This window comes from Capsicum annuum, chromosome 1 (genome assembly GCF_002878395.1).
Source record: "Capsicum annuum cultivar UCD-10X-F1 chromosome 1, UCD10Xv1.1, whole genome shotgun sequence".
Classification (NCBI taxonomy): Eukaryota; Viridiplantae; Streptophyta; class Magnoliopsida; order Solanales; family Solanaceae; genus Capsicum; species Capsicum annuum.
This window is the reverse complement of record NC_061111.1, coordinates 152,818,605-152,890,693: the sequence shown is the minus strand read 5'-3', so window position 1 is coordinate 152,890,693 and position 72,089 is coordinate 152,818,605. Positions and strand designations below refer to the sequence as shown.

General features: G+C 33.2%; 3 protein-coding genes across 3 annotated transcripts; 1 reads left to right on the top strand and 2 right to left on the bottom strand.

Annotated features, from left to right (window-relative positions):
* The first annotated feature begins 26,523 nt into the window (after positions 1-26,523).
* LOC107839916 (histone-lysine N-methyltransferase SUVR3) lies at positions 26,524-29,411 on the top strand. The gene is made up of 2 exons (XM_016683583.2): positions 26,524-27,264; positions 28,149-29,411. Exons 1-2 carry the CDS (start codon positions 26,676-26,678, stop codon positions 28,535-28,537), a joined length of 978 nt encoding a protein of 325 aa, XP_016539069.1. The 5' UTR covers positions 26,524-26,675; the 3' UTR covers positions 28,538-29,411.
* Positions 29,412-30,031: 620 nt separating this feature from the next.
* LOC107839908 (probable inactive leucine-rich repeat receptor-like protein kinase At3g03770) lies at positions 30,032-35,100 on the bottom strand. Its single transcript, XM_047398039.1, is given in 9 exon segments — positions 30,032-30,256; positions 30,258-30,472; positions 30,575-30,686; positions 30,912-30,949; positions 31,065-31,270; positions 31,360-31,600; positions 32,728-32,861; positions 32,956-34,316; positions 34,473-35,100. Coding segments are annotated over 8 exon segments (2,343 nt in total). The 5' UTR covers positions 34,295-34,316; positions 34,473-35,100; the 3' UTR covers positions 30,032-30,198.
* An 18,533-nt stretch (positions 35,101-53,633) lies between these two features.
* On the bottom strand, positions 53,634-54,662 carry LOC124887988 (uncharacterized mitochondrial protein AtMg00810-like; the record flags this gene model as incomplete). The annotated part of the gene is made up of 1 exon (XM_047398033.1): positions 53,634-54,662. A coding segment is annotated over one exon (1,029 nt), but the record flags the coding sequence as incomplete, so codon positions are not given.
* Between the last annotated feature and the right edge of the window lie 17,427 nt (positions 54,663-72,089).

The following is a 72,089-nucleotide window of genomic DNA, read 5'->3' as shown; positions in this document are numbered from 1 at the left end:
TTCCTTTAATTATCATTGTTGATGAAAGTGTGGCAACATAAATTTGTCCGTTTCTCTTGTTTTACCCTTGGACTATTTCAGTAATTTTTTTTTCCTTTCAATAGGATGAGAAACTTCAACGCAAAAATGAAAAAAAAAAAAATAACTCAATCCCTTTATAGATGCAGGGAATTCATGGAATCTAACAAACTGTCAATTGTTGTTTTTCGGGTACAAAAAATCTGTATTTTCGCAACATTACTTCAACACAAGTTCAAAAATAAATCAAGAACACTTATGAAGTTGTCCAACACCTTCAACACAAGATCAAAATGATCTTTCAAAGAAGTATGTTTTCAGTTTCTTCAAGAAAAATAGATGAAGCAGAAAAAAGCCAAGTCCTTCAAATTCACGGAGTGTCCTTAAGGAAATAATTCCCCTCAAGTATCCGAGGTTGCGGAATTTTCCTCCCAGGATAAAATGGCGTCACAACCAGAATGTAGCGGTACCTCAAACTTTCTGGTTTTCTTTGAACTCACTCAACGGGAGATGATTACACAGAGTTTTTAGAAGCAAGAAAATATTTTTCTTATGCAAAAATTTTTCATACTAAACTTGTGAAAAAAATGCAGGTTTATATAGCCATAAAGTGCCCTTTCCGAAAGGTGGTAATGGTTCGTCCGAAAAGGTGTATCCGTTGGAAGAGTCATGTTTGTTCATTCGAAACATTGTGTCTTTTTTTTCTAAACAGACACAACTATCCAAACAGTCACTCCTTTTTCAAAATAATGTATCTTTTCCTTAAAGGGTTGTGTCCCTCCATTTTCCATTCACACTAATTGAACCCAACAATCCCTCACATGAATGGGGAATGACTATTCTTTGTAAAACTTTACGAAAAAGTATGTGATCATCAAGCAAAGACTAATTGCATCTGGATAAGTGGGTTTCCCTTTGAACTTTTCGTGGTGAACATGCATCGGATGCACTCGGTCAATCGATAGATTTGATATCTTTGAACCGTCAAGCTTTAATGTATACCTAGCCAACACATGTCACACAACCAGCCTTTTACCGTTTATGGTTCTCACGGTTTTGTTCGTTTAAGCCATGAACGCGTCCCGGTCTCATGAGAGCTTAGAGAATAAGCCTTTACTAACATTCTCCTTGAAGCGGCTTTGGCTTCGCCCTCACATAGGTGATTTCTAAACGTTCAATCCTGTAGATTAAACTATTTGGTCAAATCTGCCAAATTTAGATAATCATTAAAAGACTTCACATAATAAGTCTTATTCTTGTTTACTAAACATTGTCTACATCATGGGAATGGGTTGGGTATATTGACAATGTTGAACCTGTCAAACACAACTTTATTTGATCTCCTTGAACCTAGCTCTTGGGATCTCCAATCTGCTAGGTATAGTTACCGCTATGTTGACTTGTCCTAGGCCGTAAACCCATTCCCTTGGATATCCTATCAACTCCTTCTCTAGACAGGCCTTTGTAAGTGGATCCGACATATTATCCTTTGACTTTACATAGTCAATAGTGATAATTCCACTAGAGAGAAGTTCTCTAACGGTATTATGTCTCCGTCTTATGTGATGAGATTTACCGTTGTATATCATGCTCCCTGCCCTACCTATTGCCACTTAGCTATCGCAGTGTATACATACTAGTGCCAATGGTTTGAGCCAATAAGGAATATCTTTCAAGAAATTTCAGAGCCATTTTGCTTCTTCACCGGCTTTATCCAATGCGATAAACTCAGATTCCATTATAGAGCGAGCAATACATGTCTGTTTGGATGATTTTCGAGAAGCCGCTTCTCCACCGATAGTAAATATATATCCACTCGTGGATTTTACTTTGTTTGATCCGTTGATCCAATTTGCATCACTATATTCTTCAAGTACCACGGAATATTTATTATAATGCAAAACATAGACTTGAGTGTATTTAAGATACCCCAAAACTCTCTTCATTGCCATCCAATGAGTTTTACTGGGATTACTCGTGTACCGACTCAATTTACTAATAGCAAATGATATGTCTAGGCGTGTACAATTCATGATATACATTAAACATCCCAACACTCTTGCGTATTCTAATTGTGAGTCACTTTCACCTTCATTCTTTTGAAGTGCAAAGCTGACGTCCAATTGAGTCTTGGCAATACCAAATTCCAAGTACTTGAATTTGTCAAGTACCTTTTTGATATAATGAGACTGTGACAATGTCAACCCTTGTGGAGTTCTATGGATTCTTTTTCCTAAGATCACATCCGCAACTCTAAGGTTTTTCATATCGAACTTGCTCTCAAGCATTCATTTCGTTGCATTTATGTCAGAAATGTCTCTACTAATGATCAACATATCATCCACATATAAACAAATAATGACTTAGTGATTTGGAGTGTCTTTAATATAAACACATCCGTTTGCCAACATGGTTTGGTTAAACTTTGCATGCCATTGTTTAGGTGCTTGTTTTAGTCCATAAGGTGACTTAACAAATTTACACACCTTATTTTCTTTTCCTGGAACCACAAAACCCTCATGTTGTTCCATGTAAATTTCTTCCTCCAGTTCTCCATTTAGGAATATTGTTTCCACTTTCATTTGATGGATTTCAAGATCATATACTGTCGCCAAGGCAAATAGCATCCGAATTGATGTTATCCTCATTACTGGTGAGTATGTATCAAAGTAATCAAGGCCTTTCTTTTGCTTAAAGCCTTTTACAATAAGTCTTGCCTTGTACTTGTCAATAGTACCATCAGCTTTCATTTTCCTTTTGAAGATCCATTTAGAACCTAAAGGCTTATTTCCTAGAGGAAGATCAACTAATTCCCACGTATGGTTGCTTAAAATTGATTCAATCTTACTATTGGCTGCCTCTTTCCAAAAGAATGAGTTTGAAGACGCCATCGCTTCCTTAAATGTTTGAGGCTCATTTTTCAAGAGAAATATTACAAAATCCGATCCAAACGAAGTTGACGTTCTTTGACGTGTACTACGTCTTGGATTCTCATCATTATGTACATCCTCACTTGGTTTATCTCGAGGTCGTTTAGACCCCCACTAGACTGTTCATGTCTAGTTTTATACGAATAAATGTGTTCAAAGAATTTAGCATTATCTGATTCAATTATCGTATTTTCATTGATATCTGGATGTTCGGATTTATGAACCAAAAATCGACATGCTTTACTACTTTTAGCATATCCTATGAACACACAGTCCACCGTCTTAGGTCTTATCCTTACTCTTTTAGGCATAGGAACTTGGACCTTTGCTAGACACTCTCACACTTTAAAATATTTTAAGTTGGGTTTCCTTTCTTCCCATTTTTCATATGGAATTGATTGTTTCTTATTATGGGGTACTCAATTGAGTATTTAGTTAGCTGTAAGGATAGCTTCCCCTATAAGTTTTACGGTAAACCTGAACTTGTTAGCAAGGAATTCATCATTTCCTTCAAGGTTTGGTTTTTTCTTTCCGCAATTTCATTAGATTGAGGTGAATACGAGGTCGTAATTTGATGGACAATTTCATTCTCTACACATATTTGCACAAAGGGAGATTCATATTCTCCGCCCCTATTACTTCGTATCATTTTGATCTTTTCCTCCAACTGATTTTCAACTTCTGTTTTATATTGCCTAAATGCATCTATTCCTTTATCCTTACTGTTTAACAAATAGACATAACAGTATCTAGTGCAATCGCCAATAAAAGTTATAAAATATTTTTTTCCACCACGAAATGGTGTTGACTTCATATCATAAATGTCGGTATGGATTAAGTCTAAGGGATTGAAATTTTTTTCAACGGACTTATACGGATGTTTAGCATACTTTGATTCCACACACGTTTGACATTTTGATTTATTACACTCAAAGTTTGGCAAAACTTTTAAGTTAATCAATTTTTATAAGGTTTTGTACTTGACATGTCCTAAACGACTATGCCACAAATTGTTTGACTCTTAGTAAGTAAGAAGAAGCCTCAACTTTCTTCATTTCAACAGCCATTACATAAAGTTTGAAAAGGCCCTCATTGAGGTAGCCCGTTCTTGCATATGTTTCATTCTTGATTATTACAACTTTCTCCAAAACAAACACACACTTAAATTCATTTTTAATATGAAGTGTCATCGGCACTAAGTTTTTCCTAATAGTAGGAACATGGAGAACATTGTTAAGAGTTAACACCTTGCCGAAAGTCACTTTTGGGAATATCTTCCCACTTCCTTCAACCTTGGTTGTTATATTATTTCCCATAAAGATCACTTCTTTGGGACCAACAAAATCATAAGTAGCAAAAGTTTCTTTGTCCGCTCAAACATGTCTAGTGGCTCCTAAATTAAACTACCATTCATTTAGATATCCAACTAGATTGCTTTCAGTGATCATATCACATAGATTTTCAAATTTTCTACTTGTTTCCAACATAATTATCTAATCTTTTTTTTTTAATTAAAAACGAGCTTTTACTAATAAAAAAAATTCTAATACAAAACCACGATCAGACAGACCCTTGCCTCTCATTAATTTCTCTAAAGCTAAACAATGATCATCATTCTCCTAACAACACTATTAAGGGAAATAATTTAGTCTTTGCAGGTGTGGCTGTCATTTGCTTAATCCTTTCCCTTTTATGTGAACGTGCATGGCCACCTCTCTGCAAACTTCATCCACTCTAAAACAGCTTCCTTGAAACCTAGTAGAGTTCCTTTCACGCCAAATGTAAAATACTACCATGAAAAATACACAGCAGGTGATGTTTGCTGCTGCAGATTTTTGTTTTGCCATTTGGTTGATCCACTGTATTTCTGAGTCCCAAGACCCTATAACATGATCGAAGCCCATCCACTGCACTAGTCTACTCCATAGACCTTTAGTATATGCGCATTCAAAGTACAGGTGGGAGAAGCTCTCAATAGTACCTGCACAAAATATACAATCCATAGGTACCTGTATGCCAAATTTTTGGAGCCGAGTCACTATGGAAACTCTTTTTTGCAGGGCCATCCACAAGTTAAAGTGATGTCTAGGGTGAACCATTGGCTGCAACACTATTGTTTTCCAGGAGACTCCTTCCATTTCAACAGTAACTTTGTCTGTGTAGAGAGGTTTCCCTATAACACTAGCAATTTTACTCAATGCCTCAGTCGACCAGTACCCTACAGGTAAATCAGGGAAATCTCTTTTCTTGTCCGGAAGACTTCTTTATCTTCTTAATAGGATTTGCAACCATCATTGATGATTTTTCATTCAACTTATTATCCTCGTCTATCTTGGAATGACTTTCAAATCAGAAAATTATTTTTCAATCATTATTATTATTATTATTTAAAAATATGAGGATCTATACTTGTGAACATTTACATTGCAAGTTTGGCCAGTCAAAATGACATCAATTGCTGCCATTCTTTGAAATTCACACCAAAATATTTTTCTATTTCTCTATCATTTTCATTGCTAGAGCAATACCTGAACGACTTAATGACACAACATTGGTAGTCATTGGACAACACCATTCACAACCAAATCAATTTATTGTTCAGTTTCATTCGTCATTTTCTTGTCAATCTCTGACATACTCTTTAGTATTTCAGAATACCAACAATAAAGATTTAATCTTTAGCCAAATTATTTCTAGTCAATGATGAAGTTTTTAGATCTTTAAATCATCAACCGAATGAACTATGAATCATAACGAAATTTTTATGACTTCAAATCATAATCAAATTCAAACAGAGTGAAATCCCATAGATTTTAAACTCCAGAAACCAATACAAAGATCTTAACGAATCGGTGAGGTTTTTATATTCTTCTAATCGATGGAGTAGAAATCAAAAGATTTTAGTCTCCACAAAATCAGACCCAATACATATTAACCAAATACTTGATTTATAAATGGCGATAATTTTTTTTTCCTTCACCAAACAAGCACAAAAATAAATATTTTTATACTTTCCTTAGTGTTGTTTTTTTCAATTTTAATAAAATCTATATTTTTCAATAATAACTTCAAACACATGTTCAAATTAACATATGACAATCAAATGAAGTTATAACTCTGTTTTTACAACTTTGATCTTTTAACAATAAGTTCAACCCAACTTATGAACATCAACAAAATAAATTCAAACTATTTTTTGAAAAATAGCAAAATCAAATGTTAAGAACTTCAACATAAGTTCAACCAACTTATAAATGAAGTTTCAAGAACTTCAAACACAAGTTCAAAAATTTTAAGAACTATCAATGTGAAGTTCAACTATTTACTGAAAAAACAGTAAACGAAACAATACAAATTAGTAATATTATTTTCTTAAGATTGCTGTTTTTCGGGTACACAAAATCTGTATTTTCGCAACACTACTTCAACACAAGTTCAAGAATAAATCAAGAACACTTATGAAGTTGCCCGACACCTTCAACACAAGATCAAAATAATTTTTCAAAGAAGTATGTTTTCAGTTTCTTAAAGAAAAATAGATGAAGTAGAAAAAAGTCAAGTTCTTCGAATTCACTGAGTGTCCTTAAGGAAATAATTCCCCTCAAGTACCCGAGGTTGCGGAATTTTCCTCCCATGATAAAATGGCTTCACAACCAGAATATAGCGGTACCTCAAACTTTCTGGTTTTCTTCGAACTCACTCAACGGGAGATGATCACACAGAGTTTTTAGAAGAAAGAGAATATTTTTCTTATGCAGAAATTTTTCATACTAAACCTGTGAAAAAAATGCAGGTTTATATACTCATAAAGTGCCCTTTCTGAAAGGTGGCAATGGTTCATCCGAAAAGGTGTATCCTTTGGAAGAGTCATATCTGTTCATTCGAAACATTGTGTTTTTTTTTCTGAATAGACACAACTATCCGAACAGTCACTCCTTTTCTAAAATAATGTGTCTTTTCCTCAAAGAGTTGTGTCCCTCTATTTTTCATTCACACCAATTGAACCCAACATCCATGACATTTGACATTCTCCGAAGAAGTTCAAAAAAGGAACTCCTAAATTTCAGCTTGTGTGTAGGTTCTTCAAAGCACCTTTTAGTCCTTTCCAGCCTAATCACCCAAAAAAAGGGCAAGGTGAGATAGTAGACCACATGCTTCTTCTGTATTTAAACAATCTCCTTCCGAGCCACCACCAAAGTATCAATCCAAATAGATTGAAACTTGTCTCGAATTATTTGGTCGGCTATGACCATGCAGAGGATGGTGATCCACATCTTCGGCTTCATTCTTTGGTAAATACCACCTATGGCTAATGTGAAAGCGCTCTTTTGCAAATTAAAACAAGTTAAGCAAGCACCATGGGATGCAATCCAACTAACTCCATTAGTTTTCCTCTTCCAAATAGGTTTCCAAAGCTAAGGAAGGAGTTAATAACTCATATGATCACCCAAGCATGAATTTTTACCTCAGAAAGTCACTCAATTTTTATCTTTATCTCAAAATCACTCAACTATGGACTTTTATTAAAAAAAGTCATTCAATTTATTCAATTATTTTTTTAAAATAGAATTTGCTTATATGAAATTTCTATTTAAAAATAAAATTCTAAAAAATAAAAAATATTCCTTTAATGACCGTTTTATCCTTATACCCCTAAATTAATATTTCTCACTCCTCTTTTTCATTTTTCTTCTTCTTCTCATTTTCTTCTCATAAGTTTTCCCATAACTTGAACATGTACAATATAATCTAGAATTAAGAATTATAATTGTACAAAATGAAATTACTATTATATTTTATCTTTTCATTTTATTTTTATTTTGTATTTGAAAAGAAAAAAGAGGAAAAATAATAAAGAGGGAAAAAAAAGAGAAAATAAAATAAACTAAAATATCATGCACTTTCCTTTTTCTCCTTTTTAATACTTTATAGGTTTATTTTATTTATCTTCTTTTGCCCTCTTTACTATTTTCTTAAAGACAAAATAAAAATAAAATATAAATATAAACTATGGTAGTAATTTCATTTCGTATAATTTTAGTTGTAAATTTCTAAATTATACTGTATGGTTTATGAAAAAAATTATGGGAAGAAAGTGAAAAGAAGAAGAAAAATGAGAAAGATGAGGGAGAGATATTGATTTAGAGGAATAAGAAAGTCACTCAACTATCACTTTTTATTCAAAAAATCATTCAATCTATTTAATTATTTTTTTTAAAATAGAATTTATTTATGTGAAATTTCTATTTAAAAATATAATTCTAAGAAATAAAAAATATCCCTTTAATGACCGTTTTATCCTTATAACCCTAAATTAATATTTTTCACTCCTCTTTCTTATTTTTCTTCTTCTTCTCATAAATTTTTCCATATCTCGATCATGTATAGTATAATCTAGGGTGTATAACTAATAACTTTCATTTGGTGGTATTAGTAATACATCGAATTTAATACCATGAAATTATATATGTAAAGATAAAAATACCCCTCAAATCCTTATCATTTTATTTATTTTCTTGAATTTATGTTTTATTTTGTTCTAGTAAATTTATTTAAGTAAATTATCTTATAGATTTTATTATTTAGAGAAAGTTATCCTTTGCGAAATAAATCCTAGACTAATCAATACAGAACGACCTCCTGAAGCTTAAGTTGATGTTTCTGGTCAATAAATTTTTTTGATGGTAAATAATTGTCTAACTAAAAAAAAATTGATATCAATGCCAATCAATTTTCACTTAAAATAACTTATAATATAACGACAACTTTCATGATAAATTTTGATTCTAATTCAACATAAATTACTTGCAACAACGAAATGTATTCAAGTATATGTAGGACAAGGCCATAATTAGGATTAACTAATTTTTCAAACTTTCTATTCATAATTTCTTTATGTTATTCATTAACTCCTCTCTCGTCTGCAAACGAATCAATAAAATCATTCACAAAACTAATCAATAATAAAGCTAAACATCATTGAGAATTTTTTCTACAAAGTTTACGTTTCTATTAAAAATAAACTCAATTTCTATTAAAAAAAATTATATTTAACAGAGAAAAGACATTGAAATAGGTCAATGGGAAACAAAAACAAATATAACAAAGTGCTGAAAATCAAATAACAATAATGAATTTACGAAAAAAAAATAATGAAAGTTATAGAATGTTTGAGGTATTTTTGTAAACAAATAATATTTTTAAAGAAATATAGTAATGCATATTATTTTTAATACATCAAACTAAACATAAAACCAGCATTACTAATATCAACACTACTGATTCTTGTACTACTATACTAGATATGAAAAGGCCCGTTATTTCAATATAGATATTCAATCATGTTTTTAAAAATAAATAAATTATCAATATTTTTAGAAAAATATCACAGAAAATGATAATGAACATTATACTTTGCAGTAGATTGTTTTGTTTTGTTTTTTTATCTATAAAATTAAAGAATAACTTATAACTTAGTTAAGTTGCCACGACTAACATTAAATGATTAAGTAATATAATTTCAGACACAAACGTTGAATTAAATAACAAACTTTAAGAGCAAATTTTATATATTGAATATGCAATATGTCACATCCTTTAATTATATAAATTTAGCCTAAAAATGTAGTAAACCTCAATCATGTTTCAACTGAGATGGATATGTTCAATTAAAGAATACAACATGTTTTATTTAGTTAACGTAACTACATAATTAATGTTTATGAACACAAACATTTTATTTTTTCCAAATTTGAATAAAAATATGTTATATATAATTTTTAGTTTTCTTATAACTTATTTGTCTAGATTTAGCTGATAAAAACTTTAATAAAATTTCTTGCCGTACGATTTATATTACATATAAAATTAATTTTAAAGATTTTTTTGTTGCTCAAATAAAAAAAATATTATTATATTTTTCTATGAACATAAAAATTGTAGAAAATCAAATTTGTCATTTAGTATGTTTTGAAATTATTAACATTTTGTTTTAGAAAAAAAGAAGAAGATAATTTGCATAAAAAAATTATCCCACTTTCTTATTTGAGACAAAAGAATAATATTAACCTTCAATTTGATTTTTTTTTTCTAATGAATCAAGTGGTCTTAAAAATATGAGCATGCTAATTAAATCAATAGTTTTTTTTTTTTAACAACATAGAACACAAAATTACTCAAAAATATGTGATTATAAAATATATAAAATAAATTACTCAAACTTAGGACTCTATCAAAGTGGGTCACATAATTTTATGATGTTGAAAATAAAATTAGGATTGGGTGGATATGGAGCCTATTATTTGGGGTCCATGTTTTGGGAAAGGAGAAATAAGGTGATATTGATGACAAAAGCATAGGGGGTAAATCGGTCAAAATATCTTGATTTTTCTTCTTGAGCTAAAAAAACTCCTTTTTAATTACTCATGAGTTAGAGTAAAATATCAATTATATCTTTGGTCGTCCCTCAAACTCATGTTTAGAAATATAAGCACAATCCAAACGGAGTAAATAAAAAAAATGAATGGACTATTATATATCTTATTTTTAAACTTACAAATCTCAATTTTTATGAAAGCTTACATATAAATATATTTTTATTATATAATAAAAGTTCTTTACACTGATCATTTAATGTACTTCAATTTCTTTTACAAAAAAATTATTTTTTAAATATTTGCTTTGCGAGTTGACAAGCACGTCAATTTTGATTACACCTATAATCCATAAGTGAATACAAAAATTATGCGTTCGAAGCCTTATATGAATATTACATGTGTAATTTTTTTTTTCTAGTAAAATATTTATAAATTGATTTGATTATGAATATATATATATATATATATATATATATATATAAATAGGTTAATAACTTAAATTTTAACCCATCATGTTCATGCGTGATGGTATTTTTTGGATAAAAAATTAAAATATTAGATTGAAAACTCTCTTCTCTACCTCTTTGGAGGTAGTGGTATGGACTGTGTACACTCTACCCTTCCCAGACCCTACTATGTGGGAATATACTGAGTTTGTTGTTGTTATTGTTGAGTATTGAAAATTCTAACACGTCAAAAATTTTACTTAGAAAGTGTAAAATACAAGAAAATAAATGTATGAAGAAAAAATTCAACATTTACCACATAAAAATAAAAATTAATTTTAATTCTATATAAACAATTCAATATTTCGTGAAAGGATTTTCGGATTATAAATTTAAATTTATTTAAAATATTACTTCATAAATAATGTGGTTGAATAAGTTGGGACATGAAAGTAAAAATATTGTTAGCCACATAATGAGTCCATTGAGAAAATGTAAACACATAAGTGAGAAAAAAAATGACTAATGAAATTCTTTGTTGATATAACTATTGATTAATAATTGTATCTTTTAGATGTGAAATGATGTTTATGCCCTTGGTTGTGCCACAACTCACACTTATATATATATACTAGATGATGTATCCCATGCTATGCACGGGTCCAACATTTTTTTGTTTAATAATATTTTATGATTTATTGCTAATTAAACATCTTCTAAACCTTTTAAAATAAATAAATATATATAAATATGATTTTTGTGTTATGACAAAAAAGAGACAAATTTTCGTATATTATTTTTATTTTTCATTATGTTTATTTATTTTTGAGATCTTAGTAATATCTCTGAATTCTCAATCATTTTTTAATAATACTTATCAAATTTGACACTTTTCATGATAATTTACAGTATATTAATTTTTTAACCCAATTTATAATATTATTATATAGGTTTTAAATTTTTTATTTTATTTTTAAAAGGGTTGTACACCACTAAATTTAAATATTTATCAAATTATCCTAAAAATATTATTTATAACATAATTACTTCTTAAATTTAAAATATATAGCTATATTTTTTTTAGTATTTTCAATTGTTTTAAAAATTTTAGTTCCTTTGTAATAGAAATTGTTTATCTTTCATATTTTTCTCTCATTTCGTTTCTTTGTTTATTTAAAGAATTCTTAATTATTTATTCATGTATTTTAAATTTATGTAACATTAAATTTTTAGTGAATCAGAAAAAGTATCAAACTAAATTTGATCATAGATGGAGTAGTATGCTCCTACATAATGATACATCTCATGCTACTTATATAAAATGATTATATATTTTTCAAAAAAAAATTTGAAATTATTTTCAAGTAGTGTATTAAAGAGAGCGGTCTTTTCATATACAATTTGAGAGTATTTTAACATTTTATTACAAACTAATAACTTGGAACAAAATTTTATAATCTTTTTGATTGGATAGTTTCCAAGTTAATGCAACTATTGGAATTCAAAACTTGTTAAAATGATATTATTTGAAATAGTATAATAAACATTAAATTGTAGATTACTTTGAGAATTTTCTTTTGGGTTATATAACTAAGATGAGAAGTGAGAAGTAATGGATTTTAAAGAAGAGAGAAAAAGATTGAATGAAAAATGAAGTCCACAAAAAGAGATGAATTTTGGATGATGAATTTGTATTGTAAAATGACTATAATGTCCTTGATCGTCCCATATCTCACTCTTGTATAATATAATATAATAATATAGCTAAGATGAGAAGTGAGAAGTAGTGCATTTTAAAGAAGAGAGAAAAAGATTGAATGAAAAATAATGGAGTCCACAAAAAGAGAAGAATTTTGGATGATGAATTTGTATTGTGAAATGACTATAATGCTCTTGGTCGTCCCATAACTCACTCTTCTATATATATAATCCCACCATTACTAATACATTTTTTTTCTTACTATTTTTATCCACTCTACCAAACGACTCTAAGTGGCACGAAATAGCCATGGACTTTATCTCAGGATAGCCGAAGATTGTGATGCAACATGACGCCATTCAAGTAACTTTCGATCGAATAACTAAGTCAGCTCACTCACTTTTTGGCATTAGTATAACTTACTCTACGGGCAAGCCTGCTCACATATATATTACTACTATTAATAAGTGCAAAAAAGCAGACAGCTCTTCGTTAACATGCCTGTTTCTTCACCTGCTTCAGCTGCTCCGTGATTTTACTATATTATCCCTAATTAATTATTTTAAATCATTTACATATAAGAAAATTAATAATATTTAATAAAAAAAAAAGTAACATAGATATTTATGATATGTCTGTTTCAGATGCTTCAATCGTAATTTTATTATATCACATCTAATTAATTATACTAAGTCGTCTAAGTATTAAAAAATTAATAATATTTAATAAATAATAAAATAGACATAAATGATAAATTAATTCTTGATGTTTTAAATTAATAGGACATCTTATATGAGACTCATTTTAAAAAGTTTCGCAATTATTTTTGCTCCATGATTTTACTATATTACCCTAATTAATTATAGTAAGTCGTTTACGTATAAGAAAATTACTAATATTTAATTTTAAAAAAAAGGGAAAATAGAAAATGACATTTCTATTTTAGCTGCTTCAACCGTAATTTTATTACATCGCTCCTAATTATTTATTATAAGTTATTTAGGTATTAAAAAATTAATAATATTTAATAAAAAATAAAATTGACATAAAATGATAAATTAGTTCTTGATGTTTTAAATTAACATGAAATCTTATATGAGACTCATTTAAAATTTTTTCACAAATATTTTCTTACAGTATTTTTGCTATATCGCTTGTAATTAGGTATTATAAGTCATTTAAGACATATCCGCTTCGCTGCTTCAATCATAAAATTTGGGTGACTCTCAAAATTATTTCATTGCCACTTAAATTGGAATAGAATAAAAAGTATTATAAATCATATAATTAAAAACTTAAAATTATTTTAAGAATATAATTGACTATCAATGCCACAAAAATTTGATAAGAAGAGTAACATATATTATTTGAAAATTACTTAAAAAATATTATAAATTACAATAGCTAACAATTTAAAATATGTCAAACATATTAAAAATATGATTAATTATCTAAATTATATTTGTGTCACATAAATTCAGGGGTAGTTTTGGCATTTTATAGTTTGCATATTTTAATGTTTTAATTTAGTAATTTGTTGACCCAAATGATGTTTTCGAATTTAACATGTTTTGTAAATTTAGTACTTTGTTTATTTTATTTTGGTAAAATATTATATATTTAAAAACAATGTAAAAAAATAAAATAATTGTAAGTCATAACTATTAACATCTTATAATATTTTAAAAACATATAGTAAAAAATATGATTGGCTTTTGAAATTCTAATAGTGTCACATAAGTTGCGATAAAGCAAATAACATAAATTATTTAAATTTACATTAAAATATACTATAAATCACAACGATTAACAACTTAAAATACTTAAAAAATATATTAGTACAATTTTGATTGCCTCTCTAAATTTAAAATTGAGACAAAGTGAGTAACATAAATTGTTTGATAATTATGTAAAAGGTACTATAATTACAATGATTAACAACTTAAATTATTTAAAAATTTATATTAATAAAAAGTTGATAGATACTCCAAATGATATTTATGCTACATAAATTGAAATAACATAAATAACATATGTTGAGCCTGTTGTTGACACGGGCTAAATTATCTAGTTGATGAGATAGTACATCTATACGGGATAGGCATCATGCATAGGATCAGACACAGTATAAAATTTAATCACAGGTGTCCTGACTGACTACATGACTAATGCAAATGAGTGAAGACATGTTTTCCCCCTTGAACTTGTCCGCTCAACTTACTTTAACACTTAAACTTAACTTTCATTTATTTATCCCCCCTCCAACATCTTTAAAGTGTATTAATTTCACCCCTCAAGCTGATGTGGATTTTTTAAAAAAAAAAAATAAAAAAAATGTATTTTTTAATTTTAAAACTGCTATGGCCCTACTTTTTTTAATACTGGTTTAGGTATATGCGCCTTATGCGTGTATCTCACTTTATTGAGTTTAAAAGTTACACTAAATAGGATATTTATTTAAATAATAAAGATAAATACAATAATTAAATTCAACGTCTTTTGAAGAATTTATTTAATTAAACCTAACATTTATCAAAAAAAGGTTTGTCAAAGCCGATCGACATTCATCTACCACCTGTAACCTGCAACAAATAATACGATGATAGAGACATCAGAATAATATAATTAAATCCAATCTTTACACAAAAATTTTCTCAAAGTCGTCTGACACTCATTTACCACCTGTAAATTATAACAAAATAATATGATAATAGAGATATCAAAATAATACAACTAAACTTAACCTTTACACAAAAAAATTCTCAAAGTAGAGATATAAATACAATACAATCAAACCTAACCTTTATCTAAAAATTCCTCAAAGCCCAACATTCATCTACCACCTATAAATTCATTTACGACCTGTAAACTATAATAAAATAATACAATAGTGATCACAAAGCTTCTGGTTTTATGAAAATAATTTTCGTCTCAGCAAAACTTTTGACCCTAAAGAATGACTTGAGTAAAAAGCAAAGAAGATATATATATATATATATATACACACACACACACACACACACATGTTGAATTCTATTATGTTGACAAAAATAATGGAGAAATTAAGGGTTAGAAAATTAAGCATCCACCAATCTAGACATGCAACCTAATCAAGTTAGATGAGCATCAATCAAATTTTTTCAATAAGTAAATCAATTTCTCTCTAGTTTAACGTGCATCTCAATATTTATAGAAGTATTTCCTTAATAGAGTCCTATTTTAGGAGTATTTTTCTATCCTATTTTAGGAGTATTTTTTTAATTGATCAGTACAAAGAAAAATATTGATTGATTTTCCTTCCATATATTTTAGGAGTCTAGTTAATATAATAAAAATAACTAAATAATAAATTAAAGCAAATGGTGAAAAGACAGTTTTGTCTAAAGGAAGGTCTTTTAATGAAGGGCAAAAAGTTCAAATCACTTTTCTAAGGGTCTTCACACTTTTAATACAATATATATATATATATATATATATATATATATATATATATATATATACGATACGAGACTTGAATATATATATATACCAAGTATACGGAGGCGAACCCCCTAAAGTATAGAGGAAAATACGGAAAAAGAGGGCAAGGAAAGGAAGCAAGTTATTATATACAATAAATAAATTACGCGGCAGGACTGACCATATATTAATATGTTAATGATGCAACTAATTAAATAAAATAAATAAAGAACACAAAATATGAAAATTGAATTTTGATATTAATATCAAAAATAAATTTAAAGATTACAAAGAGAGAGAGAGAGAGAGCAAACTCTAACCAAGTATTCAAGAGAGAGAGCTTCTTCCAAAGAAAATATGTTTTCCTCAAGAAGAGAAATGGGCTATTTATAGCCAAAATATGCTACAGTAAAAGTGCTATAGTAGCACCTTCAATTATTGCTACAGTGTTGCTACAGTGATCTACAGTAACATCCACCATAATTGAGCTACAGTAATATTGACTATAATTTTTCAGCAACTGGTTGTTGATGTCATGCATGACATCAATGTTTTGATGACTCCTTGATGATGTCAATTTGATGTCAAATTGATTGAAATCCGTGTCTGACTTTGCAATTGAATATTGATTGCTGGGAATCTCATCTTTGATTTGTTGGAGAATTTTTTTTATTTGTTGAATAAAATCTCCTCTGCTACCTGACTTATCCAATTGTGCGTCTGCAATTGATTTTTATTGTAGAAATGAGATTTGCATGGCGTCTGTTGGGGTCAGACATCCAGGATTACGCCGGAACCATTTTTCTACTTTCGGTACATAAGCTTTCATCGGATTCCAATTCTTGTACCATTTGCAATATCCCTAGAGGGCTAACCATGTAAGTCCTTTGTGCCCCTCTAGTTTGTGAAAGGCAAATTTTCGTGAAAAGCAAATTTTCATGAAAATATCCAAGGAATATGGAACCTGTGGGAAAATTATAAAAGCAAAGGAATTTGATGATCATCATAAAATCTTTAGGTAAAATATTCATATTCTTCTCGGACTGGGAGAGAAGGGATCTGAAAGGTGTGGCCGAAAATTGACCACCATTGGAGAAATTCTGAAGCTAGTTGCTTTCCCCATAGTAAAAATCAAGAATGTTTGTTAGTTCTATTTTGGAAGGTGGATTCACTCATCCACGCTCTTTGATAATCAAAATAATTATAGTATTGGGGATCAAAAGCTTCGGTAAGCTTTTGATATTTTGCTAGATGTGTACCCCACTCTTTTGGTGAGATGATTTTGTTAATCCACACCGTGGTATGGGTAACATAAGAATAGGTTTATTTGTCTTTGTGGGGTTTGAACAAACAAGATTTGGTGTTTGTCAGTATCAATTCATAGAATTTCTAGGTATGGGTAGGAGTTTTATGGATAAAATTTGTTGCAGGGTTAAATATTTGCTTAGCTACCTCTTGTGGGTTGGAGTGACAATATTCAACTTCAATGGATTATTGGCAAAACACTATCATTTTTGAAATATGTAGAATCATCTGAGGAGAATCCTTTACTTGAAGAAATTGGTTGTGGGATAGGTGAGGAAATTATTTTAGTTTATATAGGATAAATATTCGAATCACTTTGTGAAAAATTAAAAAAAAATTAATGGGGTTTTCTACCCCCACTGGATTTTTTATGGTGCCCTTAGCAACCACAGAATAAGAAGATAATACGTGGCTTGAAGCCTCTGCTTGTAAACATATGTTTTGAAATATCTGAAAATTTCTCAAATAATCCCTTCTGTTGGCACCTGACATGGTGGATGGATCTTTCAGACCCATAAATAAGCGCCATTGTTTAAAATTTTCTTTTGTCCAGGGGACAGACATTGTTTGAGCTAATTGAGTCTCTTCCTCTTCTTCTTCTTCTTCTTCTTCTTCTTCATTGACCAAATCAGCCCATTTCTTGGTGTTGGAAATTGAGATTGGGTTTGTACTTGATTGCATCATGAAATATTGATGTAATCCCGGCATGGTATAATCAGCTGGGTTTTGATATCTTGGCTAGTTTGTGTCAGCCACTACATTTGGAAGTTTCTTTGGTGCAATTAAAGTTTTTTGTTGTGGGGTAACAACTTTTTTTGTGGTCTCTTCTGGAGATGGAAGAGCCAAAATTTGTAGAGGTGGAGGTTCTTCTTTATTTTTTCTAGGCATCTTATCTTTCTGGCAAGAATTCCCTAGTAAGAAAATCGGGTATAGAGTTGGAGCTCCCTTTGATATATTCAATATCAAAATAAAAAATAGATACAATTACCTACCACCTAGCAAATATATGTTTAGAAGCAATATTTTGTACATCCTTTTGTAAAACGAATTTCGCAGGTTTACAATCAATTCGTAGTAAAAAAAAATGATTTAACAAATCAGCTTGAAATTTGGAAATGCATAACACAGTTGCTAAAATTTCTTTTTTGATAGTTGGATAATTTTGTTGAGTTTTATTCCAATGTTTAGATGCAAATACAACTAGATATTCTTTATGATTTTTTTCTTTGTTTTAAAATGCCACCATAGCCTATGTTTGATGCATTTGTTTCAGCTATTTTGAATGCAGAGGGATCGAGGAGGGAAATGCAAGGAAGGTCTTTTGTCTTTAATTTTATTTCCTTGACTACATTGTATGGACTTGAGTCCATGAAGGAGGAGGCTTTTTCAACCTGTCATTGAGAGGTTTTAACAGATTGCTGAGCCCTGGAATAAAATTTGCTATATAATTAACACATCCTAAAAATTGTTGAAGTTCAGTTTTATTAAGAATTTGATCAGAAAATTTGTCAACAAATTGGATGGACTATTGAATTGGGGTAATAGTGGCCGAGGAATCTGATATCGGCCTGAAAGAGACTATACTTAGTTTTGGATAAAACTAAGCCATTTTCTTTGATGACATTAAAGAATACATGTAAATGTTTAAAATGTTGATCAATGCTGATGGAAAACACTAAAACATCATCAATATACACGATAATGAATTTTGAAAAAGGATTAAAAATGTCGTTCATTATTTTTTGAAATTCTGAAGAAGCATTTTTTAGGCCAAAGGACATCACATTTCATTCATATTGCCCGAATGGTACTGTAAAAGTAGTTTTATAACAATCTCTTGGATCAATTTGGATTTACCAAAATCCTAATTTTAGATCAAACTTGGATAAAATTGTAGCAGCATAAAGCTGTTGGAGAAGATTTTTTTTATTAAGAATAGGGTACCTAATCCATCGAAGGGTGAAATTAATAGGCTTGTAGTTGATAACCAAACAAGGGGCTCCTCGTTCGATTTTGGAACTTTTATTGACATAGAAGGCAACAAACCATGAAGGAGGAGGCTTTTTCAACCTGTCATTGAGAGGTTTTAACAGATTGCTGAGCCCTGGAATAAAATTTGCTATATAATTAACACATCCTAAAAATTGTTGAAGTTCAGTTTTATTAAGAATTTGATCAGAAAATTTGTCAACAAATTGGATGGACTATTGAATTGGGGTAATAGTGGCCGAGGAATCTGATATCGGCCTGAAAGAGACTATACTTAGTTTTGGATAAAACTAAGCCATTTTCTTTGATGACATTAAAGAATACATGTAAATGTTTAAAATGTTGATCAATGCTGATGGAAAACACTAAAACATCATCAATATACACGATAATGAATTTTGAAAAAGGATTAAAAATGTCGTTCATTATTTTTTGAAATTCTGAAGAAGCATTTTTTAGGCCAAAGGACATCACATTTCATTCATATTGCCCGAATGGTACTGTAAAAGTAGTTTTATAACAATCTCTTGGATCAATTTGGATTTACCAAAATCCTAATTTTAGATCAAACTTGGATAAAATTGTAGCAGCATAAAGCTGTTGGAGAAGATTTTTTTTATTAAGAATAGGGTACCTAATCCATCGAAGGGTGAAATTAATAGGCTTGTAGTTGATAACCAAACAAGGGGCTCCTCGTTCGATTTTGGAACTTTTATTGACATAGAAGGCAACAAAACTCCAAGGAGATTGACTTAGCGAGATGATCTACTTTTTGAGAAGATCGTTGATTTCTGTCTGACAATGGATTGTCAGCTAATGATTTATTTAAATTGGACGGGCTTTGGTATGAATGGTTTTTTCATCAAAGTCAGGTTCGTAAGGAAGCCTGACCATATGTTTCTTGCGATTCCAAAATACTGTGGGTAAATCATCACAAAGCTCTTTTATAATCTTTGTTTCTAAGGACTTGACCTTAGATTGAAGAGAAGGTTCCTGAAGCTGTTGTTCCAATCTTTGGAATGAAATTTATTCCTTGAGAAAATTGATTTAAGCCTCTTTGTTTTTCAGAAAGGATAAATTTTTTAAAATGGGCGGTTTGTCAAATGGGAGAAACATATTATTGGCTTCAATAGTTATCCCGTATATGTAACCCTGAAAGGGATTAAAGTTTCAATAAAAGGAGTGCCTAGTATTATAGGACTGGTTATATCCTTTACTAGGACAAAGGAAGTAGAGGATGACAGAAGTAAATTTCCTAGGGAATTTTATATTTCGACATCAGAAAGTTTGTAACTGATTCTTAGTTTGCTACTATTTGTAGTCCTAAGGGCTTCCGCAGATTTTTCAAAGAACTTAGTAGGGATAAGTCCTTCTTGGACACAATTGAGGTCGACACCTGTATCAAACAAAGCAATGATATCTAGGATGAATGATTTGTTGATAACCAAGGTTATCAGAGTGTGCCATCTTCGGATGGTAATCTTTGAAATATATTGAACAAGGAAATCTCCTTCTTCAATTTTTTGATCCTATGGGTTAGTGACGTCTACCAGCTGAGACTGTTCAGCCTTCGTAGAGAATTATTGGAGGACAAGGCGATATAAGTCTTGTCTTGCTTTGATTTGCCTAACTTCCTCTTTAAGGATTACTATCTTAGATTGGAGGCCTTGAATAGTTATTGCCCTAGGTTTACTAGAAGGAAACTATTTCAAGACGTCAGTGTTGTAAGTATTTGTAATCTGGGGATGACAAAATACGCTAGACAAAGATGTGGAAGGCTTGTCTAGAGTCTTTTTGAACTGGTCTAGATAATACTTCTTCTGATTGAAATATTGTAAATTACCAATCATTTCTAAGAGGATATCTTGTTCTTTTGTTCGAACATTAATCTTTGGTTGGTCTTCTTGATCAGACTGGGAGGATTCCGAGTTATCATTTTGGATTTGGTTGAATTTTTTATCAAATTCGTCATTAGCATTATTCGAATCTCCACTTTCTTCTAATGAGAGGTGCTGGATTTAGCTAGGGATAAAATCATCGAGGTTGAGGTTTCTAACCTTTTTAGATAATTTACAATATTTGGCAATATGTACAGGTTGTCCACACCTATAATATTTGACACTATTGGGGGCATGAAGAGCTGGTTTTACCATCCAATTCCGTTTAAGATGGGGTGGTTTTGTTTTTAGGGGAAAATTAGGCTTAGAAACCTCCCTTTTTTAGGTTGGTTTTCTATAAGCCTTCTTTCTACAAGAGGGGAGGCCAAATTTTTCACAGAAACTTCCTAAATCTCGACGGGTTTGGGCCTTGTCTTTAGCGAGTTGCCTTAGTATCTTATCTTGTCGACAGATTTTAAGGATAACTCGTTGGACCAGGATGATGAGCTGACCATAAGTGATTTGCTCATATGGGATGATCTCGTTGGAGTATTGGTTTTGAAGGTCTTCTTTGACTAGGTATTTAAGGGACTTAGGCAGTCTATATAGGAATTTTTCTTTCCAATATAGGAGGTTTCCATTAGGTCTTTCATAGATCCTCATAAGAAAAGAATCTTTGTACCACCTGAAATCAGAAAGCTTTTTGCACTTAAGATCGTTAAGCACTTCAGAGGACCTTTCTCTAAAGATACCTGGACTACCGATCAAGGTTTTGATAATAGTATAAATCAACATATTTGTGAAATCAGGAATGGTTTCTCCATCCTTACGAATTGGTTTTCCTAAGGAGTCCACACGGACACTTGGGAAGATACTTTATTTATCTTCCTCACTAAGATAGGTATCCCACCATCCTTTAAGATGACCCATGAACCCAGCTACTAGGACATGGGTAATGAGTTAATGGAGCAGTTATACTGAAGTTTGGAGAGGATGTTATTCTCAGAACAACCATCTATGTTCCATTTATAGATATTATTGGCGTTGTAATTATTCTGCATAACATTGGGTTTTTCTTCTAAAGCTACGTCTAGAGGGGTAGCTCGAGGGTAGTAAAGTTTTTGTGGCTTTCGCCAATTTGAAGATTCAGTTTTGACAAGAGCTATTTTCAGAGGAGATTCTTCCTAGGCTGGTCGTCTTCTGAATCACTTTGTTGGAGCACCCCAACTGTAGCAAATGAGCCAACACCTGGGGTCTCAGGAACGTTTGGATGGAGGTATTTTTCAATTTGTATGATACTCCGCTGAAGGTCAGATAGCAGTGGAAAAGATTTTGAATTATGCATTTGGAGTTCCCTAGTGAAAGTTGTAGGAATATTGTATGGCTTAAATAAAGGAGAGGACGAGGTAGACGTCTCTGATGACTTAAGAGTTAGGGATGGCTTTGAAATCAAAATTTCACCAAGTGTATGAAGATATTTGTTGGTATAGTTATTTTGTTCGAAAAGATTTTTAATGTCTTTGCCAGTAACTGGTTTGTTTTCATCCTTTCTTTTGAAAGGTAAAGCGAGGATTGAGATATTGGTGTGAGAAATTATAAAACCTTGTGATGTAGGAAGTTTAGCGGTGACGTCCGCACTGTTTACGGTTTTCCAAACTTTTGAAACATTGATTGATTTAGAAAAAGAAAAATCTAATTGATGATATCGGCGTAAGCCTCAAACTATGCAAAGAAATTCATTTATTTTTGGACAGAGTTTAGGAATTCGTAATAAATTTCTTGAATATTTTTCTTCTCATCTTTTGTGAAATTATTAAAAATCAAGTTCATTTTCAAATATTTCTAGATGAATAAAATTCTGTTTCAAGAGTTTTCTTATCAATGTAAAAATCCCCCTAGCTCTGCACTTAAGGCTGAGTAGGTTGGTGATTGGGGTGGATCATCATGGACTTCAGTGAGAGATGTTTCCATAGAATATTTAGCTTTTGGAATTCTAGATTTGAAATTAATGATCTTAATTCTAGAGAGAAATAAGGAAACTGAACTCCTAGTCGTCTGTATCTCGGGGAGAACTGACGTGGAGCCAGAGATTCGTTGGCTAAGAGATCTTTGGAAAGAAATTGAAACAGTTCTTGTGGAGAACTGTTGGATTTGAGAAATTATAGTATTCTTAGGTTTTTCTGCTGGAGCTGCATCTTGCAACTTCCAACTTTGGGGCAAAGAAACTTGATTCCAGGAAATCGACTTGGGAACTGACAAGTAGGACCGTTGGATGTCAATTTGGAAGAGTACAGTTTCTCCTTTGTAGCTATTTTTCATAGCTCCGGAGCCAAAGACAGTATTCATGGCCTTATACTAGACTCTCTAAATGATTGCTACTGGGAGAGACCCAGATTTGGTTTTGTAATTGGATGTCTTAACATTGAGAGTTAAAGAATCTAATAAATTTAGATCTTTTAAGGAAATGGTAAAATTAGAAAAACAATCAAAATAAATTGGGCCATTACAAAGACTGGTTTTGACTATTCCTAGTAAGGAATCATTAAAGTCTAGGAACCTAGAATCCCAAAGGCAAAAGAGTAGAGATGCATCTAAACCTTCTAGTGAAAGAGGTTTAGCTGCTATTTGGACTAGGCCAAAATAGAGGTAATCATACTTATGCTAACATTTTCGATAGTCCTGGGGTTGAGAAGCTTGATTTCCTCATGATCTGATTCAAGAGGGATAGTTTGTTCAACAGTGGAAATATGGTAGTCACTTGTTAGAGACCGCCCCCAAGAGGTAGCTAAGCAAATACTTAGGCCTACAACATATTTTATCCAAAAAACTCCTGCCCATACCCAAAAGTTTTATGAATTCATACTGACAGACACCAAATCCTGTTTGTTCAAACCCCACAAAGACAAGCAAACCCAATCTTATGTTACCCATACCACGGTGTGGATTAACAAAATCATCTCACCAAAAGAGTGGGGTACACATCCAGCAAAATATCGAAAGCTTACTGAAGCTTTTGATCTCCAATATTATAATCATTTTAGTTATCAAAGAGCGTGGACGAATGCATCTACCTTCCAAAATAAAACTAACAAACATTCTTGGTTTTTACTCTGGGGAAAGCAACTAGCTTCAGAATTTCCCCAGTGGTTTCTACACCAATGATGGCCAATTTTCGGCCACACCTTTGAGATCCTTCCTCCCCCAGTCCGAGAAGGATATGAATATTTTACCTAAAGATTTCAGGATGATCATCAAATTCCTTTGCTTTTACAATTTTTCCATAGGTTTCATATTTCTTGAATATTTTCTTAAAAATTTGCCTTTCACAAACCAGAGGGGCGTGGTTATCCCTTCAGGGCTATTGCAAATGGTACAAAATTGGGATCCGATGAAAGATCACGTACCAAAAGTAGAAAAATGGTTCTGGCATAATCATAGATGTCTGACCCCAACAGACGCTGCCCAAATCTCATTTCTACAATAAAATCAATTGCAGCCGCACAATTGGCTAAGTCAGTTAGCCGGGAAGATTTTATTTAACAAATGGAAAAAATTCTCCAACAAATCAAAGATGGAATTCCCAGCAATCAATATTCAACTGCAAAATCAGACACGGATGATGAAGAAGAGATTCAATTAATTTGACATCATCAAGGAGTCATCAAAACATTGATGTCATGCATGACATCAATAGCCAATTACTGAAAAATTATAGTCAATATTACTGTAGCTTAATTATGGTGGATGTTACTGTAGCAACACTGTAGCAAAACATGAAGGTGCTACTGTAGCACTTTTACTGTAGCATATTTTGGCTATAAATATCCCATTTCTCTTCTTGAGGAGAACACATTATTTTCTTTGGAAGAAACTCTCTCTAGAATACTTGGTCGAAGTTTGTTCTCTCTCTCTCTCTCTCTCTTTGTAATCTTCAAATTTATTTTTGATATTCATATCAAAATTCAATTTTCATATTTTGTGTTCTTGCTTTATTTTGTTTAATTAGTTGCATCATTAACATATGGTCGGCCTTGCCACCTAATTTATTGTGTCATTAACATATGGTTGGCCCTGTCACCTAATTTATATATTGCATATAATAACTTGCTTCCTTTTCTTGCCCTCTTTCCCCGTATTTCCCTCTCTCTCTCTCTCTCTCTCTCTCTCTCTATATATATATATATATATATATATATATATATATAAAGAAATTCACCCCTTACCTCTCACCCCACCTGATCTTCATCTTCTTCATACGCCCCACCCCTACCCCTACCTCATCTTCTTCATACGCCCCACCCCTACCCCTACCTCATTTTCTTGTATTTCTTCTTAGTCTCCACCCCAATTCCCTTTCTTCTTCTTCTAACTCTTCATCTCCACTTCTATTATCTTCATTAATTTCTTTAAGAAAGAAAAAAATGTATGTGAAAAGTTATGAATTTTAATGGGTTAGAAAATAATTTTGAAAAAAAAAGCCTTTCAATACATGATTGTTGAACTAAATTACTTATGTGATTTTTTAAGAAATCTGTTGTTGGATTTATGACACTGCCCTTTGTATCCACTATTATTGAACCTTGAAAGAACTTGAAGACAAAAAAAATATGAGTTTATCGAATTGATGGTTGATGTTCAAATTGATTATTGGGGTTTTCTGCTGATAATGTGAAGTTGTACTTGAATTTTGAGTTTAATTGGTATAAATTTTGCTAGTTTAATTTTGTATCCGTCATTGTTGAAGCATGAAAATGATTGAAGACAAAAAAAAAATGAGTTTGTCGAATTCATGGTTGATGTTCAAATTGATTATTGGGGTTTTCTGATGATAATGTGAAGTTGTACTTGAATTTTGAGTTTGATTGGTATGAATTTTGCTCGTTTAATTTTGTATTCGCCATTGTTGAAGCTCGAAGACAAAAAAAAATGAGTTCGTCAAATTCATGATTGATGTCCAAAGTGATTATTGGAGTTTTCTGATGATGTTGTAAAGTTGTACCTAAATTTGAGTTTGATTGGTATGAATTTTGTTAGCTTAATTTTGTATCCATCATTATTGAACCTTGAAAAAGTTTGAAGATAAAAAAAATGAGTTTGTTGAATTCATGGTTGATATCCAAATTGATTATTGGGATTTTTCGATGATATTGTGAAATTATAGTTGAAATTTGAGTTTGATTGGTACGAGTTTAGCTAGTTTATATTGAAATTTGAGACCTAAAAATAAAGAAACCATATATAAGCAATGTTGAAGATGACAGATGAGGGAAAGGCATTCACCGGGGATGTGTGCGAAGAAAACACTTTTTAATAGATATATAAAGTGATATTTAATTTTAAGAGATGAAATTAATACAGTTTAAAAATAAATAAATAAATAAAAATTAAACTTAAAATGCTAAAATAAGTTGAGCACTCAAGTTCACCTTGACTCAATACAAATTAATCAGTGTATCACAACAAATTACAACATGGGACTATTATTGAGTGTTTGAGAGATCATTTTTATCATTTTCTCGAAAAAACTCCAAATCACACATTTGGTGCCTGCCAGCTTCCTTTGAAACTCTCCGATCATGGAAAGTGCAACAATGGACAAACAACACAGAACACGCGAATCGGAAAAACACGCCGGCTCCAGTGAATTACTCTGCCGGTTAGCCCATCTCGTCTTGCCATACTTAGACGCTGCCGGTCTAGTCTCCGTCTCAGCAACCTGCAAGGCATTACATGTAATTTCCAACTCTATTACTTCTAGAAGAATCTCCGATGCTTCTAGAAGCTCCGAGAATCACCCTATTCCTTTCTTCAACTCCGTCGACTCCCAACTTTACGACAATTTCATGTACTCCCCTGTTCAGACTCTACCTAGTGAATCGGGTCGGGTTAGGTCCGACCCGTTTTTGTTCCGGATTGAGGGTGCTCAGGGGTGCACTTGTGAGAGTTGTGACTTGGATTCTGATAATTGCCCATGTGTGGATTTTGATTCTGGGTTGCCGACCCGAGAATGCGGGCCAAGTTGTAGCTGCGGGTTGGAGTGCGGTAATAGGTTAACGCAGAAAGGAATTTCAGTGAAGCTGAAAGTTGTGATGGATAGGAGAAAAGGATGGAGCTTGTGTGCTGATGAATTGATTCCAAAAGGGAAATTCATATGCGAGTATACAGGTAATTATTATTATTGTTGTTATTGGAGCAATGTTGTTCAATAGGAACAATGTGTAAGTTTTCTTTCTTTTTTCTTTTTGTAACAATTGCAGTATGTGAATATAGTTCACAGTAATGAGATGAACTCCCAGTTATATCAATTACAACGTTTTAGGTTGTAGATACTGCATCTGATATGAGGAACATTGACAACTCGATAAGGTTGTTACAGTTATGTAGTTACCAACATCATAGTTCTTAACAAATGAATGCTATCTAGGATATTGGGGGACAATCTGAGTCTTTGCTTCTTCTATTATGTGGATATCTAAGGGGGGATACATTTTCTTGATAAGAGAACGTTATGAGGTGAATGTTTAAGCTATAATAGAACCTGTGACAACAAAGTTTATTTTGAACTCCTTATGCTTCCGGGGTACATATCTCGGTTATCTTAGGGTATTGGGTTAATGGTTTTGTGATCCTTTACAAATTTGTTTTCAGTTTTTATCATCTTTTACAAGAGATTTTCATTTTTACACCTAAGATATCTAAAAACCACGTAAGAGATCTGGGAAGATTTGAAGGGTAATTTTCTTGTATTCAAACTTGTAAATGGTCATAGGAGGCCATTTCCTCTATTTTTGTTAATTTTATTTAATCATTTAATAAGTTGAATTGGTTGTTCTCTTGATAGGGTTGTCCACAATAATTGTTGAACTTCAAGAAGTTCTCTTGGCGTTTCACAAACCAGTGTATATGTGAATTTTCTCAGACTTGTCAAGACTTGAAAATTGTCTGTGAATGAAGTTATCTACTTGTTCTTTTTATGCTGATGTGTTCTATAATGCTTCTTTTTGACAAACGGGTCCTTTTTGGGTGTGATTTTCTTTTTCTTTTCGAAGGAGAACTTTTGACAACTGAGGAAGCAAGAAACCGTCAGAAGCTATATGACAAAATTTCAAGGAGTAGCCACTTTTCGCCTGCACTGCTGGTTGTGAAGGAACACCTTCCATCTGGAAATGTGTGTATGAGAATCAACATTGATGCTACCAGAATTGGCAACATTGCCCGCTTCATTAACCATTCATGTGATGGTGGTAATCTTTGCACATTGATAGTGCGAAGTTCTGGAGCTCTGCTGCCCAGAGTTTGCTTTTTCTCTTCCAGGGTCATTTTGGAAAATGAAGAGCTCACTTTCAGTTATGGTGAGAGTATAGTTAACTCTACAGGCGCTCAGTGCTTTTGCAATAGTGCTTGTTGTCGTGGGATCCTTCCAGCAGAGCACACATGATGTAGTAAGGTAGCTTTTTATTGTAATAAACATTGTGATACCTTTGTTCTGCGACTTATATTTAGAAGATGATTATGAGGTCAATGTCAAGAAGGCACGGTTAAGGTCAACACTGATGGGAGCTATCTTCATGATAGTGTTTAAGCTGGTATTGGTGGTATAGTCAGGGATGGCAGTGGTGATTTGATCATGGCGGTCTCCCTCTCTGCACTTTGTATTTGCAGTTATATGGCAGAAGCTTTGGCACTGCGCAGCGGTAGCTTTAGTGCACCGGGTTGCCCTTTTTATGGCAGAAGCTTTGGCTGTAAAGTTTGGAATGAAATGGTCTTGTCTTCAAAAGATGCACTAATATTATTTTGGAACTTGATTCACTAGTTATTGCCAACATGGTGAACAATGGGGGCTTCACTAACTGGAAATTGAAACAGATTATAGACGGAATTGTCAACTTTAAATATCTCCATGGTGTGAAGTGAGCCTCTACTACAGAGAGGGAAGCCAAGTTGTTGACTTTCTTGCCAAACTGGCTTCCACATCTTCACAGAATAGTATGTTCCACTCCTTCAGCCAGCTACCAAGACAAGCTAAGGGATTGATTCAACACGATGAGAGGCAAATGCTTAGCATTAGAACAAAAGCTGATTAGGCAAACTTCTTACATTAGTTAGTGAGTATTACATAGTTGCTGAGCCAGAAAGTTGTAATTTTTGTGCTTTCTGGTGTTTTCACTGATATTATGTCACACCACCTTTTTTGGGATTGACGATGTTTTATTAACCTTAGGCTTAGTCTCCCTCTCCCTCTGCTCCTTTTTGGTGAATATACTACCAGCCAGACTTTAATCTGGGTTTCTGAATTTTTGAAAAAAGGTCAATGCATGTCACTGTCTAGTTCAGCTATAAAATAATTTGGCTTTGAGCGTAAAATGTTGTAATCTAGAAAAGATTTAGGAGACATTCCTTTGCTCTTTAACATAAGTCTCGGGTGTAACTCCTAATGGAGTGTTCTCTACGGTATGAAACACTAAATATAGTAGGCTTTCTACAGCGCTAATCCGTATTAATGGCTATCGAAAATCAAATGCTTGAAGCAAAAAAATAAAAATAAAGAAGAGATCAAATGTTCTGATGTGATCTGACAAGAGATATTGCATAAATTGCTTGAGGATAAAGACTTGTGCGGCTCAGATCAAGGAGTATTACGAGGGTAAAATAGTTTAGAGAGTAAACTGACCAAAGATGCAGTTTGAATCATACTTGGTCCATTTACTGCTGTCTAATGGGACGGGATGATTCCTTAACGGGATCGGGGGAAACCAAGACCTTGGCGGACTGGGATGGCAGGACGAACCCCTTGTCCCATGCCAGTAAGGGGATGGGATGGGTCGGGGGTCCTTAGGGGGATATTTTTAAAAAAATTACTAATTTAATGTTCAAGCACTACAAAGATGATAGTGTGATTCAAGAGAACATAAATTTAGTAAATTGACAGAAATTTAATGAACTCCAAACTTAAAGCGGCTAGCTTTGGAATTAGAATCACCCAAAATATTCCTTTTTCAAATTTCAACTAAATATATATTGTCCAAAAGCCAAGCTATTATACTTTGTAATTGGAAAATGGGCTACTCGAGTCCAAATATAGTTAAAGATGTTTAGTTACTAGTACTTGACATGTTCACTATCGAATGATGAGTTGGCTTGAAGGTTGTAGAGGTGAAATTGGAGAGCCATCAGTGCTGTGATAATCATCCTGAACTTGAGCTGCAAACTGTAAATTCCATAGCACATCCTCCATCGAAGGCCTGTTCACCAGATCTTCGTGCAAACACCTGCAGCACATCTCTACCATCGTCCTCAATGATTCACCCGAACATGAACTTCTTATTGCTACATCAACCACATTTGCTCCTTTGCCCGTTATGCTTGCTTGCAACTAGTACATCAAATAACAAGAGGAAATTAATTAACAAATCTCAAAAAAGTTTAGCAAACTATATTATCTTAAAAAGAGCAAGATGATAAATTTATACGGCACCTGATTTTGTAGAATTAGGATGTCATTTCTTGTATTTATCTGCCTCCCCGTAATGATTTCCAACAGTATAACTCCAAAGTCATACACATCCAACTTCTCTTCATATTTTTCCCTATAAGTCAGTGCAGCTAAGAATTAAAGTATGTCCATGCTTCAGAATCAATAGCACACTAATTTCTTAATTTTAGTGAAAATGCACGTAAATATTTATACTACTAGTTAAGTCACTAGGTAATACTAGTTATAAGATGTCAAAGATTCATTTCAAAATGCCACAAAGCTGAGGTGGATGTTGTTTATACAATGTTGCTCCAATTGGACAGCTATTTGTACACACCTCTGGTTATAACCAACTGGAAAAGTTTGGCGATATTCCTGCAAATATGCAATGTAGTGGCATAAATTAGTATGGGGGAATATATGAACTTCTTTTATTAGTGTGAGTAGAAGAATGAAATGAACTTTGGAAAGTTGGTAGTCACACACACACCTTTCCGAAATTCTCTGACAGAATAGGAGAATTATAGCTGTTAATTTTGGCAACAAGGTTCTGATCCAACAAAATATTTGTTATCTTCAAATTATTTGAAAAGATTCCAGGGACAATTCCATTATGCAAGAAGTGTAAGCCCTTTGCTACCCCTGTAGCAGATTCTATACGTTGGATCCAAGTTAGTTTCCGTCTAGCATGTTTATCTGCAAATAAGCAACAGAGAACATCAAATTACTGAAGCACTTAAATAATCCAACAATAGGAAAGGGATAGATGTTTGTCAAGTAATTACCAGAAATCCATCTCCTTAGGGTCCCATTAGGTACGTACTCAAAGACGAGAAAAATTCTGCTGACACTTGAATCATCCAAGTAAAACTGAAAGCAGTGTCCAAGAGCACTGACCAAATGCTGATGCCTGAGCTTGGATATCAACTCTATGTGATGCATAAAATTTTGATGACTGTTGCTTCTTTTCATTATCAGGCATCTAATGGTAACATATGAACCATCTCTCAGCTGGCCTCTGTACATCTGAATCCAAAACAGAGAAAGTGTTTTAGAATAGGATAAAGCATTGGCAGAACCTATTGAAAATTCTGGAGCACGACTTCAAGAGTCAAACTCATCCTTTTGTGCGAAAATGACAAAGAACAAACGGGTGACCGTACTACTACAAGTCCACACCACCTCTCTAGTATAACACCCAAACAACATACTCGAAGTGGGAGGATGTTTCGAATAGATTCTCAGCTTAAGTAAAGTATATAAATAATGCGTAAATTAATAATAGTCGAAGAAATCATGCTGAAAACAATGAAAAAAGAATAGTAGCAGCAACAAAATAAATACCATAACTGAAATAAAGGAAACAACCAGTAAACCTAATATATAAGAATAAGGTAGTAGGAGTGTAATAATAACAATGCTGAAAAGTAAAACTAGACAACACTCGACCCAACCTACTAACCTTCTACCCTAATCCTCGACCTCTATATCTTTCTATTTAGGGTCATGTCCTCGGTGAGTTGCAGGTGAGTCATGTCCTATCTAATCACCTCTCTCCAAGATTTTTTCGGCCTACCTCTACCTTTCTTAACACTCACTATAGTCGATCTCTCACACCTCCTCACTGGGCCATCTGTACAGCATTTCTTTACATGCCCACATCATCTCCGCCTCGCCTTGCCTCCCTCTTTTTGTCCACCACGGAGGCCATGCCCTCCTTGTCCAGAATAGCTTTATTTCTGTTCATATGTCTCCTCGTATGACCACATATCCATCTCAACATCCTCATTCTTGCTACTCCCATCTTCTGGGCATGCGACTTCTTGACTAGCCAACACTTCTCCCCGACATTACAGTTGGTTTGACCACCATTTTATAAAACTTACATTTAAGGATTGATGGCACACTCTTATCATACAAGACATCAGATGCAGGCTTCTATTTCAGCCACCCACTCCAATAAGATGCATAACATATTCATCAATCTCTCTATTTCCTTGAATTATTGACCCCAAATACTTGAAACCCGTTCTTCTCTCAGTCCTTACTTTCGCATTTGCCACGTAAGTTATGCCACTAAACTGGTCATTAGTATTACACCCAAAGAACTCGATGCTATAGCAGGAAAGAATAATGGAGTTCATATACCATACCTGGCCATTAGGAATCTCGCCCATAAAATTTGTTGTATCAAAGTTGTTCGTAGCCTCCTCAAGTTCATCTAGAGAGAAGGTTCTATAAGATGGAAGATTAAGTGCTCCTAGCTTCATTGCTTGAGCAATATATCCTTATACAAGAAAGACAAGGATATCAACTATCAAGTTAATTATACTTGGGAATTAAAGGAAAGCCGACATAGCGAAAGAAGAGAGGAACCTTACTTGCATCTGTGAATAACTTGTTGGTATATAAAGATGATGCATCGTCTGAAATAGATCTGGTTGTGGTGTTTTTGGCAGCCTTCTTTGCAAGAAAGGATTTGACAATCAAGATGGTCAGGCATACGAGTATAACTCCACCGGTGATGCTACCGCATATGATCAAGGCAAGAACCACTTTAGAAGCAGGTTTGTGTCTTTGATGATGAGGTAAGACACCAACAGCCAAAGCCTCATTCCGGCAAAATGAAAGTGGATGTTGAGAACCGTCTTCGGTTGCTAAGCAGTTATTAGAAAAATGCACAATCCTGTTCCTAGAACTAGACAGAAGGCAACTAGGTAATGTTCCTGTCAACAGATTAGTAGACAGATCAACAAAATCTAATGCAGTGTTGCATGGATTATCTTCGAAAAGCATTCCCGTTAACTTGTTTCCTGCAACATTCAGATAAGTGATGGATGACAAAGATAGCAACGACGGAGGAAACGGCCCTACAAAGTTGTTCGAAGAAATATCAAAATGTTCAAGCTGATAATAGGACTGAACTTTCTCTGGAATGCTTGCACTGAATTTGTTATTACTCAGCGCAATGCTTTCAATTTTGCTTCCAATTTGAGGAAACTTTGGTCCAAAAGAGTTGTCCTCTAATTCTAATACTTGAAGGTTTTGTAAACTGCTAAGATCAGGCACATCACCACTAAAATTATTCCTCGAAAGTGAAAGTACACGAAGATTCTTCAAATCCCGTAGTGTATCTGGCAAAGATCCATTTAACATATTGCTCTTCACACTCAAAACTGCCAAAGCTGAAAGTGAACCAACGCCATCTGGAATTCTGCCAGCCAACCTATTTCCATCTAACACTAAAGTTTGGAGGTGTGTTAAAGAAGAAACTGTTTGGGGTATGCTACTGTGAAAGTAATTTGAACTCAAGTCAAGTATCTCGAGAGCTGCGAGTCTTGAAACATTGCCTGGCAACGGTCCCCATAAACCAAGAGAAACTAATCTAAGGACTTTCAAGCTAGGAAGCTTGGCAAGGGCATTGAGAAATGAACGAATGGAGAATTTTCTAGGTAATGGGGAAGTCCCCTTTCTCCCTATTATATGCAACTGAGTTATGTTTTCATCGTAGCACACAACAGTAACAGATAAACTTGGCTCCATCTTACAGAAATCTGTCTCATTACTCCAACTATTCAAAGCTGTTGGATAATTCAAAAGATGTTGAATTCTCTTAAGGGTTTTCACTTGAGAAGATTGTAATTCCTCTGAATATCTCACTGATATTAATACCAAAAACAAAACCAGAAGTTTTTCAAGTCCCAATTCTTTTCCCATCATTACAAGACTGTCTGGGAAACACCTGCAATACAATTGCATCAGAAACATGTAAAATACTCACTCTAGTTCAAACACAGTTATTCAACAAATCACAGTCTGCATACACAACAACAACAACAACAACATATCAAGTGAAATTCCACAAAGTGGGGTCTGAGAGGGTAGAGTGTATGCATACCTTATCCCTACCTTGTGGAGATAGAAATTTTGTGAAAGACCCTTAGCTCAAGTGAAGTAAATCAAAGTAGTAATGCAAGGAACAGTAACACTAGCAACATAATGCGATCATCTAAACACTCTAAATCCACAGAATATGAAAAGAACAAGCAAAGATACTGAGTTTAAGCAACTTAAAAATAAAAACAAATTCACTTCAGAAATTGGAGTAAAAATAATATCCACTGGCAGAGAAGAGATTCTTGAAAGCTCATAATAGAAATGGAGGCTTTACCTGGTTCATAGAAGAACTTTGAGGAAGTTAATTCAAGGAAACATCTAATTTTCTTCACAAAAAAACTTACACCAGTTAATCTTTTTCAAATAATGAACAATGAACTCCTTAAATTTATGTACGTTAATTTTACTTTTCTCAGGAATAAAGTAACAACATATACAGTGTAATCCCACAAGTTAAATCGAGAGAATAAAGTAACGAACAATTAACTTAAATTTATGTAGTTAGTTGATTCAACATAATCACACAAGTGGAATGTTGAGAATAAAGTAATGAATAATGAAATTAATATGTAATTAGTTTTATTTTTCTGAGGAATAATGTATTGATAGCTTTGAGGAGGGGAAACATCCTGAATCTTGACTAAAGATATGAAAGTAGCAAACAATTGTCAGTTATATAATTCAGACAAAGTTGGTTAGAATCCATCTCTTTGGACACTTTAATGTAACTTTTTTTAAATACGTATCGGGACAAAATGCAGGAGTAGATTTTAACTCTTTTTTCTTTACTAACGGAAATTCCAAACATGGAAACTAATTTCGTTTACCAAGTAAAATGTATAATTAAAACAAATCAACTGATGTTCAACACTTTACCATAGTGTTTTTCTCTAATGATTTTATACATATCTAATGTGTGTGTTTGTTTCACTTTAGACGTTTGGTATTCAATATTGAAACTTGATTAATTTGAATTCACATTGCACATGGCCTATTCTATAAGATACTTACATTGAAGTTTGATTAATCTGAATTCACATCATGTCTGACCTCGAGGAAAACAATCACTACCAAAAGAATTTCGATATTCAGGACTCGAGACCTCTGACTAAGGAAGGAGTAGCCTCATATTTCACTATCAAAAGCATTAAAGATACATATAATATTAGAAAATAAATCACGTCTCAATAAAATGGGCCCTAAAAACGTAGTATCTTCTTTTCTTTAAGGCATGTGGTTATTTCCATAACTATACTTTTTGCATATTAAATAAATGATTTTCAAGTTTTATCCAAAAGAAAAAGGGGAAAAAGATTTAAAGTTGAGCAATAAACAAAAAGAAAGATGCCAAAGTTAAACCCTTAATTCTTCCTTAGTGCTTTCCGTTACGTCCCCATAGGACCATAACCTGCTTTTAGACTTTAATTCACTTATTTATCCATAAGTAAAATTGTCAGCGGAATGCGCGATTATAAGAAAAGTTAATAAATTTTTATAGAGAAAATACTCTATTTCACCCTTGAACTATATCCAAAACGGCTGAGACACACCTCAACTTAAAGGAGGTCCTATTACCCCCTCTCCCAATTAATTAAAAGTGTAATTTTGAAAACTTTAGTGCCTACGTGGCACATACGTGGCACAACACACTGAAGGGTCCACGTAAGTACACGTGTGTGCCACGTATGTGCCACGTAAACACTAAGGGTGTCAAAATTACACTTTTAATTAGTTGGGAGAGGGGGTAATAGGACCCCGTTAAGTTGAGGTGTGTCTCAGCCATTTTGGATATAGTTCAAGGGTGAAATAGGATATTTTCTCATTTTTTATATCAACTTTTCATTTAGCAAAAAAATAAATTAATAGATTGATAATTTCTTATTTTAATGTAGTGGTATGAAATATTCATATTCAGGTCAGGACAAGAAAAGATAATTTTTATCTTTTTTTTTTTGTTTAATTTGTAATTTTGTAAATAATTTAACTCAGTCCACAATGAATAGACCAACCCATCCAATAAAATACAACATTAGTAGTACACATATAAAAGGACCGATCCAACTATTTCGATCCGGTCTATCCAAGAAAGTAATAAAAAGGGGAGTAGGGTTTCTAAAATGAGCTAAGTGCAGCTCCACTCAAAGCAATCTTCCACCGCCCCCACCACTCTCACCATGTTTGCTTTTGTGAATCAAACCTTCGAACTGCTTTTTTTGTAGGTGATAAACACTAAACCTTGGATGGATGAGCTCAGCTTCTTGTCCATCTTACAAGAGTAAGTCCTCTTTCTTGTCTGACTTAATCTTAAATCCTGCTTCAGTACTTACAAATGATGCTCTTTCAACCATTTTAGTTGTGTTCCTCGGAGTAAGGGAGTACTCAATGATTTTGGTGCTACACATTTAGGTCTTGTCCACTGAGAGTTGATTTTGCATCCAGGTATCCTTTTTCTGCTAATGAGTTCAAATTTTTGACCTGACCTTACCACTAACTGTATCCATTTGGATCTGTAGTTATGGAAGGGATGGAGATTGAGAGATGCTCGAACCCACGGGTAATTGGATGTGACTAATTTCTTCAGCCGCATGCATTGAAGATCTGACGAAGTGACCCCCAAATCTACTGAGAAAGCTTTTTTGTTGGCCGGTGTAACTAGGCTGTATATGCTCTTCTTCTTTTTGTGTAGGTGCTCTGCTTCCGCATGCATTGAAGATCTGACGAAGTGACCCCCAAATCTACTGAGAAAGCTTTTTTGTTGGCCGGTGTAACTAGGCTGTATATGCTCTTCTTCTTTTTGTGTAGGTGCTCTGCTTGTAAATTAGTAGAATGAACACCCCTTTTCATTAGCCTTAGCAGTTTTCTTGATTACTGTAATCCTTATGTATGGATATTGCTATTTATCACTGTTTAGGATCCTTTTAGCTGCAATTAGTAGTTAACTAAAACCTATAAATGTGAACTGGTGCTCTAAAGCAATATTATCCAGACGATTTGCTAATTGATTTCCCTTTCTGTAAATGTGTAGTATCTGCACCTGTTTTGTTGCTAGTAACTGCCATATATTATGATCTTGTCTGCAATTTTCCATGGCATTTCGCATTTCTTTGTTAATAATTTTTGCATGAGTAATGAGTCAGTTTGAATGATTACCTTATTCTGCTGTGTGCTATTGCTATGTCTAGCTGCTTGTAGAATGGTTTCTGCTTCTGCCTCCATAGAATTAGTGTCCTCTATAGCTGCTCCTTCTGCATATAACAAATTTCCATTTGTGTCTCTTAAATAGAATGCTCATGAACTTCTTCCTGGATTTTCTTTTGATACTCCATCAGTATTATATTTTACCCAATCCTGTGCTGGTACCTCCCATAGAACTGGTATAGCTGAAATTTTAGGCTTCAATTGATTGAATTGCTTTAAGATGGCAGGCCATTCATACAGAAACTCCAATGCTGACTTTCTAACTTTAAGCAACATTCTTAGATGCCTAGTCACATTAAAAATCAACCTCTGCACTGCAATTCCTTTGCCATTATATTTCAGAGAATTTCTTCTCCTCCACAATTCTCACATTATGATTCCTGGAATTGTTCTATAGTATGCTTTTTCCCTTTTCTTGACTGTAGCTTCCCACTAAGCTAAAATGGTATTTCTTAGGCTCATCCCTTGTATGCGTATACATGTAAAAGAAGAGAAATAGGACCAAGTCCTGTTAGCTATTTGGGATCTCAACAACATATGAGACATAGTCTCTTGTGTTGGGTTTGACCGCACCAACATCTTGATGGTCCCTCTACTCTCCATCTTTTGATAGTATCATCTACTGCAATTTTACCTCTCCACATCCTCCACATGAAAAAACATATTTTGAAAGGCAATCCCTTTATCCACAGCTGCTTATAAAATTCAGTGGTGTTTTTCTTATGCCTCACATACTACCAGGCTAATTTCATAGTAAACTTTCCTCTTGTCTCTATGCTCCATATTGTTGTATCATCTTGTCCTGGTTGCTGATCTAGTTTCACCTTTTGCTTTATATGATCCACAATATCCTCTATGAACAAATCTGCCAACACATCCCCATTCCACTGGCCATTCACTACCAAATCTTTGACTTGCTTGTACCTATCATCCCATTCTTTACTATCTTGCAATACTGAGTACAAATCCCCTATGCCACTCCAATTATCATACCATATATGAACATCCCTACCCCTGAGCCTCCAATTTATAAGGTGATTTGTAGGATCCCTCACTTGCAGTATCTTTTTCCATACTTGGGAACCTCCTCCTATTTTCTAAACAATTTTCTTTGGATGGTATTTCCTGCAATATTTGTTTATCATATAATCACTCAAAATAGTTTTCTTGGTTCTAAAATTCCACCATAATTTACAAAATAATATTGTGGACACATTTTGCAATTGTTTAAAACCCAGACCGCCTTCCTCTACTGGCAAGCATAATTTGGGCCAAGATACCCAATGCCTGCCTTTACCTCCCACTGTACTATTCCAAAAGAACTTTGTAAACATTTTCTGAATTGCATCTAGTACATTCTTAGGTGGATTCATCACTAATAAACAGTGTATGGATATACTCTACAACACATGATTGATTAAAACAGTTCTTCCCCTAAAAGATAAAAGTTTACCTTTCCAAGCCTACAATTTGTTGCATATTCTATTCATTAGCTGCTGATAATAAACCTTCTTCTTCCTCATGTAGAAAATAGGACAACCTAAGTAATTGAATGGAAATTCTTGCCTCAATATTCCTGCAGTAGCCTCATCCATAACTACTACTCCATTAGAAACCCTTCCATGCATATACAAAATATTTTTTTCTTTATTGATCTTCTGACCTGAGACCCTCTCATATATGTCCAATGTTGATGTCACTAACTGCAATGTGTGCAAGTCAGCTTTACACATAATAATCATATCATCTGCAAAAGTAAGATGATTAATTTCTGGACTCCCTCTAGGCATACCAAACAGTTTGAATTCTTTCTTCTCTATCAATTCGTTTAAACTTCCAGATAATACTTCAGCTGCAATAATAAATAGAGTAGGTGACAAAGGATCCCCTTGTTTAAGACCCCTTGGGGACTTAAAAAATTCTTTAGGTTGTCCATTCATCAGTATAGAATACCAATTATTAGATAATAACCTGAAGATCATATCAATGATTTCTTCAAAAAAAACCTATTCTTCTTAGCACCTTAGTCAGAAATAGCCATTCAACTCTATCATAAGCCTTCATCATATCCAACTTTATTACCATATTAGGGATTTTACCTCTCTTTTTGATTTCAGAAACTATCTCTTGAACCACTAAGATATTCTCAGCAATGCTTCTCCCTTGAACAAAACTTGCCTGTTCCTCGGTTACAATATCTGGTAATATACTCTTTAACCTCTCATGTATGATTTTTGAAAAAATATTATTCACAAAGTTGCTAAGAGATATAGGTCTTAAATCTGCGAAAGTATTTACCACTGAATTTTTTTGGTAACAACACCAAATTAGTATGAGTGATAAATCTAAGAAGTTCATACCCACATAAAAAAAGCAATTATCATCTGATAAAGATCATTTAATAGTATATGCCAAGCATGCTGAAAGAAGGTATCTATCATACCATCTGCACTGTCTCTATTTAGACCCGTGACTGTCAATTTTACTTCCTTAATAGTTAGTATGCTTTTCAGTTTCACATTGTGATCTTCTGTTACTACCTTTGGCAACCCATCCAACATAGTAAAATTATCAGCATCTTCTTGCTTTTTAAATTAGCTTTGATAAAAGTTGGTTGTAGCCTCAACAATGTCATCTTGATGTTCCAACCAGTCTCCTTCATCATTCTGAATTCTATGGATCTTGAGTCTTGACCTTCTTCCTCTTACCATAATATGAAATTTTTTTGTGTTTCTTTCACCATCCTTAAACCATTAAAGCTAGCCTTCTGCCTCTAAAATTTCTCTTTCCTTTTTAGTTGTAAAGCTAATTCAGTTTGTGCTTTAAACAGATTAAATTTGTTTACCCCTATAGGATCTTCTTCAAATTGCTTTTTTCTCACTCTAATTACCTCTTCAAGAGTAGCTATTTCTTGAAATATGTTTCCAAAAGTTTGCTTACTTCACTGTGTCAAAGCTGTTTTAGTCTTCTTCAACTTTTGATGAAATATACTGAAAGGATTCCCTGCTATGTCCTTTTAATTTTTCCTGATAACCTCTAAGCAATATTCCTCCCTCAGCCAAAGTTGAGAAACCTAAATGACTTTACCAACTGCTATTGTATTGTGTTGCATTGCAACAATAGAGGTGCATAATTCGAACCACTTCTAACCAAATTATGTCAGTAACTGGAAATAATCCTTGCTATTTCTCATTGACAATGACTCTATCCAACCTTTTAAAAATACAGTTACTGTCTATTCTGCTATTCCACCAAGTGAATTTTCTACCCTTGAATCCTGTTTTCTCTAAATTACAAATGTTTATGCGCTGATTGAAATCTTCTGTTTCCCCAAAAGTGACTGGCAGGCCTCCCAGTTTATCCTTATCACTTCTTATGACATTAAAGTCACCTTCCACCAACCAAGGATCCTACATAGTATTTGTTATTTCTTCCAAAGCTTCTCACAATCTTAACCTATCAGTTTGATTGCACTTAGCATACACTAAATTCACCATCACTGTTACTCCAGCTTGTTGGTTCTCCACCTTGATAGTAATTTGTTGTTCTTCATCATAAACTACACTACAAGTCAAATTTGAGTCCATGAATACCCAAATTTTTCTTGAAGTGTTTGCTATTACATGCTGTATCCCCAGTTTTATTTTATAATATTCTACGTTATGATTCTCCTGAAATAGTTCCATAATACTAATGAAACCAAAATGATATCTCCTGTGCATAGTTATTATTCTTGTAAATGCTTTATATGTGTTTACAGATCTAATGTTCCAGATTAATGCATTCATTTGGACATATATTTAAAAATGTTGCTTCTTATCCTTATTGAATTTACCACATCTGTTGTATTTGTTCTCCTTCCTTTCTTTTTATTTCTCCCTTGTTTAGCTTTAATAGAATCCACCTTCTTTGGTGATAAGTCTCTACCAATTGATGCATTGTCAATATTATCACCTAAGTCTGCATCATCCATATCTTCCTACTTTTTATTCACATTATCCATCATATTCCCTGCTTCAATTGCCAAAGGCATGATATCCTTCAATATTATTTGTTTCTTCCTCTTTTCTCCTTCTTGTAATACCATAAGCTCTTTTGTCTCATTCTGTTGCTCAACTAGCTCTTGACTAACTTTCTTTGTCTAGTGTTTCTCCTATTCTTTATTGTGATCAACTTCTTCTTGTACTTGTTGTTGCTGCTCCCTATCTTCTATCTGTTCTTTGGTACTACTATCCTTCTGATTTGGATCAGTGGTAACTCCTTCATTAGGAACTTGTTCTGCTACGACTCCTTTGCATATTTTCCAACTCTTTTATTGACCTAGTCCTTTGTACTTTCCTGTACTACTGCTTTACTAATTATTTGTTGCCCTTATACTCCTCCATGTTCTAAGGCATAAAATGCATTTGAAGTCTGGATTTCAACCTCTTTTTGAACCTCTCCTATAATGTGACCAAATTTATATTTCTTATATTTATTCTTTCTCATTTTCCACAATGACTATTATCCTTTACTGCATCTGCTCCTCCCTTCTTCCTCTCTGCATTGACCTCCTTCTCCTCAGAAGCTTTTTCTACCCTTTTGTTTTGTTCCTACTTAAATAATTCTAGATGAATATTCCAATACGAATCCTCATCATGTTCCTGTAGACTACATTCCTTGCAATATTTTGGCTAGTGATCATACTGAATATGAATCCATTTTAATTTTACTTCCCCTGTGACATCATTTTCCTCATTAAACTTCACCCTATGGGGTAGTTTAGCTACCAAATCCACCTCAATCTTTACTCATGCACAACTCGGTCTTGTATGGTTTTTAGTAGCCATGTCAAGTGATAAAGGTTTACCTACTATTGAAGCAATTGAAAAAATAGCCTTCTTTGCAAAGAAATTAGGAGGTAAATTAGGTAAAAGGATCCAAGCAACACCAATCGTAGTTTCAATATCAGGCTCAAACCACGGATCCCATTTAAGTGTTCTCATTTGCCATAATCTGCCATTAGCCTTGAGATAGCATGCAATGGTTGATAGCAACTTAACGTAATCTTCCAGTTGATTCAACCTTATCAATATGTGCCTCTCACCCACTACGTCAATTGTGCAATCTCTCTTGATCCCACACTGATTTGGAATCATCTTTCTCAATTCATTAATAGTTGGTTTACTGTGTGAGAATTTACCCACAACTGCACATTGTAAATTCTCTTGAATTATCATGCTTTGTACCCCATGCATCATTACTACCGGCTTAGGAGTAACCCTAACATTCTCATGCACGTGTACTTTAGGTTTTAAAAGAACAAAATATTTAGGAGCATTATATTTGTAGTTAATGTCACTCTCTGTGATCTGTGTCTTAGATCCCTCCGGTGGCTTGCTCCCACTGGAAGTAGTGGCTATATCGATCGGAAAATACTCAAGTTTTAGTGAAGTTGCATGAGCTACCGCCGTTAGGTTTCGCTCTATACAAAATGTATCATATAGTTTGAATGACAAATATTGATAATTTTTATCCTTATCTTCATTTGAGATATGATTTTTTCTTTCATTTTTTCCTAATATGCAAATATAATTTTTTTGCTTCTTTTTAAATAAGCACAAATTATTTGTATGTATTTAGTAGAACAAGTATAAAGTGATTGCTGATATCTCTCCTATACAATAAAGAAGCAGAAAATGCAAAAATAAAACAAAACTCATGGTCAAGATCATAGTTGGGATGATAAAGTGTTTGAGAAATTTATCTCTAGGTAACTACCATTAAGAACGGCAAAGCAACAGGAAACGAGGTTCAACTACATCAACAAGGTCTAACAAACATGAGAAGACTTGATATATTTTCAAGAACTTTTCAACAGGTTTCAGGAAGGAGATAAGGAGAAGAATCAAATTGATATAGGGCGATAATTTTTTTAATTTGTCTCAAGTACAAAGATGACGGAGCTCCACTCTACTTTCCTCCTTCTTTTATTTTATTATTTTATTAATAGTCTCATTTTTAATATCATCTTAGAGTGTGTTATAAACACTGTGATGATCATAGAGCATTTGATTCTTTCAAAGTTCTTATTTCTTACATACTTGCTAGTATTAGTAGAGTTTAACCTCATTAAGATTTGTAGGTAAGACCTAGCCCACCTTACTTGTACTTATTGTTTTTTGAGGTTCTTTGATTATTAATGTAAAGGTTTACTCTGAGTGGCCAAAAATATAAAAAATAAAGTGGCGCTAAGAGATTGTTAGAAAAAGGTGTAAAATTATAGCAGTAATTTTGATAATCAGAATGTAATTTTATTAGTAATACTAAAAATACGACAATGACTATGAAAATAATGAATAGTTGTGAAATAGGTCTCGAGTTCAAGTCCTGGGTATGAAAAAATCTCTGGTAGGAAGCTCTATCCCCGAATGGGTCTACCAGACACGAATTTAGATTAGTCGGTCTCCACTACGGATATCGAACACTGGATAGAAACAAAGAAAAATAGATTTAAAAATTATTTTCGTTATGTAAATACAATGTCACGATCCAAAAATACAAGGGTCATGATGGCACTAGTCGCGACAAATCTTGACATGTAAGTATATCACCCAAACTAATACACAATGGGAAAAACACAAAAATACCTCCAAGGTAAGACTTCTAGAATGAAGCCAAACCACAAAGAAATAATAAAAGCGAAAAGAATAAAATCAAAACACGCAGCCATAACTCCCAAATCTGATGTCAACAGTATAAGAACTACTAATATAATTCTGGAGTCAAATACATCAGAAAAATAACTAGAAAGAAAAATATCTATCTTCGAACTATAATAAAAACATAACTAATTTAGAAAGACAGAGGTGAACTCCGAACGTATGAATATCGAATTGCTACCTTGAGAAATCTGAAGGCGCTCGAAATCAACTAGTCTGAGTCGCATCGGAACCTAAAGCTGTATTGAAAGGATGAAGTAGGAGTGAGTATGGTCCACTTGTATTCAATAGGTATCAAAGGCTCACCAAGCAAAGTAGAAAATAAAGCATACAAAATACACACTAAGGGCACGTCACTTGCATTCAGAAAAGTCCCACAACAGTAGCCCACACCACTTGTACTAACAGTTCTAATATATCGCATATATTACAAAAACACACCAAGATAGTACACAAGTATGCATTATGTCACATATAAGTAGAACAAGAGACAACATGTAGATACAAGATCATCAAATACAAGTAAAAGAAGGTAAGACAAATTCATAGATGACAAGTCAATATTGCAATACAACACAACATAAACACAATAAAGTAAGTACAATGTATATGATGAGGATGATGATAATGATGAATAAGATCATCGCATAACCTCCGGGATCGTTGCTCAATCCACATATACACCCACGAAACTAAAGCTTTCTGACGTAAGACCCATGAGGGGTTTATTAACCCGTATACAATCCAAATATCGCATATCTCCTTTCTGAAACATCCCTTGAAAAGGGTTTTATAAGGTGTTACAATATCTTCTCCCGGCATATCCCTCGGAGAGGGTTTTAAAAAAGGTGTTGCCACTGTTACTTAAGTGTTGCCACGGTGGTAACAATGTTTTAGAATGAATATGATATGAGGATGTAATGCTCACAACCAATCACAATGAGTATTTTCATAACCAGCTACATGATATATTTTCACAACCTACCATAATGATACATTTTCACAACCATGTGAGTCAATATCCACTTATTATTTTCATTTCATCCATGAATTTTCACATGCCTTATACACCAACAAGTATGAATATATCACAATACATCAATGATACCATATTAGGCATTTCAACAACACAATACAATTATTAACATATATTCAGGGCTATCAACATCGCATAGGACTCTACACAGTCACACACATCACATAATATCTCAATTTTGATAATTACATAACATATAGGTCCCCACACGGGCACAAAACATAGATGGATATTTTTCATGATTAGTTCTCACCATTAACATCCATTTTGTACCATCATTTACTACTCAACTCAGTCTGAAAGAGTTAAGTCAAAACCTACCTCGAATGCCGAAATCGATCTACTACACTTTGAACTCATGACCTTACTTTCTACGAATGATCCCAAACTCCACTAAAAATATAAAATATGGAATCTATGCATAAAAAAAATTCAACGACACTCATATTGACTACTTTTAATTCGGGGTTAAACCGGACCTCCGGAACGAATTTTTAAAAAAGAAGGGCAAAATTGGAACTTTACTTTTAAAATGTGTTTCCCACTTTTTTAGGAACCTACAGTTAGAAACCCAAGTCAAGTCGAGTAAAAAATGAGGTTTAAATTGAAGAAAAATTATTTTTAAGCTTTACTGGATAAAATCTTTGAAATTCGAGTTAAAATCAAGAATCGGAGTTGTTTTGAAGATTAAATTGATGAAAAACTAGTAATTATAAGCTAAAAATATAATTCAAGTGAAAAGGAGTGAAATTGGGGTTAAGAATCAAGCCCTAAGATTTTTGGGATTTTTAAAAATTAATCAAGAAATTACTAAGAAAAAGGTGAATTCTTACCCTAAATGCGTAATAAAATCAAGAAAATAGATGTTAATCTAGCTTCCCAATCCCCCAAAAACTTCACTTTTAAGCTCTCACACTATTTTAGAGTATAAATGAGTAAAATTGGCCCAAAAACTCCTATATTAGTGCAGATTTTCGGCACTAGCGGAAGGAAAAACTGTTTTTTTTTCTTTTAAAGTCCAACTCGGTCTTCGATAGTGTGCCCCAAATTTGTTTGGAATCCGCTATATGCAAACAAACTATGAAATTACACTAAATTTAACGCTCTGGACTCAATGGAGATATGAGATTTTTGAAAAAAAATATTATTTTCACAAAATTGACCCCTGAAATTCAAAATCATAATTTTCCAACTCGAAGGTCGAAATGAGATTTAAAAGTCATAAAATCACACCAGACATGTTACCACCCTAAAATTGGCATTCCGGATCTGCTGACGAAGTCAGATTTTTCATCTGAGGTTGTTTCGATCAAATGTGGATTATATCTCTAATTTTTCCAACTTTTCGACCAAAAGGTCTAAATGAGCTCGGGTTCATCGGGGCCCGAACCAAAGGTCTACCTAGTATAAAATTGATATTTCAAAGCTGTTGGCACATCCGTTGCACGGATTAAAAGATATCCACATAAGTCCAAAATAAGGCTCTCGAAGCTTTCAAAAACCACAATATTGCATAAATGGTACCAAAATGCATTAGAAACCGTACCGATCACCCTCACACCCAAGAAATACCATAATTCAACTATTGAGAGGGGTAAAATAGTTAAATCATATAGAAATACATAATTCATATATTTCATTAAAAAGTTGGTAGTTACATACAAGTACTTCCCCCAAATTAGTGGTAACCTGCATAAAAGTTTTAGAAATAGGGCAGATCTATTTCTAATTTTTAGTTTATATCGTTAGATAGACAAGTGAACACTGAACATCTTTCCGCAATTAGTAAGTCATAGATCACAACACTACCGGATGTAGCTTGGACAAGTGAACACTGAACATCTTCCCGCAATTAGTAAGTCATAGATCACAACACTGCCGGCTTTAGCTTGGACAAGTTCCCTTCTCAGGTAAGAATAAAGTATCGGGAGATTTTTAGGAAAAAGGATATAAATAGCAATTATTCGGATGAATTATTGACACAAAAATGGCTATTGAATTTTAATTTTATTTTCTATCTATTTGTTGGTAGTTTTATACAACACTGATACAAATTTAATATATATTTTATACTGGTATGTATTCTATACAATAAAGATACAATATATATATATATATATATATATATATATTATACTAGACTCTGGGAACGTTCTTGCACGTTTATCCCTTACTATTGTATAGCATATAATTGTGAAAAGAAAAATTGCATATCAAACAAATAATAAACCTAATTTTTCATGAAATTTTTTTTACTATTTTTCTTTTTCACCAAAAGATCACATATCTTTTGTTAAAAGAAAGTTTATGTCTTCACAATTATACGAAAGTACAATAAAGGATAGACAAATAGTACATATGTTTTTGTTAATAGAAAGTACACGTGTAACGCCCCGAGAGTACACCCTGGGTGTCACACGGTGCTTATAGTCCCGAGGGACCACAAGCTAATCCATGAGCTGGTAGCTGCTGTGAGCACTGAATAATAACATAATAAATGCGAAAGAACAACTGACTAGTCATAAAGTTTTATCAACTGAACCAGTACTGAAACATGAATCTGAATAAAAATAACTATTTGAATCTGATAAAATACTGATAAACTGAATAACTAAATGTCATGTCCGAAAGCCTCTAAACTTAACTGAATATGAGTTGATGGGACAGGCCCTCAACTAACTACTAAACTGAAAGCATGAAATAAAATAATCTATCCTCGAAATATGAAGACTCACCACTGCTACTGCTGTGAGCTTGAGAAGTCTAAGCGCGATCTAGGAACTGGACGTCCGAACCAATTATATGATACATCATAGCGCTAATGAAAAAGTATGCAATCAGTACTTTGAATGTACTGGTATGCTAAATGAGGTAAGCTAATATGCATGGTTTTATGAACATGGGTAAATAATCATCTGAATAGGTATGTATAACATATGTTATTGAATAGAATGCATGAAATCTAGAGTTACTAAGAATATATGAAATCTGTAAATACTGAGGAAGTATGACCAAGCATGTAACATGAACTAAATAAAATCTATAAACTGAAATACTAAAATAACTGATATCTGTAAGCTTTGGTCAACCAATAATGAGATTGAGTATCTGAACTGATTATTAGACTGAAACTATAGTTGATACTGTGGGAGGTATCATCTAACCGACATACCACGATCTGAGCTAATCAAGGTCCAACCTGTAACACCAGTTGGAAGGGTGTTAGTACCGTGCCACAGGTACTAACGCTGGCTATATGGATTCACTAAACTGGTATACTGTATGGTCTCGAAGGACTAAGGGTGTCAAGCCTAATCTAACGGGTGACCCCTGAGAGATAGTCAAGCCTAAACTGACAGGTGACTTCTCATATCCTACGCTGGCTACGTAGTTCTAGAGTATAGGGACTGCTACTAATGACTCTGCCTATTTGACGGGGAAGCCGTTATCTCTGCACTCGCTTGGTGCTAAGTCCTACTCCCAACTGAATGACACTGGATGCTAAACTGTTCTGAGTTTAACTGACTGATCTAGTAATGCTCATAATATATTCTGAAGTTATCCTGAAGATACTGAGACGAGACTAAGTAAACAACTATGATTTTTGAGTATTCAGTACCCCCAGGACTCAAAAGCAAAAATAGCTAACATGATACTTAAGCTTAAAGGACATAACATGCAAGCCTCTATCAAATCTTCACTCTTGTAGGCATTTTATCAAACACTTGTAGTTCATAGTTTATTCAAATCATGGAAATGTTATGGGACTTGTAGTAATAGCATGAATTCAACATGAATAGCACTAAATCATGATTTAATCCAATGAATGACAACATTAAAACGTGGAGAATTGAATAACAATATTAAAACGTGGAGAATTGAATAACAACAATAATTTCATTTATACATGGTGTAAAATCATAGTTCATGGAGATTCATAGGTGAAATCATAATCTAAAACAAAATAACTTGAAAGGATCACAATTTTTGCAATTTAAACCGGATACTTGGACTCCATGGGTGGAAGGAACCCATGGATAGACATCTTATATACCTGGGTTAATAAATTTGACAGGATTGATGGCGAGATTTCTTAATATTTAATCTTGTATTTGAGAGCTAGGGTTTTAATGGAGAGAAATTTGATGAACAATGAGCATATGTTGCTTAATTTCAAGATTAATCTTCTGTTTACACGGTTTGGGGGCTTGATAAAAGACAAGATTGCCCTTAGGATTTAAAATCCCGCAACTGGAATGTCGATTAAGGCCTCACTGCGATGCGGTGAGTGGACCATCGCGATACCCACCGCAACGCGGTGGAATCGCGGTGACTCTCTGGATCGTGACAATTGTTGTTTTAGGGTTCACCGTAACGTGGTGCAACCGTGGTGACTCTCTGAAAATTGACAAATGTCAAAATGGCCTTCATCACGACGCGATGACATGCTCATCACGATACTCACCGCGACGCGGCCTAATCGCAGTGAGCTACTAGTTTGCCAATTCAAATGCGGTTCAATCCCCGTTCAAAAATCCTAAAACTTACCCGAAATAAGCTATTTTACAGCTTCTAAGTGTTACAAGTACATGCTAAGGGTTGGAATGAGCTAGAAATGTTCGGGGTATTATAACACGTCTTTAGAATTATACAAAAATACAAGAAAGGATAGCATGTGATGCTTGGTGAATGCATTATTTTATGGGACTAGTTTAAGCACACGTGTCTCGCACGTGTAATCTTTGTTTACTTAAAATTAGACGATTTTGTCTATTGCGAAGCTTTTTAACGAAGTGCAAAAAGTTCTCACTTTAATATAATAATGTAAACATAACATATATTTTACCGTAAGCACATATATATATTTTTTCACTAGAAGTTTTAAGTGGTTAATGGATCATCACTTTTGCATATGTCATGCAGTACCTCCTTTCCTTACTGCTAGAGGCTAAGAGAGACACATCAATTTGAATCATATTTGTGGTATGGTTATTTTTTTTCTATATTAAATTTTTTTTCTTATTTTTAAAGTTAAATCTTTAGAAAATATTTGACTACTTATTTAAATTTGTAAAAATTGGGTACAAATTTTTAAAAATTGGGTACTTCTCAGATTTTTCTTGGTGCAAAGAATTGAAAGTGAAAAAATTTGAGAGTGGAAAAATATGATAAGAAACACGTAAATTTATGAGGGGGAACAAGAAGAGTCCTAGAACTAAAAGTGAATAGCGTGTTTGAATTTTATAAGGAAAAGAAAACTCCTTTAGTTAGTTGTCCAATAAGTTCACAAAATGATGTGATTTCTTGTGTTATTTTATTTAATAAATATATTATATTACATAGTTGAAAAACATTGTGGTACCTTTTTTGTTTGGGTTATAACTATTATTAGTTTTGGTAATAAAGTTGTAACTATACAAAAGGAAAATAATTTAGGAAAAAATATCGTAAATTTTTTCTTATAACAATTTTTGAGCAAAATAAAACCTCGTAATCATAGGATTTATTACTTGGTTATAATATAGGGGTCCTAATACGATTCATACTTTGAATTCAATTAAATTTTGGTCTTCAAAAATTTTTCCTGTAATATATTTTAGGAGTCTTTTAATTTTTCACAATTTAGGAGACAATATTATAAAGATAATTAATTAATAATTAAGGAAATAAGTGAAAAAAATGACTTTATCTATGTAGGGTCTTTTAATGAAGGAAAAAAAATTCATACAGGTGCATGCAAATGTCTTTGACCCTCAGGCTTTTGTTGCACCTTTTGCACCTCTCTTCAATGCACACTAGATACCCAGCCCTCAACGCCTCCCATTGTGCTCTCCTAAGCATATTAGGACATGAATCGTATGTTCATGAAGTTCCAACTCCCAATCTATATACCTGTTCAAAACATAATTAGTTAAACGACTTAAACATAGTATCAAAGCAGACAGAGAGGTTAGGCATACGTACTTGGGAATAATTTAGTATTTTAGATAACGAATCTCTACGTGAGTATAGTACTCAGATTGTTCAATCTCTTCATGTTCAAGGTAGGATGCAAAGCCATGCGTACGACAATTGGCAAACATAGCTTCATTTGATACTGGCAATGTTTCGGTGGTGGCCAAAATACATGGATGAATAGAGCAAATGAAACCATGGGCAGCCCTAGCTTGTAAAATCCCTATTTCTCAACAACATTTCCCTTGCTGTAGCAATTTCTTTCTCAAGTGCTATACGCGATCTTACCTTAAACGCATCTAAAACCCCTTTGCTCCTCACATTCACTTTAGCATTTATGTATTGGTTTGTAAGTGTTCACTTTTGCTCATCTGAATTTTTCATGAAGTTATATGACAATTCATTCTTAGATCTGTAAAATAAATTTATATATATAAGTTTAGGATCATGATATACAACGGTAACAGAACAAAAATGCAACCAAAAGAAATAAAGAAAAACTCATGACTTGCATGGTGTGTTGGATGCCAAAAAAAATATTTTTCTAGAAAAATAATATTCTTTTTTGTGTTTGGTACACAAAACATGATGGGGTGGAGGGCAAGGTGTGTGGGATGGTGGGAATGGGAGCTATAGGGGAGGGGGCATTGGAGGATGGAGAAGGGGCAATCGAAGCAAAATGTCACTTGTAGATTACTTGTGGATTTGATTTTTTCCTACTGAAATCATTATCTTCATTTTTTAAGTATTTATTTTTATAGAAAAGTGATGTTTTCTGAATTTATTTAGTGACCAAACATTAAAAGAAATTGAAAAAGGTGTTCGTCTATAGCGCACACAACCTAAATTTCAATCTCTCTCTCTCTCTTTCTCTCTCTCTCTTTCTCTCTCTCTCTCTATATATAATCTATATCTATATCTATAATATATTAAAAGTGTGAAGATTCTTAGAAATATGGTTTGAACTTTTTGTCGTTCATTAAAAGTCTTTGTTTTAGACAAAATCATTTTTTTCACTATTTTTTTCTAATATTTAAGAGTTGAAAAACAATTAAATATATTTATCAAAAAACTTTTCCTTATTAGAAGCCATCAGAATTAATGACAACTATTACATTTTTCATTAGTTTAAGAATTTTAAATCAATAAAATTTGATTTTAAGAAGATTTGACAAATCTAGAAACAAATATAAAAGCGTTAGAATAAGAAAAATTTAAGAAGTACCAGGTTTTAAAAAGTTTGAAGTACGTAATAAGAATATAATCAATGATTTTATAAAGATATGACTTTAAAAAACAAGAAAAGATTTTAAATATAGGAAAAAATAATTGTGCCACAAATATGGTTAAAATTGGTGTGTCTCTCTTAACCTCTAGCAGCAAGGAAAAAAAGTATTGCATGACAATGAAACTTCTGGTGGTAAAATATATATGTGCTTACACTAAAATATATGTTTATGTTTACATTATTCTATTAAAGTGTGAAGGATTTTTGAAAAGTGATTTGGACGTTTTACACTTCTTTAAAAATCTCCGCAACAGATAAAACATTTAATTTTGAATAATCAAATGTTATACGTGCGGGGCACGTGCTTTTAGTATATATATAAGATTCACCTGGGCGATGAGTTTATTTTAGTGTACAAAAATGATTTTTTTTTAAAAAGCTTGGGGACAGAGGTAACGGTGAGGAAATTACAAGGTAGAGAATCGAATTTTTACTATCAAGATATATAGATTTATGTATTCACTAACTAAGCTACTAAGATTAAGATTATAAGAAATTTTAAATGAAAAAACGCTAAATTAAAATCACTTTGAACAAGCATAGAAAGACTTGATTACCAAAACGCTATATAGAGAGACACACAATTTTGATCAATGAATCTAGATGTCGAAGGCTGAACAATGACAGATTAACATTCATTAGGGTTTATGTTAATAGAACTTTATTGAAAGAAAGAAAGGCTAAGGTTTACAATATAATCTGAAAAGCATGAAAACTAACTAAAACAAAAGTAGGCTATATATATACATAGCCAATAACCTAAAGGTCCATAAACTAAAGGCCCAATAACATATGGGCTAACATCCCCCCTCAAACTCACAATGCAACAACAATAAGCATTGAGAGTTTGTCACACAAAAAACGAAATCGAGACGCCGACTGAGCCTTCGTAAAAAGGTCAGCAATCTGCAAAGACGATGGAACAAAAGGAAGCGATATGGTCCCGAGCTGTAAATGATGACGGGTGAAGTGACAATCAATCTCAATGTGCTTCGTACGCTCATGGAAGACAGAATTCTTTGCAATTTGTACCGCACTTTTGTTATCACAATGCAGGGGAGTAGGCATAGAAATGTGAACCCCCATATCTGCAAGAAGCCAACGTAACCAAATAATCTCACATGTGGTCACAGCCATAGCACGATACTCAGCCTCCGTGGAAGATCTAGAGACAACATCTTGTTTCTTGCTCTTCCACGAGATTAAAGAGTCTCCAAGAAACACACAAAAACCAGTGGTGGATTTACGATCATTGCGATCTCCATCCCAATCAGCATCACTATAGGCTCGCAACTCGAGAGATGACGTCGAGGGAAACAAGAGATTCTGAAACTGAGTGCCACGAAGATACCTTAGAATACGAAGTACAGCTCCCCAGTGAACAGAAGTAGGAGCAGTAACAAACTGGCTAACAACATGAACTGCATGTGCTATATCTGGACGAGTAACCGTAAGATAAACCAAACTACCCACAATAGTCCGATAAAGACTCGGATCTGATAATGGAACACCATCACTAGGAGAGTAACGTGCATTGGTTTCAAGGGGAGTATCTACAGTCCTGTTGTCAGAAAGACGCGCCCGTGTAAACAAGTCAGATATATACTTAGTCTGAGAAAGAAGATACCCTTTCTTAGACTGAGCCACCTCAATACCCAGAAAATAACGCAGCAAGCCCAAGTCCTTCATTGCAAATCGATGAGCCAAATCATGCTTCAATAACTCAATACCACTATCATCATCACCAGTAATAATCATATCATCTACATATAAGGACAATAGAATTCGCCCTGCACTTGTACATCTAACAAACAATGCTGAATCATGGTTACTCGGGACAAATCCAAGGGAAGTAATAACAGTGGAGAATTTCTCAAACCAAGCACGAGGGGCTTGTTTGAGACCGTATAAAGCTTTTCGAAGCCGACAAACTTCACCTGGCTGGTGGTCAATACCTGGGGGAGGAGTCATATAAACTTCCTCGTGGAGATCACCATTCAGAAAAGCATTCTTGACATCCATCTGAAATATCTTCCACTGTCGAACGGATGCAACAGCAATCATAGTGCGAACAGTCGTCATCTTTGCTACGGGGGAAAAAGTCTCCTCATAATCCATACCATATTGTTGTGAGTACCCTTTTGCCACAAGTCTTGCCTTGTATCGCTCAACAGACCCATCAGATTTTGTTTTTATCTTATACACCCATCGACAACCAATCGCATGCTTACCAGGTGGGAGAGTAACCAAATCCCATGTATGTGTATGATGAAGAGCAGCAAGTTCCTCAGCCATAGCATTCTGCCAAAGAGGATCAGACACAGCCTCTCTATACGACTCAGGTTCAGACAAATGATGTATGTTTGCAATAAAGGAAGCAAATGAGGCTGAATATGTAGAATAGGAAAAATCTGGCAGTTTGGTGGACTTACAAGGTCGAGTAGACCTCCTCAGAGGTGGTGGGTCTCCAGTCTCAACAGTCGAAGGAGCAGACTCAGGCACAGGCGAGGCTGAAGCACTATCAGGTGGCACACCAGAAGGCATGGATGGATCCGGAACTGGAACCTCTATGTCAATCCCAAAGGGATCAATAAGCCGAATATCTGACTTTGTCACATCATGGGTTTTAGCTGGAATGGAATAAAAAGGAATATGTTCCAAAAAAGTGACATGTCGTGAAACATATAATTTCTGACTTACAGGATCATAGCAACGATATCCTTTTTGTCCAATACCATACCCCAAAAACACACATATAGCTGATTTTGACCCTAACTTATTTCGTTCAACATGAGGACGAAGAACAAAGCAAGTACATCCAAAAACTCATAATGCAGAATAATTCGGCGGGTGACCATATAGTTTCTCAAACGGAGACATCCCTGAAGTCAATGCAGTAGGAATACGATTAATCACATATACAGCAGTTAGGACTGCTTCTCCCCAAAAAATACTAGGAACCTCTGCAGACAAAAGTAAAGAGCGTGCTGTCTCAACAATATGACGATGTTTTCTTTCTGCTAGACCGTTCTGCTCAGGAGTGTCGGTACACGATGACTGGTGTATAGTACCATCAGAGGCAAGTAACTAAGTGAAGTCATTAGAGGTATATTCACCCCCTAAGTCACACCTGAAACACTTTATCACAGCCGAATGTTGTGTTTTAACAAGGGCTCTAAAGTTGTTGTAAATGCCAAAGAAATCAGATCTGCGTTTCATAAGATACACCCAGGTATAACGAGTATAGTCATCTATAAACGAAACATAATAGGTCGATCCACCCTTAGTGGATACTGGCGCTGGTCCCCATACATCAGAATGAATAATATCAAAAGGAGCAACAGAATAAGACACACTTTTATTAAACGGTAAGGCAGAAAATTTTGCCAGTTTACAACCACTACAATCTGAAATATCACTAGTGTTCACATGACCCAAAGCACCACTAGAGACCAAAAAATGTAAACGTGAAACTGACACATGTCCTAATCTGGAATGCCAAAGGTAAAACTGAGAAGACAAAGGACTCAAACGAAAAGAAGATAAATCTATGCTAGAGGCAGCAACTGCAGACACTTTGAGATTCTCCAAGACATAGAGTTCCCCCAACCTATGGCCGGTCCCAATCACCCTCTGAGTGTGTTGGTCCTGTATAACACAAACAGAATCAGAAAAAAACACCCAATTACCAGCCTTACACAACTGACTGACCGAAACAAGATTTAAAGCAAGTTTGGGAATGTAATAAACATCAGAGAGGACAATGTGAGGGGTAGTAACAGAACCAACACCCTCGACTGACATAGGTACAGCACTCGCGGACATAACAGAGATTGGTGAAATGGGTGACAAAGAACCAAACGATGACAAATGAGGGGACATGTGATGAGACGCACCAGAATCCAATATCCACAAGGAGGAAGGAATACCTGAGGTACTAGAAGAAACTGAACCCGAATGAGACATAGATGCTGACATGGCCGTAGGATTAGAAACGAAGAACTGTCTGAACTGTTCGAAAACCTGGGGATCCAACGCAGAAGGTGGCATAGTGCTAACAGACTCAACATCTACAGATGGTGCAGCAGCAGCGAACTGTGGAGGACGAGATGACCATGGAGGAGCACCAGAGGAGCGTGACGGAGACTTTTGCTGCCCATATTTCTGTTGCTGCCCAGATTGAGGCTGTTTGACCTTGTTAAGTAACAACGGACACTGAGCCTTCCAATGATTTTTCTGTTTGCAGAATGCACACTCATCAAATGCAACGTTAGGAGATTGTCGAGTCTGAGTACGTGGTGGCCTAGACTGATCAGTTGAAGCAGCAAACACGACAGGAGTAGTAGTTACTGTAGACCCTTTATCCACTTGAGACTTGATATGAGTCTCCTCTGCAATCAGTTCATGAACCACAGAATCAACAGTAGGGAGGGGAGATCGATGAAGGATTGTTCCACGTAGGCCCTCAAAGTCAGAACGTAGTGCCATCAAAAACTGAACCAAGCGTTGCTCTTCCCGTCTAGCAATGTACGGCCCAAAACCTTTTAACTCTGCAGATTCAGTAAGTGCCAATTGATCCCACAAATCCGACATGGCAGCATAAAAATCTTGAATACTGAGATCATGCTGTTGAAGAGCACGGATATCATACTCCAACTGGTACTGCTTAGCAAAATTAGACTGAGTGTACAGTCTTTCCAAATGATCCCAGACCTCCTTTGCTGTGTCATACTTAGCCAATTGCATACCAATTGACTGAGTTACAGAATTGTTGATCCAAGTGATAATCTTGGAGTTATTAGTTTCCCATAAGTCCACCAACAAATAAAAATTTTCAGTTTTATCATCGATAGGTCTTAGTTTTACTCCAGTGATATAACCCCACATATTCTTCCCACGAAGAAAATTCTTCATGACATAACTCCAATAGGCATAGTTCTTACCATCTAATTGAGTACTAATGGACTGGAGAGAATCATCCTTTCCAGTCATTGTAAACACAGCAACACACAAACAATTCAAAAAAACAAAAAGATGCAAAACCCTAGGTTGAACAATTCCGAACGAACAACAATGGCAGCAAGCAAAAGAACGAAAGACGAACAATACCAGACAGCAAACGAATACAGCAGCACCTCAAAAATTCGGGGCTCCGCCCCGAACCCCGGACGGGGGCGCGCTGCCCCCCGTACCCCCCAGCGAACTCACCGCGGAGTTCGATCCGCGCAGTAGGTGCCTGCTACAAAATCTTCAACCAACAAATCAAAGGACATGGATCAAACTAGCTTTGATACCATGTTAATTGAACTTTATTGAAAGAAAGAAAGGCTAAGGTTTACAATATAATCTGAAAAGCATGAAAACTAACTAAAACAAAAGTAGGCTATATATATACATAGCCAATAACCTAAAGGTCCATAAACTAAAGGCCCAATAACATATGGGCTAACAGTTTAATCTTGAAAACATATAGAGTATTAGAAAAATATGAATTAGCTCAAAATTTGAATTTCAATTCATTGCTAAGTAACACATATATGTTATGATCTTTTGATAAAACCTCATTATTAATGATGAACTTTTAATTTTATAGCTATGGAAAAAGAAAAGCATCTATTTATGTGTGTGTATATGTGTTTATGTTTGGGTGTGTGCATGTGAATCAAGTAAATCAAGGCATAACTAAAAATTTTGGATACATTTTCATTCCATGAATTGCAACTCAATTAATTTTCCTAGGCATAACGAAAAAATTTGGATATATTTTTATTCCATGAAATGCAATTCAATTAATTTTATTTTTGTCTTCTTATAAAATGATTATAGCGCCAGAGAAATCTGAAAGTTACCGAGTAAACTTGCAAAAAATTTGAATATCACTAAAGTAGAACCATGGAAGCTAGTATGTCCCCTGCAAAAATCCATTTCTAGCACTAACATTCTTGAAGTAAATAAAATCTAGAAATTAATTGCAGCTTACAAGCAAAAAGTTCTATTAAAAAGATAGTAACAACTTGAATAAAGAAACAAATGAAATCTAGAACTGAAGTACATGACACACCAAAAATTGGCCTTAAGTTTCATCATTTTTGAGGAACTAGTAATAACCGTCCGTGTTTCGCACGTCTAATCTTTGATTATTTAAAGTTAAAATTTAATGTAGTTATTTTTTACTTTAGTTAATTTCAGAATTTTAAATATTAAGAAAATAACGAACTACATTAATTTAAGCATAGTAATATAACACAATTACTTGTAATAAATTAACAATGAGGTAAAAAATTATAATACAGAAAGCAAGATTTCTAAGCAAGTAAAATTTTAGCCGAAAAAGATAGATAACAAATTTTAGACTTAAAAAAAATTATTTCTAGAGAAAAAATACCTAATCAAACATTTTTTACCTAATCTCTATCATAATTCATATGCATGACATAAAAAACATTTGTCATATTTGGTATCGAGTCTCTGGACCATTGACAAATTTATAAGTAGCAAATAGATATGGGTTGTAGTGGAATGATCGAAGTCTCTTCACCCTTAATAAGATATCTCAAAACATATATAGTGAGCAGCAGCCTTATCGATCTATTTCTCTTAATAAGAACACGTTAAGAGTAAAAGAGGCGAACTATTATCGTCCTTCTTGAAGAGAATGACATACTCGATGAGCCAAGTTCATTGCCTACTTCATAGTCTTGAACTTACTACTTCCAGTAGACAATTGTTAAGTATACTTAAAAATTAAACTCACTAACCTTAAGGTTAAAAATTAATATGGAAAATCCTTATGAAAAAATTTCAAGATCTCATGCTTCTCCGGTGCCTTCTACCACTTCTGTTTTAGGGTCAGATTGACATAATAATTATGGAAAATGTCAAGAAAAATAAAAAGAACCAACATAAAATTCATGAAATAATAGGCAATTAGAGAAGGAAAACTTATAATAATCAAATGCAGCATCCCAAATTTTTTGTCCAATTTTTTGGACCAAATCTATTTTAGTTGAAAAAAAAAAAATTTAATCCATTTTCATATAATTTTTTAATATGTTTATTATAATCAAAATTTAATATCATAAGAATAATAATATAATTACTGAATCTTAAAATTATGGATCAAGTGAATTGTAGTTGGAGAAGGTTTATTTTTTTTGTCTATTTTTGGATCCTTTCTTTTTTTTTTTTTGGACGTTTGACCTTTCTTGATTGTGGAAAAAAGGTGTTTTTTTTGGTCAATATTTTGTGGATGTTTTTTTTTTTTCTTGGATCAAAGCAAGTTGTAGTTGGAAAAGGTTTTTGTTCCTATCTTTGGAAGTTTTTCAGACATAATTTTTAATATGTCTATTATAGTCAATATTTAATATCATAAAAATAATAGAAAAAGGTGAAAAGATAATTTTGTGTATTGTCAAAACTTTTAATGAAAGGCAAAAAGTTTAAATAATATTTTTGAAGTCTTTGACACTTTTAATATATTATATAAATTATAGATATCGATAATAGATTATAGATATAGATTAAAGATAAGAGAAAGAGTTTTGTATTAATTGGAGCTACTACACTTTTTACTACTTGCCTAATAATTGCTCTTATGAATAATATCGCCTTGAGTAGCACCCCATTAAATACTAAGCAGTATTTACATATAGCTGATAACTACTCATTTCAAACTCACATAATCCAACCTGTTTTTTTGGAAGTTATTATCACTAATAAGATAAAAAAATATAAAACAAAAAGTAAATTTTTATTTTATATTTATTTAAAAGGAATAACATGAGTAACAGGTAAACGTTATTAAACCTTATGTCAACTCTTGAGTGCATATAAACATTTTAATGACAATAAATTGTTATTTTCCTTCTTTCTTTTTTTTCTTTGAATTGGCTCTCTTTCTTTTCTTTTTAAAAAAAATCAGTTTCAATACTTAAGTATTAAACTAAATGGACCCTTAAGTTGTTTGAGGATGCAACAAATATTGGATATAATTAATTACGTATTAAAAAAATGCATTATATGCCAAAATTGGGTAAGTAATTAATTACTTTTTATTTTATTTTAAAAGAAAAAAAAAAAGAAAAGGTAAATATGATTTGTGCAATTAGTCACACATATGTTGCATAGAGTGACTTGCTTAAAAAAATACAAAATCAGTTGAGTGGGAAAGCCCCCAAAATTTGCTCAGAAGCACACGTTTTTTACCTCATTAGTTGATTGTTTTTTATTGTTTTATTATCTAGGAACTATCGACGATTTCAAGTTCAAAACATTGCCTAACTAATTCGCGAGGCCATAGAAATTTTTAAAAAAGCTAATGATTAAGCATGCCGATTAACGTTGCAATTTTGTTATATTATTTGATTTGAATATTAAGTGGCGGTAGTCGGTAGATTATTTTCTTTATTTATGATTATCAAAATTATGCACAATATATATATATATATATATATATATACGCCTGTTGCGCTAATATTGAAAGTCTTTAATTTTTTCACCGAGATGTAATTAATCGTTAGAAAAAATATTTTTTTGTCTTGAAACTCCATGGATATGCTGTAAAATCTGCAATAGACTTCATGTCCTTCAATATAGTTTCTTATTGAACTTGTCAATTGGTTTAGTAATTTCATTAATTCAGATAAATCTGAATTAGTATAGACTCGATCCAGATATCCGAATTCAAATAATTTAGCTGTGAAGCCAAGACTTCCACCTGGGAATACTGAAATTCCTGGATACAAACTTTTTGTTCCTAAAATTCCAAAAATCTCTCCACTCTCACTTGGTAGATTGTAAATTTTTTTGTGAATGTCATGTATTCTTCCTCTTTTGGGTGAATTTTTCTGACTTGAAAAGAAGCAAATCTTTTTGCTACAGAAGAGTTAGTCCTTTTTTCTGACTTATTAGAAGTTTTTTCAGTTTTCACGGATGTTGTTTCTATAGGGAGTTTTCCCTGTGCTCGGCTTTTAGCTAGGTCCGAAGACTCAGCCATTGGCATATCCGGGCTTACCATTGAGATGTTTTTGGCACTAGGTGCTAGTGGGACATCTCCTGCCACTTTGTTAGGGACTTTTGATCTCTTAGGTCTGGTAGCCAGATGTTCACAGAGAAGTTGAAATCCTGTGATATTTTCAGCTTGATCAGTGTTAAGATGATTTAGTTCATATTGTAATTTTCTCGCCTTTTAAGACAAGCCTGATAGTTCATCACGAATGTTAAATAACATATTATTTTTTTCATTTATGGCTTCTTCAGTGCCATTCATTCTTTGAAATATCTTGTTGACCAACACTTGTGTTCTATTGTCCATATTGGACGTTTCTTGAAAGAAAATTTGCAAAAACATTGTCAGATCCTTTAATATTTTCTATTTAAAAAAAGATAGAATATAACAATACCTGTCATCTGTGTAACCTTCTATATTGTGGCTCGGAAGGTAATTTATTAAATATCAAACCTGATATTTGTGTGTTATCTGTTTTTACAACAAATGGTTTTAGTAATAAAAATGCTGAAAACTTTCGTATTCCTTTTATTACCGCTAGTAATTCCTTTTCATTTGTGGAATAATTAACTTTTGCTTCGTTAAAAGTTTCACTGGTGTATCTGCAGATTTCATTTAAATTTATTTGTAATAATGCTCCCCAATGATAGTCGGAGACATCTGTTTGTAAAATTAAAGTGCCTTCTGGTTCAGGTAGTCTAAGCTTTGGAAGCTTAGCACATTTTTCTTTTAGATTTTAAACACAAAGAGTATGTTCATTGGTCCATCCTAGACGATTTGACTTCCTAATTAATTTTTGCAAAGGATCTCTTTTCTTTGCAAGATCTGGGATGAATTCAACCTCATAGTTTAAACAGCCAAGAAATTTGGTATCTCTTGTTCCGTTGTTCGTTTATTAGAAAATTCTATTATTTTCTTCGAAATATGAATCTGTAACTCTATTTTATTTTTTGAAATAATCATTCCAAGAAATTCTATTACATTTTGGTTTATTTCAGCCTTTTTTGACTTAAAACAATTTTATTTTTAACACAAATTTTTAAAAATTCTTTGACATGTGCTAAATGTTCTTGGTAGTTTTCTGAGCATACCAAAATATCGTCTATGTAGATAATTAAAAAAAAATTGAGAATATTTTATCCATTTTTATTTGGAAGATTTGGGGCGCATTTTTTAATCCAAATGGATTACCAACCATTCATAATGTGCATTAGGAGTGCTAAATGTTGTTAGAGGGATTGATTCCTCTGATAGTTTAATTTTCCAAAATCCACTCTTACAGTCAAATTTTGAAAAGTAGGTTTTTTCTTTAGCAAGGTTAATAAGATTGTTTTTATTAGAAATAAAATATTCATCAAAAACACAATTTTTATTTAGCTCTTTATAGTTTATTACCATTCGAGCTTGAAATTTTTCACTATGAGAATAAGCTCAAGCATAATCTATATTAACTCGCTATGAGTTATAACGAAATTTTACAAAAACTTGACGACCTTATGGACATGCAAAGGCATCTAGTCGCTAAAATCAATCAAATAGAAAAGAAAATCAAGCTTATTAAAGATAGTTCACCTATAAGGGTAAATAACCTTATCGAAAGGGTTGGTGCCTTCGATAAAGAATAAGGAAAGAAAATTAGGAGAGAAATTTTCGCTCCTAACTTCTCTAACAAAGGTACATATCCAAAGGGAAGTCTTGATGAAAAGATTATATCTAGATTTCTATAAAAGAAACTAAGGGAGGAAATAGAGGAGAAATCTACTCCTAAAATAGAAGAAAATCCTAGTTCCAAACTAGAGGAAGGTTCTAGTTCAAAAAATAAAATAGGAGAATCAAATGAATGACATAGACAAATTAGTTTATGCATTAGAAGAACTTGATCTAAAAGATCAAGATTACCATGTTTTATGAATAGAGGAGATACAGGAGGACCACAAGAAAACTTTAGGAGTCCTAAAGAAGAAGGAAGCTCTTCTACAGAGCCTATGCAAAAGGGTAATTTCTTACCTAAATCCAAAGAAAAAAAGACTATAATAGTCAATATCATAACAACAATAAGCCCAAATACATGCCTAATAGACTTCCAATAGGAGATGCTAGATCTCTCAGTTTTTAGATCAAGATTGTAAAAGAGAACCAGGAGAGTTTCTAGATTTATGGGCTAAAAATCTAGAATTATTTTTCATCATGGGAAAAAGATTAAATTATACCAATGACGAAAAATATTTAATTGCAATTAACACCTTTACTGGAAAGGTAAACAATTGGTTTAAAAGAGTATCAGAAGATGACAATAGTCATGAAAAGACAGTTTTGATTCTTAAAGATCCCAGTATAATTAGAGAGTTAAACTCATGCTTTACAATGAAGAACATAAAAGTGAATTTAAGAATCAGATACAACAATTCCTTAATCTCAAATTAATAAGGAGAAGCAGGAGTCCATACAGCAGTCCCGCATTTATGGTTAGAAATCATGCGGAATAAAAAAGTATGACGTAATTAATCAAAAATAGATAGACAATAATCATTTTACGTCGTTATGCCAATGATTTGAGAATTTGAAGTGAAAAAAATCTAGTTATCATTGCTTTCTTTAATTACTAACGACCTTTCGCTGATAGACTAGTTCGTTAAGTGACTAAGAGGTCACGGTAATTATGTCAATAATCATTTTGTGTTGCTATAATATAAATCTCGCAATAATTTATATCATTATTGTGTCGACTAATACTCATGTCAAAGATTGTTTATGTCGCTATGTCAGCGACCATTTTATGTCGTTATAATGGAATAATATTTTATTTTGTTATCGTGTTATGAATTATTTGAGTTGGTGGAAAGAAAATCTAGTTTTTTTTTAATTATCAGTGACTTTTAATGTAAGACCCCGTAAAGTCCTAACCCATTTCAATCCTTTATAGCATGCCAAAAGAGGTCCTAGACCTAGAAAAAAATTTCAGCTAAGTGTTGACACTTAGTCTCATTTTTGTCCTCGATATTTCAATGGTATTATTTATGATCTTTCCAATCTTAGATTTTTAATTTTTAAATTGATTCGTGATTAGGGTTATCTATAGGTCATCTCGAGTGAGTTTTGGAATTGTCGAACATCTTTTGAGTCACGTTTGGATGACCAAAATAGTAAACCAATGCGATCAGGACACGTTGTTGGCTATCACTTCTTCACCATCGATGCGATGCGTCAGTAATCACATCAATATCATCGACATGGCGCGTCGCCTATCATGTCACTGGGTATTTTTCAGCTCATTAAATCCTGAGTCCAGAGGGGTATTTCAATCTTTTTCCCTCACTTTAACACGGGATTTAGGTCCCAAAACAGCATTTTTCTTCATTCATCACAATTCTCTCAAAAATCAAAAGCATTCCCTTCAAGAACAAACCCTAGCCCCTTTAACATTCAAGTTCAATTTACAAGAAATCCCTCAATAACTTCCAAGAATTCATCAATCAAGGTATATTTAGGTGTTCATCCTTGGGTTTCTTCCACCCTTGGAGTTCAAGAATCCTTTTTCAAATACTTAGATTTATGATTTACATTCTTGAATGAAACTATATTCATGTATGTGATGTTGTGTGGATTTCAAGTCAAGAATAATTTGAGTATCATGTGAATTAACTAGAATGCATATTGGTGTATGTAACCCCCATGTTTAATCTTTGAATTTTGGTGTTGAATGTGGTAGTCATGATATTCATACATTGCTCATTCTCATGTATAAGATTTATGTATCCTAGGTGTTTGACAAAATATCTATGTGAAAGAATTATACATGATAACCTATGTGTGATGCTTTTAGAGTTGAGATATGATTTCATTATCTATGCTATCGAGTCCTGGGGGTATTTAATAGCCCAAATTTTAGTTGTTTTCTAGTCTCCAGTTGGAATAGAAGTATTCCGCAGTATTCCAAACAGTAACATACAGTCAGTTAACAGAATCAGCGTGAGTTCAGTCAAGCCAAGTACAGTCTAGTGATCAGTCCAGTATCGATTCAGTTGGAATTAGGATTCAGCATCGAGCGAACCTAGGGATGAGGGCATTTCTATCAGCAGAGGGTTTGACCCTTAGTAGCAGTCCCTATATTATTGAACTACGTAGCCAGCGTAGGGTAAATCGTCTTCCTGCCAGACTAGGGTTGACGTAACCATATACATCTCATGGGTCTTCCTGCTAGATTAGGGTTCGCCCAGCTTCTGTTAGTAACCTATGGCACGGTGCTAACACCCTTCTAACTGGGGTTACAGGTTAGACCCCAAATCAGTTCATAATCGGGGTATGCCAGTTAGATGATAACTCCCACAGTTACAGTTTTAGTGTTCAGTATTCAGAAATTAGTATCCAGTACTAAGTATTCAGTACAGAACACAATTTAGTTCTATACGATCATGACTTACAGTTATCAGTTCTTCAGTTATCAGAAAACTTAGTACTTCAGCTTCAAACTAATTCAGATAGATGATATATGCTTGGTATTGCATGTTCAGTACTTACAGTATTCTCAGTCTTTCATATACTCTCATCCAGTTATTTCATGATATTTAGTTATTATTCTTATGCATGTGAACCTATGAATATCAACCTAACCTCACCTAGCATACCAGTACATTCAAAGTACTGATGCATACTCTTTCTTTGCACTATGATGTCTCATATTATAGGTTCGGATGCTCGGGTTCCTGACCATACTTAGTCAGATTCAGTTGATTAGTCGCAGCTACAGTAGTGAGTCCTCATTCATCGAGGGCATGACACATATTTAGTCATTTTGTTATTCGTAGTATTTCAGCTTTTCAGTTACTTTCAAACAGCAGTTGTGAGTTAGTTGGGGTTGGTCCCATGAACTCATTTATTTCAGATGTTAGAGGCTTTCAGAAACTATTAGTTAGTAGTTATCTACAGATGTATTCAGTATTGATTTCAGTTTTATGAACCTTATGGCATTTTCAATTTTACTTCCGCGCATGTTTTCATGATTATTACTCAGTGCTCACAGCAGGTATCGGTCATGGGTTAGCTTGTGGTCCTTCGGAATTATAAGCACTGTGTGACGCCCAGGGTGTAGTCTCAGGGCGTTACATTTAACTATTATATTAGTTTGTTAAGCGACTGAGCACTCACTATAATTATGTCGACTATCATTATTCTGTCATCATAATGTCAATGATCATTTAATTTATGTTGTTATTATGCCAATGATATTACTCGTGACATTATGTCAATGATCATTGAATCATTGTAGCTCTTATAATTTCAATGATCATTTTATGTCGTTTTATGTCTATGAAATTACTCATGTCGTTACAACAATGATCGTTATGTATCGTTATAATATCAATGATCATTTTATGTCATTATTATAGTAACGGTACTCACATTCATTATGTCAGCATTTCTTATGTCATTATGCCAATAATTTGAGAATTTAAAATGGAAGAAAATTTAGTTATTGTCATTTCTCTTAATTAATATAAGGCTTAAGTCATCGACAGACACTTTAAGTTGTCCCGAAAATTCATTTGAACCCTTCAACTAAGGCTTGTCCTATTAGGCCTCTCAAGTGCTAAAATTATTACCTATCAGGCACAAAATGCTGATTTGGCAAGGAGAGGCGCGTGAATAGAGTTTCAAATGGTATTATTTTTTTGTTAAAAAAAATCACATTTCAATTTATTTAATACATTTCTAATAATAACACATTTTAATTAAAAAAAAAAAAAAAAGCCCCCCCCCCCCCCCCCCAATCTTCTTCATCATCTTTTTCATCTCTATTTTTTTTCTTTTTAAATTCTTAACAATCTTGTTAATACAATTAACAATTTTCAATTTAAAAAAAAAAAAAAAGCAGTGGAAGCCTTGTCATCTTCCAATTTCTTAATTGAACTTTAATTCGGTTTTCAAAAATCAATTTCTTAGTTGACCAATTTTCAACTTTAAGTTAATTCTCTTTGCAAAAAATAATTTCTTAATTGAAAATTTTAATTTGTTTGGTCTGCTCAATCTGAGTCATTTTGAAATTTGAGGTTGTTCCATAAAATTAAAAAAGGGTGTTGTACATGCAACTAAAAGAAGGAAATGATGGTTGTTTAAGTTGCCATGACAACTTAAAAAAGGGAGGCAAAGATGATAGTTTTGTTTAAAAAAAAGGGGAAAAATAAGGAAGGAAAGGATGGTTGTTAGTGTCGGACATGACAACTTAAAAAAAGGGAATAAAGAATAAGGATGGTTGGAGAAAAAAATGAGGGGGGAGGGGGGAGGGGAAGGGGGTGTTTAGTTTTTGTTTTTAAAAAATATTATAATTCTTTTTAAATTATAATTTTTAGTTATAAAAAAATTTAAATTATTTTTGGATTTAATGCCACGTGTCACCTTTTAATTCATCATTTTTGTCACATCACCGCGTGTGTGTTGCACACACTTCAGCTTTTAGCTAATTGACAAAAAAAGGCCTGATTGGATCAAAATTTGGGTGGGTTGGGGGCCTGATAGGTACAAGTCTTAATTGAGGGGTCTAAGTGAATTTTCAGGACAACTTTAAGTGTTTGTCGATTACTTAAGCCATAATATAACTACTAACAATCTATAACTGTTGGATTGTTCGTTAAGTGGTTTTGAACTCAACAGTCACTCTATCTTATTGATATCACTTTTCTTTAATTCCATAGAAGTGTTTTATTTATTTAAGGTCAGGGGTGCATAATTTGCAAAAAGGAGCGAGACAACTGATGCTTACCTAGTAGGGTGAATTTGTTTATCCATTTCAAAGCTTAATTACGTGCTTTTTAACAACAACAATTTAAATATATGTTGTTGGAGATGGAATTACTAAGGTTATTAGCACTAGACTTGCCTTCTAATGAATCATCGATAATAAATTTAGATTGTACTCATTCTTGCACCAAATTCATTGGGTCCATATAATTTTTTATTTTTCAGTGTCCTTCTGTCAATATTGGGTTATTCGCTAGCTGCCTTCCTTGAATGTGGTAGTCATTTTTTGCCAATCATTGCCATCATAATAGACCACTATCTTACTATGTGAAGTTGATAAGACAGAAATTTAAATAATATATCACTGAATGATAGTCGATGATCCATTTAGTTTTCGTGAATCATACAATCTTTTATTTAATAAATATATCCTTCTAAAAGTTTTTTTTATTGCATATATTATCTCTAAAATTACCACAACTATTCAAATAAGGAAAAGTTACTTAAAACTACAACTTTACGTTTTATTATTACATAATATCCCAAATTTCAAAACTAATTAAAAATATCTCATTTTTATAATTTCTCTCTCTATAATTCATATTCATAACTCTACTCCCCCACTTTTTTGCCTCAGAAAGACCCTAAAATCAAGGAATCTCGGAGAGAGAAAATTAGATAATATATCATTTAGAATTGGTATTTGTTTTCTAATATGCCTCTATTTTCTTATCCAATAAAGTACAGAGATTTCACTAAGCTACTGCCCTCTCTGCAGGCGGCAACAGTTTTGCTCTGCCATAGTCGATAGTGGAAGCTCCGTTTCACTACTATTGACAATCCGCAGTGCAATTGGAGATGTTTCTTTTGCAGCAGTGTTCAAATTAATTGTTAATGATCAATGGGCTAATATTATTATGTTATCTAATGAAGTGTCGATAGTGTGAGAGAATATGATAAGGTTTTTCGGCAGAGGCTCGCCGCTGCAAGATGTGTTTGGATCATTGCTGGTGATATCATTCTTGTTGGAAGAAAAGAAAAAAGATGAATAAAAAAAGGAATGTATATTTATGAAATTTGATATTATCGAGAGTTTTTATGTCTCACCATATACATATGTATGAAATTTGTTGTTACTTTATCCCATTATACATAACATTATTATGTATACATATACTTTAAATTTGTTATGTATATGTGGTGAAATAAACACTGAAAGGTTATTTATTTTAAGAACATATATATTACAGAGTTATGTATATGCTATGCATTAGCAGTGTTATACCTAGAACAGTTATGTATATCAACCCATATACATAATTCTTTTATGTATATGTGTTAAAATAGACATTGTTGAACTGTTGCATTTTCAAAACATATGCATTACTGAGTTATATATATGTTATGCATTAACAGTGTTATACGTAACACAGTTATGTATCTAACTCTGTTAGACAAGTTGAGGTGTGTTTATTTCTCTATGTATATGAAAGAATATTAGGCATAAATATTAAACATTATTTTATGTTTTCAAGTTTTGAAAAATTTTGTTTAAGCTTTGTTGCATATTAAACTAATATTGTTTTGCAATGTATATTATTACAGGGGATGCAATTGCCGAAATCAACCCAAGATTTCTCAATATCTAATTTCGATCATTAAAATTGATTTGGTATTTTGAAATTTTAAAATTGAAAAGTTGTTACTGAGTTTGAGAGATCCATTAATCACAATTTCATAAATATAACGTTAATTGTGTTATGTATTTAAGGTAGATATTTTATTTTCTTAATTATAGTTAAATCAGTTAGTTCCAATACATAAGTAGTAATGTATATGGTCAGCAACTTATGTATAAAAATATGGAGAGAGGAATTATAATTGAAAAAAAAAAGAGAGAAAAGGTAATTATATTTTCAAATGGTAAAATTTATGTTATTTATACTTCAAATAATAAGTACCATCACACAAACTATAAGTGACTTAATGAGTCATTTGCAATTCACTTTATAATTTGTTCATATTTACACATGCATGTAGCAAAGATATAATATTTAGCTATCGATATATGCTAAATAATGTATGTGTTAATTTATACAAAAATCTATATATTTTCTCCATTTCTAAATAAGTGATGTTTTAAATAATCAATCGGACATAAATGATATCTTTTAATTTTACCCTTCTATAAAAATACAAAGTTTTTATATAACCAAGAAACTATTAAAAAGTTACATGTTTTTCAAGATATTTATTAAGAGTAAATTAGTAAAACTGTTTTCTAGGAATGATTAATTTCTTAAAAGATATGTTCAAGCTAAGAATATCACTTATTTAGATACGGATAAAGTATTATTTTATACATGAAACATAAACATGATGGAAAATATTACAAAATAGGTATGTTAATTAGAATGCAAAGATTAAACTATTTAATCACTACACAAACAATTAATACACTACAAATCTAGTCACAACTTTCTAAATCCGACGACTCCTTAATTAAGGCATGTTTGATTAGAGCTTGAAGAAAGCTAATTCTTGCATTAAAATTGAACCAGCGTAAGCTAATAATTGGTTGGTTTTCTAGGAAGAGTTAATGTAGATATACAATGTTTAGTTATTGTCACGATCCGAACCGAGGCCTTGGTCGCGTTGAGCATCCCGAACCATGAAGGCCCAAGATCCATGCTAACTGGTAATCATATTCTCAATTCATACATAATAAAGAAGTGCAAAAAATAATATAAAACGGAAACATGGTCACTCTCTTATTCCAACTAACAATACGAGTATGAATCCATAAACATTCAAAAACATCTAACACCAATCTGCAAAATCTCTAACAATACGAAAACAACATTTGTCTGAAAATCGAGACAAAGCCCCCGGTCGGACCATGAACTAAAATCAAATGACATTATTCCATAAACAAGGCCTTCCAAAATAAGGGAGGCTCACCAACTGCAAATTCTGTCAAATCAATCTACTGCTTAGCGGGACTCCGGGACTGAGCCTCAAATCCTAAAATATGGAGGGTCAATACAAATATACTGGTACGAAAAACAATTCAAAAATAAAATACATTTTTATACAACATAGTTTAGAGCATTTCATAAAACGTATCATCATAAAGAATTTGAAAACACATGGGCATAATTTGATAACTTTCAAAACACATTCTTCAAAATCCTGACTCTACTCTTTCTTCTCTTTTGAGCTAGATGGTACACCCTGCAATCTGTAATTCCATGGGCTATATGGAATCTGCCCTTGACTCGACGGCCAATCCCCCAACCCAAGTTTGTCGCAAGGGTTGGAGTCTCTGCATTTCTACTACGCCATAGGGTCGTCACCAGCATACAATTTCCTTTTCGGGTAACATGGACTCGTGTCGGCAAATCACGATTTTGGGCAATGAGTTGTCTAACTCGTGCCTTCTTCGGGTAACCATCTAACTCTCATAAGCCCAGTTTTAGACTCTTTAAAACGTGTCTTCTTCTTATAACTATTTCACTCTTATTCTATTTTTGGGCATAATTCTACTACCCTCTTACCATTTCAAAAGGTATTATTGACCATCTAAAAGATCTATAATTAACAAGAGTTCATATTTCAAAACAGTTGAAAAACAAACAATTCTCTCTTCAATACTTTATCTATAGTGGTCACCTTTCTTATCAAGTCTGAAGCCATTC

Coding starts and splice junctions, on each gene's coding strand:
- LOC107839916 (XM_016683583.2), top strand. CDS start 26,676: ATGGAAAGTGCAACAATGGACAAACAACACAGAACACGCGAATCGGAA. Junction 27,265..28,148: donor ATTCATATGCGAGTATACAG/GTAATTATTATT, acceptor TTCTTTTCGAAG/GAGAACTTTTGACAACTGAG.